This window comes from Rattus norvegicus, chromosome 9 (genome assembly GCF_021556685.1).
Source record: "Rattus norvegicus strain SHRSP/BbbUtx chromosome 9, alternate assembly SHRSP_T2T, whole genome shotgun sequence".
Classification (NCBI taxonomy): Eukaryota; Metazoa; Chordata; class Mammalia; order Rodentia; family Muridae; genus Rattus; species Rattus norvegicus.
Genome location: NC_141542.1, coordinates 82,472,913 through 82,545,001, shown reverse-complemented (window position 1 = coordinate 82,545,001; position 72,089 = coordinate 82,472,913).

The following is a 72,089-nucleotide window of genomic DNA, read 5'->3' as shown; positions in this document are numbered from 1 at the left end:
TAAGCATATATTAAATATTATTTAAAGGAGTAAGATGATGAAAAACCTGCTTCATGTAATTGGGAAAGAAAAATACAGATGGAATATTAAAGCATACTCATAAAAGTACTAATCTACATAATAAGTGCTCTTTTAAAAAATCAAATTAAATTAAGAAGATAAAAATACTATGTGTAATTGCAACAGCTTCACTTTTCCCCACACACACTCTGGATCATCAACCACAAAATAATAAGCAAGTACAAAATTATAGAGAAGAGGTGGTAATCAAAATCCTACTCAGAAACCATCTATGTATACACCTTTAAACTGTCCCTTCACCTTATGTTTTCTCGTAAGAAAACCAGGCATTATACAAACTTGTAAGATATGGTCTAGCCAGAGGTATGGTGACAAGGCCCCTGTTATCTACAAAGGTACACTGGATCTACAGTTTAGACAATTCATAGGCAACCTGTTGAAAAATCAGATTTTTTTTATTGTAAACTTATGTATAAACATAAGCCCTGAGAGCCAGCAGAAAGAATGGAGACAGGCAACCTCAGGAGGTAAGAAGTGCGGGAACCTCTAGAATTTACCAGAGACCTGGGTGGTAAGAGACTCTCATGAGTCAAAGGAAAGGATCTTAGATGAAATGCCCTACAGTGGGGAGAGGGAACTTGTAGAGCTCACCTCCAGCAGAAAGACAGAACATTAAATGAGAAATGGGTTGCTACCCACAGACAAAAACTCTGACCCATAATTGTTCCTGTCTGAAAGAACTGCTGGGACAAAAATGGAGAAGAGTCTGAGGAAGAGAAGGTCCAATGACAGGCCCAAATTGGGATTCTGCTCAGGGGGTTGGTCCTAAGACCTGACACTATTACTGAGGATATGGAGCGCTCACAAAAAGGGCCTGTCATGATTGCCCTCTGAAAGACCAAACAAGTAGTTTAAAGAGTCAGATGCAGATATTTACACCCAACCAATGGATAAAAGCTGCTAACTACTTTGGTTGAATTAGGGAAAAGCTAGGAAGAAGCTGAGGCAGAAAGCTACCCTGTAGGAAGACCAGCAGTTTCAAGAAACTGGGCCACCAACCAGGCAGCATATACCAGCTGAGATGAAGCCCCCAACATATATTCAGCAGAGGGCTGCCGGATCTGGGCTCAGTCAGAGAAGATGCACCTAACACTCAAGAGACTGGAGGCCTCAATAGACTAGAGACTTGGGGAAGTCTGGTGGGGTGGAGGGTAGGGTATAGGAGGTAGGGACATCCTTGTGGAGACAGGGAAGGACATATATGTGATGTGGAACAGTCAGAGGGTGGACCAGAAGAAGGATAAAATCTGGAGTGTAAATTAGATTAAATAACATTTAAAAAATAAAATAAAACAAGAATAATTTCTCCTCTGTTTGTGGACATGATTTCATCTATTCCACAAAGAAAATATGTAACGAATGATTTTTTTTCTCTACATGGTCTTTAAGCAATGTGCCAACAAAATTCATGTTCTAACCTAGGTTGGGTGGAAAGTGAAAATAGAGTTTTTTAAAACTAGTTATCAACCAGAATAGTAGCTTCACTTTCAAGGTATAATCAACTTTTTACAAATTCAGCTCTGGGAGGCAGACATAATCATATAAGTTTTATAGGAATCTGAGACGATATGGTTGACCAACTTTAATAAGATCAATCAGGCTAGGCAGTGATGAGAGTAACTATGTGGTCATATTGTGGCTCAGTTTTGCATTGCAAAGAAAATGTGGTATTGTTTTTGTTGTTGTTGTTGTTGATGATTTTTGATGCCTTATGTTAAATGCAACTCTGAAAAGGTTTATACAAATAGTATTCGACCATCAGATTTTTCACTCGAATTAATAAGCCTGATTCTTCTTTGGGACCTCTATTCTGTACTTTCCATGTAACTTTGTGGTATCATTTAAACCTAGGCATGGCTAACTTGAAATTGTTCTAAGTTTAAGAATTTGACTTGCTTTGGCCAACATAAGAGGAAACTCCCACTTATTTGGAGAAATATTTCAATGTTTAAGCTGACCTGCTTTTACTCTATAGCCAAAGGGGAAAAGAATACCTTGGAAAGAAATTAAAAATGCCTAGGGAAGAATTGACAGCAAAGATATGAGCAAACACAGCCAAACCATGCAGAACCACACCATTAAATATGACTCAAACATGTCATATTTATACAAGAAAAGCACTGCAGATATATGTGGTAAATAAAATTTTATTCTTTCCCTCTGAAGATTTATGCATTTATGTGATATATTATAGATGAACTGTTAAATGATCCAAAAACATGACAAGGTGATTAAACTTTTAATGACTTTGGACTCCAGTTTTAATGCTGTAACAAATCTTATTCTACAATTTAAAAAATTCAACAAGTATGAAAGGACAAAATATGTTCTTTTGATAATAACGCACAAGCTCAGATATGGAGAGATTATGCACAAGCAGATTACGTGAGCTTCATAATGGACTGATTCGTATCAATAAGTGCATGCATGTCGATTGCCCTTTCAGTTACTGAACGTGCATCAACAGGAAGATGGGTAGATGGCATTGTGAACGTAAAATTTAACAACTCAATGATAGGATGGTCTCTTTCAGTTTACTCCTGAGAGTCATTTCTTAACCTAGATATACTTTTTTCCTGTTTATTGGTTATTTTATTATTTATGTTTCAAATTTATTCACATTTCTCCCCTTCCCAGTTTTCCCTCCACAAACCCACTATCCCCTCCATCTCTCCCTCCCTAGCATTCCACTGTGCTGGGACATCGAGCCTCCACAGGACCAAAGGGCCTGCCCTCCCACTGATGCCAGATAAGGCAAGTCTCTGCTACATATGCAGGTGAAGCCATGGTTGCCCCATGTGTGCTCTTTGGTTGGTGATTTAGTCCCTGGGAGCTCTGGGGGATCTGGTTGGTTGATATTGTTCTTCCTATGGGGTTGTAAACCCCTTCGTCTCCTTCAGTCCTTACCCTAATTTCTCCATTGTGGTCCCCAGATTCAGTCCGATGTTAGGCTGTGAGCATCTGCATCTGTATTAGCAAAGCTCTGGGAGAGCCTCCCAGGGGACAGCTATACCAGGTTCCTGTCAGCAAGCACTTCTTGGTATCAGCAATACTGACTGGGTTTGGTGACTGCATATGGGATGGATCCCTAGGTGGGCAGTCTCTGGATGGTCTTTCCTTCAGTCTCTGCTCCACTCTTTGTCCCTGCATTTCCTTTAGACAGGAGGAATTCTGGATTAATATTTTTGAGATGGGTAGGTGGCCCCATCTCTCAACCAGGGGCCATGCCTATTCACTTGATATGGTCTCTACAGGTTCTCTCTCCCCTTTGTTGGGTATTTCACCTAATGTCCTACCTGTTGGGTCCTGGGAAGCTCATGGGTCCATTTACACAATGGAGTACGACTCAGTTATTAAAAACAATGACTTCATGAAATTGCAGGCAAATGGATGGAACTTAAAATTATTATCCTGAGTGAGGTAACCCAATCATAAAAGAGCACACATGATATGTATTCAATGATATGTGGATAGCAAAAAAGAAGAAGAAGAAAAAAAAAGAGCTCAGAATACCCACAATGCACCTCACAGACCATAGTTACACTTTTGATGGATTACAAGAGTATGTACCATGGTAACACAAGCTAAAGCAACACTTTGTGCTCTCAAAAACAAAATATTTTATCCCTTCATAGTAATCCTAACTAAGACACTGGCTGAGAAGCTTGTAAAGAAAAGAAATTTTTTCTTTTTCTTTTTTTAATTATATATTTTATGTATTTACATTTCAAATGTTATCCCCTTTCTCCCCTCTCCCATCCTGCTCCCCTGCTGCTTCTATGAAGATGCTTCCAATCCCACCAACCCACTCTTACCTCAGCACCCTGGCATTCCCCTACACTGGGGAAATGAGCCCTCATAGGACTCTGGGCTTCTCCTCCTATTGATGCCAGACAATGCCATCTGCTGCTACATATGCAGTGGGAGCCATGGGTCCCTCCATGTGTACTCTGGTTGATGATTTAGTCCCTGGGAGCTCTGGGGGGGGCTCTAGTTAGTTGATATTGTTGTTCTTCCTATGGGATTGCAAACGCTTTCAGCTCCTTCAGTCCTTTCTCTAATTCCTCCATTGGGGTCCCTGTGCTGAGTTCAATGGTTAGCTGTAAGCATCTTCATCTGTATCAGTAAAGCTCTGGTATAACCTCCCAGGAAACATCCATATCTGGCTCCTGTCTGCAAGCACTTAGCATCAGCAATAGTGACAGGGTTTGGTGGCTGCATACGGGATGTATCCTCGGATGGGGCAGTCCCTGATCTCTCTTAGTCCCTTTATTTCCTCCCGGATATTTTTCTCCCTTTTAAGAAGGACTGAAAGCATCCACAGTTTAGCCTTCCCTCTTTTTGAGCTTCATATGGTCTGTGAATTGTTTCTTGGGTATTCTGAGCTTTGGGGCTAATATCCAGTTATCAATAAGTGCATACCATGTGTGTTCTTTTGTGACTGGGTTACTTCACGCGGGATGTTATTTTCTAGTTCCATCCATTTGCCTAAGAATTTCATGTAGTCATTGTTTTTAATAGCTGAGTAGTACTCCATTGTGTAAATGTACCACATTTTCTATGTAAATGGTTTTAATAGTTCTGAAAGTTAGAATTTCAAAATCAAGGACTTCCTGCTATTCACTCTTACATGGCAAAAAGGTACAGAGACAAGCATAAAATGAACCCCTCCTTAGTGCCCTTTAAGGTATCCTGTTTTTAATATTATCACATTCACAAAAAGCTTGTGAATAGACCTCTTTTAGCTTAGCACTAATCTCTCTAGTAGGGGTAGAGTGTGAATCATATTTTAAATTTATTTTTAAACAAATTGCTTCTTTCTAGAGGAAATACTAACTCAGAGACAATATCTGCTTTCAATTCATTCTAATGGCTATGCTTTTCCAAAATGATATGATTATTCTATGTAAATAATATTATTTATTTCTACAGAATATAATTTTTGGACAGACACACACATTTCACCAATTCATATACCATGGAATTAAGTCCATCTTTAGAAATTTCTAGAAGTTACTTGAGAGTGGTAACATGCCAGGGACTCTAAAACATGGGGATTTGACTTCTTTATTATTATAATTATTATTTATTATTATTAAGCTATTGATTTACTTTGCACACTGATAGCAGCTTCCCCTTTCTCTTCTCCTTCCATTCATCTCTTTCAACCTCCCCCTCCCATACATCACTCCACTCCTTCTTCTCAGAAATGGGAAGCCTCCCTTGGATATCAACCAGCCTTGGATAGCAAGTTGCAATAAAACTAGGTGCGTCTTCTATTGAGGATCCAAAGGCAGGAAGTGTACTCAGAGACAGGTCTTGCTCCCACTTTAGGAGTCTCACATGAAGACTCAGCTACACTACTGTTATATATGTGCAGATGGCCTAGATTTGACCCATACATGCTCTCTGGGTGGTAGTTCGGTCTCTATGAGCTTTCTAGATCATTCAATACTTCCTTTCCCTCTTCTACAGGATTTCCCAAGTTTCACTTAATGTTTGGCTAAGGGTCTGTGCATCTATTTCCATCTGTTGCTTGGGGAAACCTCATTGATGACATTTATGCTAGGCTCTTCTCTATAAGTATAACAGATTATCATTAATAATGTCAGTGGTGGGCTCTCTCTCAAGCCATGGGTTGCAATCTGGGCAAGTTTCAATGGTTGAAACTTCCTCCAAATTCTGCTCCATCTTTTACCTCTGCACATATTGTAGACAGGTCAAATTGTCAGTCTAAGGTTTTGTGACTGGTTGGTGTCCCAATCCCTCCATTGGAAGTCTTTCCTGATTACAGGAGAAGGCAGGTTCAGGTTCCATATCCCCCAATGCTAGGAGTCTTAGCTAGGATCACCCTCCCTCATAGATTCCTGGTAGAGTCCATTGTCCTAGGTTTCCAGTTAGTCCCTGAGATGCACTCTACATCCAGTTGTCTCCCTCAGTATTTTCTCCCTCCCTCCTGCCCTCACATCTTCCATTCTGTTCCTATTCCACCTTCTCACCACTCAGGCCCCTCCCTCCATCCACCTCCAACGTTTAATCTGTTTCCCCTTCTCAGAAGAAAGAAATTGAAAAAGCTATTAGAGGATGAAAGCATCTTCCTTGCTCATGGATCAGTAATGTTAACATAGTAAAAATGGCCAGCCTACCAAAGCAATCTACATATTCAATGTAATTTCCATCAAAATTCCAGCACAATTTTTTTACAGACCTTGAAAGAATAATTCTGAACCTCATATGGAAAAACTATACCCAGGATAACTAAAACAATACTGTACAATAAAAGAACATCTGGAGGTTTACCATCCAATCTCAAGGTGTACTACAGAGCAATAGTAATAAAAAAACCATATGGGACTGGTATAAAAACAGCTCGGTTAATCAATGGAATTGATAGAAAAACTAGAAGTAAGACCATACATCTACAGACACTTGATTTTTGACAAATCAAAATCATACAATGGAAAGAAGAAGCATCTTCAACAAATGATACTGATGTCTTTATTTTTTTAAACACAATGTAGTCTTTTATTTAACAGGTCTTCTTAATAGCAAAATGATACACAGAAACAAATGAGAAAATAGGAAACTATACAGAAACTAGAGCAAGATGTACCAAATGCAGGAAATGACTTCCTTTCAAACAAATAATAAGAAAAAAAGAGAAAGAAACTACTATCTTTATCTTCAAGCAATCACCTATAATAAACTTAGGTTAATAAAATAGATGTGTATTTGCTCTTAACCTTTTATGCCCTTTCAAAATCATTTTCTTTTTTACTGTGCTTAGACTTATCAGTTACATAAGAACTGTGTCTTTTTCCTCATGCCACCTATTAAGTCATGGTTAATCTGTCCCAGTGCCATGTCAAAGAAAATAAGAATGATTAAGGAACAAAATAATCCTGCCTTATTTATTAGAAAAAAAGGGCCATTAAATCTCTTGATAAGATTAAAACAAAAAAAGAAAGAACAAACCCTTTTTAAAGATATGTGTGGTAGTTTGAATGAGAGTAGCCCCCACAGGCTCATATAATTGAATATGTGGTTCCCAGTTAGGTGACCTGTTTGGGAAAGATTAGGAGGTATGGCCTTGAACTCCAGTCCCAATCAGTCTCTGACTCTCTGGCTGTCTTTCGCAGTCTCTGTCTCTGTCTTGCCCCCTTCCCCGCTCTGCTTGATCTGTCTGCAGATCAAGATGTAAAGCTGTCAGTAACTGCCCCAGCACCATGCCTGACTGCTTCCTGCAATAATGATCAAGGACTAATCCTTGGAAACTGTACATAAGCCCCCAGATAAATGCTTTCTTTTAACTGTCACCTTGGTTATGGTGCCTCTTCACAACAATAGGAAAGAAACTAAGACCATATACATATATTAAAACAACATTGTTAATATATGGTATGTTCCTCCATTCCCAGTGCAGATAAAGTTTAAACTCTATCCCATATTTAGATGTGAATCAAAGTTCTTCTCTATCTGCTATGTATTCATCTATATATCAATGTTTATAACTTATTTATGATTTGTTTATCTATTTATTTGTTTACGTGTTTATTTGTTTATTTATTTGGGATAATTGGTAGTAAACTCAGGGCATTGCATGTGCTATGTAAGAGTTCATCCCCAGATGCAGGGAAGAAAAGTGAGAGCTTTTGGGAAGGAGGAAGGGAGGAAAGGGATAATGGAAGGTGTGTGACTTAAAAACAAACAAAAAAAATGTGGAGGGGGCAGCTAGAGTTGGTCAATGGAACAGAAATTAAGAAGAATAGTAATGTGTGGAATAACACTATGAGACCCACTTTTTGGTATGCCAGCTTAGGGAACTTATAAAAAGAATAAAACAAAAATATTAAAGCCAATTTACCCAAACATGTGCTTGTGATCTTACATCCTGATTTTTACTACCAAATCCTCTACATTCTAGTCCACATAGTCTTTTGTCTTTGTGAATTCCTATCCTAATTACCAAAAGTTCAACACTACTAATTCTCTAAGTTCAGTGTGGATGGAAATGACCTGTCAGGGACAAGTAGAAATTAATTCACAAGTAATTCTATGACTAACTTCATTCTTTTTCTGAATGCTTCTACTATAAACAAAGGTAAGGGAGACAGACTCAGTTCTTGCCTAACATGCATGGCCTTATTCAGTGTCCAGCACTACAGAAATAAAAGCTCCAGCAAAAAGAATACATAATGGTTGATGAATTATAAAATGATTGCCCTTGTGGTTTTATGATGAAGGAGAAGGCATTGCTACATTAATAAATAGTGAAAATTTTTTGCTTCTTATTGTTCTATTTAACATAGCCAAATTGTACTTTTTTTTTTACTAAAAGGATCCTGAATATGTATTTAGAATTTAGGCTGCTTCTCTTTACAATGAATCTGTCACCTTCATGCTGAGTGTGTCCTGACTTCAGTCAAAAATTTATGGAAATATAAAAATTTATGGAAATATAAAATCTACTCTCATGTTCCACAACTTGTGCTTTGAATGACTATTCATTGAGTTGCATAGTCTTTGGGTCTAGTTAATCTCAGTATGTGAATTTTTTATTTCCATCATTTTTAGTAATAAAGTCTTTAAAATATATTTTAAAAACTATATGCTATAAAAATAGTCAAAATTGTGTCTACAGAGAAGTCTGAGTTATAGGGTAGGAGAAAGAGCATGAGTCTCAGAAACCATAGATCTACTATTTTAACCTAGTAACCTCTTTTGAATTAAAGTATATTTTCCACAGATTTGGAAGAAGATACTGAAGTGGAAGTTTCTGGTTCTGTCATATGATGCAGACTCACATGGTGTTTTGTTGAGACAAGACTCATGGGAGGACATGTGATATTTGGAGAGAGTATAAATAGAACTCAGGGCACAGTAATGATATGTTTGATGGCTTCAGGTCTTTGGTGATCTTCACTTCATTGAGAGAGACCCAGCAGAGAACTTCTCGAATCCTGGGCAATCTTGGGCATTCCCCAATGACTTGTGTTGATTTGGTGGAGGCCTGGCTGTTTCTGCTGGATCATGTCACTGTTCTTGATTTGTGTTTGGTATCCTGACACTACTGAACTGAACTGGTGGTATCCTGACAAACAGAGATTGGAATCATCCCAAATAACTACTTCTAAACAGGTCCACATCCCCTTGTCCTACTTACCATCTCTTCTCCCTTATGTTTTGATGGTGGGCTAGAAGGGGGATCAAAGCATTTGAGAATCCTTACTGAAAGTAGCTTTTAAAAAAATATAAGCCTAAAAGGTACAACTTAGCATTTAAGAGTAATTGGAATCAATTTACCTATGCCTTCACTAGCTCTGTGATAACCTTCTTGCAATAGGCAGAAAATATTAGTTCTGATAGCAAAAGTATGGTGTAGAAATGAAGGAAACCAAATAAAAGTAAGAAGTCACCCACTGAAATGTCAATAAATTACTGAAATTTTATTTTAAAACATTTTCATGACCATAAGAACTGAAGATTTATGTATGAAACTAAATATTTACAAATAATAATTATAAAATATAGCTTCTAAGGTTACTTATAAAACTTTTTTAGACTTATCATGCAAAGGATATGGTTTTTACCTCAAATACACCTCAAGCTCAGTTTATTTACCTATGTGAAACAAAATAAAGCCTCTAAGAGATCTTACTCTTTAAAACTCAAAGAATTTGCTTTGTATTCAGAATTTTTCTATTAACTAGAGGTTAGTGTCTGTTTTTGACATACTAATAGATACATATTCATACATTTAAATTATAAACTAATCATAATTGCTAAAGATTTATAACACAGAGTACATGTATCATATTACATGCCCCAAACAACCAAAATACTCAAATAGAAAAAAAAATATGATCTTCGGATCTTTGGTTAAGTAATCATGAGCTGTTGTTAATGGATATGGACAGACTAGATAGCTAGTTTGCCTGGGAGAATGAACAAGTTCACCAATTGCCTTACTGCAATTATTATCATTCTTGTTTATATTCAAAAGTAACCAAATGAATAATGCATTCTATAGTCAATCTAATAACAAGGGCCAGGCAATTCATAGTCCTTACTCTCAAAAGCATCGCTAAATAAATGAAGAGAGAAGACAGAAATAATAATATGCTATGAATACACTGAAATCATGGCTCTCAGCAAAAGAAAACACCCAGAGAGGAGAAATGTTTTAAAGAAGACATTTAAATGGAAATGTGTAGGTGTTTGTTAATATTCATAGGCGTGAAAGACAAAACTACTATTATTAAGTATACATACAGGACTACCCCATCTACCATGAATTGTGTCTGTACCAAAGGAGTTCCAAATCATGAAGAAAAGCTTACAGGTATGAGGTGCCTATTCTGTCTCTTCTCCTTGCAGAGAACTCTAAACAATGGTGAGTACAGAAAGAAGACTGTGAGGAAAGGGAATCACAGCCAGGTCTCCATCTACAGCACTAAAACTGTCTGGGCCAGAAGCAGGAAAGGGGCACAAGGGAAGGCACCATTGTTCACCACATACTGTGAACATATTGAAATATTAGTCTGAAATTCATTAATATTAACAGTTTATGTAAGGGAATCAAAAGGCTGAAAGGATCCTCAACTAAGCTTGTTTTATAGCATTTGTTTTGACTTCTCTTCTCCCCTTCTCTCCTTTTCTTTTGCTTTTTTTTAACGTTGTGAGGAATATTGAGCAACTGTCTTCTAAATACATGTTTATACCTATAGGTTAGTGCTTAACTCAGCCTTCCCCAGAGATGCTCCTTATTGCATTGGACATCAGTTAAGGCAGAGCTTTCTAGCTGTCCAAAATACCAAGAACAAGCAATGGTAGAAAGCTAAACCCTAAATAGGACAATATGTCACCCTGCCAAGAATCATGAAACGTTGTGGAAAGGGAAGCAGAATTAATGTAAAAACCAGAAAGTGAGAAAATACTCAGCAAAAAAGACATCACTTTTTATAAACTTGCTTGTTCTTAGTATTTTGGATGCCTAGAAGTCTCTGCCTTGACTAAGGACCGATACAATGAGAAGCTTCTCTGGGGAAAGCTGAGTTCAGTACTAATCTATGGATATGAACATATGTATTTAGTAAGCAATTGCTCACCATATTTTTGTCACAACATTAAGGCCTGGCTCATGAGATTTCTGCAAGGAACTTAGGTGCTACTGGGAACTGAACTATGTGTTACTCATGTTACATCCTAGCAAAGAACCCAGATGAGACCTTGGAGGAGGCTAAGCTAGAAAGTGATGGATTGATTTGTTTGGTGGAAGAGCGTTCAAGGCAGCGCAGAAGTTGGATTTTTATCATGGCCTGGCCCACCACTTTACCAGTTATGTTTTGTCATGGTGTGATTCATTGCTCTTATCCAGACATGTTCTTACGACAGAGAGAGAGTCGTAAGTAAAGCAGAAAGATATGAATCATGAGAAGTTTGGTAAGGAAAGAAATGGGAGTGAGTTTGACGATGCTAACAGGAAGACTGCCAAGAAAGCAGCTAAAACTGCTTTGCCTACTGACAAAGACTCCTAAAAGTGAAATTTTAAATGGCTTTTTAATTTTTCAAATGCAAATTTTCTAAAAATGCAAATTCATTTGAAAATCACTGAAACACAATGGCATGGAAGGGACTCCCCACCAGAAACATCCTTCCAAAGAAGGGTTTTCCCGGGTTAAGTCATTGAGGCACACAAGCCATTTCAAGTTCACAACAGAATTTAGAAGCATTACCTGCATCTTACTGACTTCTCAGATTTGAGTTATAGCGTCACAGGGGTTCACACTAAACTTTGAGAAAGCTGCTGAAGCCAGACAGTGTGCTGGGGTTGGATTCTTGGCAAGAGGTACATCTCAGATCTTTTTGATGAAGCCGTAAAGATAAAGCCCAAGTTACTCACTGGGCTGGCAGCCTCTCACACCTGACAAGTGGTGTGTCAATGAGAGGCGCTATCTAAAAAAATAAAAAAAAAAAATCTGAGGGACAACATTCAACAACATTCAAGGTTGTCTTCTGTTCTGGCCTCTCTCTCTCTCTCTCTCTCTCTCTCTCTCTCTCTCTCTGTGTGTGTGTGTGTGTGTGTGTGTGTGTGTGTAATCCTCACTTCATTTCAAATATGCAATCTACTGACTTCAAGTTCTATGTACTTACAAGCATTATGCTACACACACACACACACATACACACACACACACAGAGAGAGAGAGAGAGAGAGAGAGAGAGAGAATCAGCACAATCCTACTTCTGTTATTTTTCAAACATTTATACATTTATTGTGCACATTCATGCACATTCAGAAAAAGCTAATCAAATTCAGCTCAATGATCAAATTTAACTACCAATGGAAGAGCAGAAATGTCTTAATCAGTCTGAATTACTATAACAAGATCCCTGGGATAATCAAGTTAATGAGCGAAAAGGTTTGTTTCGGCTCATGGCTTCAGTACATGAGTAGCCCATTACACGAGCACTTCAATACTCATTACACGAGTGCTTCAGTACCTGAGTACCCCATTGATTTGAGCCTGTGGTAGCCAGGTACATAATGATGAGAATATTTACGACAGGAGGTCTGCTTACTTCATGCCAGCTAGGAAGCAAAGGGAGATCAGGGGAGGGTCTGAGACATGCCCTAAGTGAGTTTACTTTCACATACCAGATCCCATCTCCCAGGTCTCAGCACTTCCCATCAGAATCACAGGTGATTGTTAAAGTCTGTGGGCAAACCGCTTCCTCTACAGGGTCCATCAAGGTTGGCTTTTTTCATTTAAAGTACTGTACGTTTCGGAGCAAAGAGGCCATGTCCTGCTCTTACCTCTTGCTTACCCTCTAGCAACCGCAGAGTACCCATTAGCTTTCACACACTGTGCCTCCTGGTGGCTTTTCATGAAGATTTTATTCTAAGAGAAAAATTCATCTCTAAAAATAGAAGTTTCTAGAGTTAGTAAACGAAAATATTACAGTTCTCTACTTACATTCCTTATTGCATTACAAAGCGGAAGTCATAGAGTCAGGCTCACGGACCCGAAAGTGTTCTGAGTACACTTTGTGTACTTCAAAGCGGCTGACATCCTTTTAGCTTTCAGTGTTTCATCTCATGATATTTTTACTTCCAATCCATTTGTGATCTTTTCAGAAAGCAGACTGTAAGTCTCTTGGAGGAAATATAGGAGTTATTTCTCTGTTAAGAATAAATTCACTTGACTTTTCCTTGATGTGATATAAGAAACACACGGTCGTCCCTGGAGTAAATTTAGCCCTGGCGTTTCATGTCTTAAGTGTGCTGTAGTCATCAATAAAAGCAAGAAAAAATTTTCACAATGCGAAGTGGTAAAATCTTTATGAGTGAACAAAGCAAAAATCTAAAGGATTTTTCTGAGTTACTGAAAGTGAGGTGCAATCAATTCTGTTATTTGCAGAGCCCTGAGATGTCTCTTTCCTCCCAGCAGAGCCAGCAGCTCTTGGGTAATGAGCTATCTGTGGGCTGAAAAAAAAAAGCTGAGGCAAAACCTCAGATTAGATTTAGGGTCTGCCGGATAGATTCCTCTCCCATTTCACTGCCCACTCACATTTCTTTCTTTCTCTAACACTTTGTCTTGCAGTACAACGGTGGGTGGAAGCTCGGTAGCAATTGAGCCATTTCTCTAAGTATCTGTGCAGAAATACTAACATTTATTTCAGATAGCTCTAAAGCACAAAAAACTTAGAAATATAAAGAAACCTTTATAGTATTAATATTACATATTAGCATAGATCAGAACATTTTGTAGCTGTAAATTTTGTTTGTTTGTTTGTTTGTTTGTTTTGATGCTTATTCAAACCAGAAGACAGACAGGAAGATATTCACAGGAGCAGTTTCTTCATCATTTTGTTTCAGTTGGATTTGAACTAATATAAACTGCTACTGTATACATCTTTATTGACCAGAGTTTCAGCTATAATCAGGTTTAGTTGTAACCCAGTAGTAGGGCAGTAGTCTAGCATGTATAAAGACTTGGGTTCAGTCTGTATTACTGGAAAAAAATGGCAAGATTCTGTCAGCTAAAAGCTTTTTGAATTTTTAAATTTCATATGGATAATAATTATATCCAATATGAATTTAACAATTCATAATGGATAAAATACTATGAAAAGTATCATATGGAAAATGAGTAAATAATCCAAGCTTATAAAGCCACTTTATTTATTAATTTTTAGTTTTAAAAGTTAAAAACTGATTTTTTGTTTGCTATACTCTGATCATTACTTCTCCTTCCTATCCTCCCAGATTCTTTCCATCTTTCTTTGCTTGCTTTTTTGAGATTTATTTATTTTATGTATGTGAGTACACTCTACCTGTCTTCAGACACACCAGAAGAGGGCATCAGATCCTATTACAGATGGTTGCGAGCCATCATGTGGTTGCTGGGAATTGAACTCAGGACCTCTGGAAGAGCAGTCAGTGCTCTTAATCACTGAGCCATCTCTCCAGCCCAATCCTTCCCATCATTCCACCCACCCAAATCCTACCCATTCTTTCTCTTTTATTAGAAAACAAACATCTAAAAAAATTACAGTAAAACAAAACAAGCAAAGCAGAATTGGACAAAACAAAAAAATAAAAGAGCCTCTCAAAATCATAAAAACACATACTACACAAACCTATAGGCTCAGACACACACACCACACATACTCATAATTTATACATATAGATGGCTGATAAATATCACAAAAGTGCAAACCTTAATATACAAGCAAAAGACCTGTAAGAAAAGAAAAAAAACCCAACAGAACAAAAATAAAAACAGATAAACCATTATAAGAAAAAATACTATTTTCTGAAAATTTCACTAAAACCATTTCTTAGTTATGAACAATCACTAGGAAAATATTTTACCCTCTAAATAGGACTGCTTGTGTTAGTCAAAAACACAAACAAACAAACAACCCACCACCACGAAAAAGAAACCAACTGTAGCTATTTTAATTTCAAAATAAGTTGTGGTATCACTTAGATTGATAATCCTCTATTAAAATTTTTGACATGGCTATTCATGTCTGGCAATGAGGACGGTGGATGTCCCAGCATCACACAAATCAAGACAGCCACTTGTTCTCTAAGATTGCCTCATGATTGTTAGAAAATCCAGCCGTCAGCATCCTATGTACATTGAACCAGCTTTTATCTTGACAGAAATGTATAGCCTCAAACATTTAGTTGTACTTTCTATATTTTTGTTATTTAAAGAATTTACCATTCTCCCTAAATGAGGATGCTAAGTCAGAATTCACAACAAAGTAAATATCACTAAAAAGTAAAGACATATCTAACACAACAAATTTGTCAATCAATAGCCTTTTTCATGTCCAGGCTCAAAACTGAAAGTGTCAGCTCATGGCTAAGGGCAACACTATGGTGATTTCCATGTCAGCCAGTGCCTTCCTTAGACTCTTGGGAACTTCTGCAGCAGATGGTCTAGGCTGTAATTTAAGGCCAGGAGTCCAAAGGTGTGCCTGGATCAACTTCAGCACATCTATGGTCTTGTAAACTCTAACAGCAGTACAGTATGTCTACATCACGTTCCTAGTCACGTGAGGAGTAAATGGAGATCCGTTTTCACCACCTGTCTTACATCCTTTTATTCTTCAGTGCTTCTCCAAGTTTCATGAACCTCGCATGAGAGGTTCCACTTACCAGTGTGTATGGCTAAGCTTTTTGAAATAATCACCCATGAATTTCAACAAGGTCTGCCTCCTCTTAACTGATCAAGATCTTATGAAAACTTGAATCGCAAAGTCCTTGAAAGCTTGCTGTGGTTTGACTGTCTCTTTATTAGTCTTGAGAGTGCCTGTATCTCAACAGCCTTTGCTTTTTTTTCTTCTGTTTGTTTGTGTGTGTGTGTGTGTGTGTGTGTGTGTGTGCTTTCTGTATGCATGTGTGTTTGGTTGGTTGGTTTGGTTTTTAGTTTTTTTTAGATTATTCAAGATGAGGTTTCTCTGTATAGCTCTGGCTGTCATGGGACTCACTTTATAGACTATAGATGAGGCTGTCTTTGAACTCTGAGATCCACCTACCTCTGCCCTCTGAGTGTTGGGATTAAAGGTGTCACCACCACCCACCTCTCCTTTTGAGAAATCTATTCCTGCTGGCCTGATTTGAATTAAATAGAAAAAGGGGCCTTTATTCTAGTCTCCTTATTCTTTCTACCTTCCCATTCTCTGAGGAAAATGTGAAGATTTTTTTTAAAAAGTTCTTTGAATGAGTACTTTGTGGTTTGAGGGAGAGGGAGGAGGTGGTACTCTGGTTTCCATGTTTGTGACAATCCAAAATTCATATACTTCAATCCTACCTCCAGCTTAGGTGGGTGAAGCATCTGGAGACTTGATTAGGTCAAGAAAGCAGAGCCTTCTGAAGTAAATCTAAAGGGCCTTGTTTGCTCTTCTATCAAGTGAGGACAGGGATAGGAGTCACTGTGCATGAACAAGGAAACAGGGGTTTACCGAGACCCAATTCTTCAGCATTTGTCTTGGACTTCTAGTCTCCAAACAATGAACCATAATTGTAAGTACCTAAGCTGTGATGTTTTGTTATGGCCTTCTCAGTGGACTAAGACAAGTGAATTTGAGCCACTTGCTTAGATGCATAGCTGTAATCACAGCACTTGGGCATGAAGGCAGGAAGATCTACGTCCATCCTTGTTGACTCGCTGTTTGAGGCTGTTCCTCAAACTAGAAGTATTGGAGTTGTAGCATGTTTACATTGAACAATACAACCCCAAATTATTGTATTAGAATCACATTTCTTAAATCATAGTTTCTGAATGACTTAACCAAAGGACACATTTAGAAAAACATACTATTAGTAATTGATTATTTTAACTCATATCTCAAAAAAAAATGACCACTAACTTATTTTATCTTTAATTATTTAGAGATAGCAGACTTGGAAAAAGAATAGTAATAACAACAAGATTATACTTTTCTACATACATATTCAAATATATTCCTGCAGCTTTTGACTAAGAAAGTAAAGGATAAAATCTCTTCTTCCCCTTCTCATCATGGGCATCTCCCAGCTGTGAAAGCTGAAGCTACAGTGTCTGATCACGATCAAGGAGCTATCTCCCTCTAAAGCCTGCTCAGCCCTGCTGCCCATTGAGACAGTCAGATGCCTTGTCATGGAAATATCTTCACTCAGGACAAATGGGGCACTCATTTATGTGTAAAGAAAATAAGTAATTTGCTGTTATTTGCCCAGGTGCAGCCTCAACATGAGAAGAGGGGTTGTCAAGGACTAGGGATACCTGGTAAGCAAATAAGAAAACACACACTTGAGATACGATACTGACAGGCTGGATACTGACAGGCTGATCTTACCTTGGCAGCCCCAGGACTCAGGAGCCAGAGGGCTCATATAGACTTGACTCAACCCTAGTCTTTTATTGAAATCATACAAGGATTACAAAATTCATAGGGGTGTGGGTAAATGTTTCTCTATTTTCCTGGGCCAACATTTTCTTGTGATACAGAGTAGTACAAATTAAGAACAGAAGAAAAGGGAGCTATACAACCTTAAACATTAAAGTTTTACAGCAAGCACACATATATATATATATATGTCTCCCAAAGACCAGTCTCTTGTGAGGTCAGTGGAGAGCAGTATTGCAGTTACAAAGTCAGTATCTTTCAGACATGTGTGAGGCAGTATGGTTTCATACAAGGGAAAACATGAGGTCTTACTGTTGACCCTACAGTCTGTCTTCAGGACCCCATTTGTCTGTCTAGAAAAACACCCTCACTTAACCTGTATGGAGAATTCCTAGGGACATGCCACCACCATCCCTGAACCCAAGGAACCCATTGCTGACTCTCTGGGACATATCTGTACATTACTCCATCCTCAGTTTTGTAATAAAAAATGTCTTGTTTTTATTATATTGAATTGAGCCTAAGACTGGGAGAACAGCTACAGATTTGTTCATCTCTGCCCGTGGCTCTGGGTTACTTTTATTTCCACCTCCAGTGAGTGACCACAACATACATTTTTCTTGAATTCATGAAGATCCTTCACTTTAATATTATTGGTAATATCTAGTTTCTGGATATGAAGCGGGCTCCTACTAACTCTTGCTAGGTCATCAAATACCGGTTTAATTAAGAGAGGAGGAAAGAGAAGGAGCAGGAAATAGATAAGGAGAATGATAAGTACTAACAGTTGCAGAAGTGACATCACGAGGTGCTTCCACCAAAGAAGCAAACCTTGGGGCCTTTCAGTAATCATACTGGGGCCCACAAAAGGCCATAGCCTTGTGCTCTGAGACACAGTACCCCTAACAGGTTTTCTTCAGGGGTCTCAGGCATCTTGAGCTTAATGTGAGGTGTCTCCAACAGTTATTAAACAATAACTGCAGTGAACAGCACAGCATAATTACTAAATCATACTAGTATAATAAAGGAAAAATAAGAATGGAGAAGTTCAGTGATCTACTTCACATCACAATGACAACTCTACCACCAAAGGCTTTTCTCTACTTCTTACTTGAAAACTATAACTGGCAGTGGCCAGGCTGCATCTTCAAGGAACATTATGTCAGTGTTTCACTGATGGAATTCTACCATGACCAGGCCCATAGAGACCCTTGCCCATTTTGCAAGGACCTGTGGTGGATTTTGGTGCCCTTTATGCTTATTACCTAGATTGTGAGTGCAACAAGCACCCCTTGCTTTTTATACTCACAATGATATTTCATTTAACTTTTTTGCTCATAAAGACAAGGTCACACAGACTGAAAGCCCTGTGGATGATTCTATGGTTTTTTTCAAAACCCATTGTGAGTAAATCCCTTCCCTCCTCTCTCTGCCTATTTTGATCCTCCAGACATGACCATTAATCCTGGGTATTTTGGGACATGTATTTGGGACAGGGACAGTCACGCTGAGTCAGCAAGCCTGTAGCAGTTGTGTAGAGCAAAGGGTACTGCTTGCACAACTGTTCTGAGGAAGTTCTGTCTGATCAACAGGGACCTAAAATGTGGGGAAGCTTCATCTGATCAATAGAGTCTTTAGAAATGGTTCTTGGAAAGATGGTATCAGAAATTAATAGGTTCATATCAGGAAAGATTGTTTGGTACAATGAACGTGTCTCTGTCTGCGATTTATAACAGTACTATGAGAGAGGGGTGCTATTTGATGACTGGGCTTAGACCCCAAAATGGTTAATCTGTCTCTCACCTTGCATAACTGTGTAATAGCATTTGCTGCCAGCTGGCTATGTGTTCACATCCACAGGACATGTCTAATTTTGGCTTATTGAATTTGTGCTTCATAGTGCAAAATACAGTTAAGGATGACTGAGGCAACAGGAGGGGGAGAGGAGGAAGGGAAACTATTGGGGGCTTTTACAATGATGGGCTTTATAATAAAGATACTATGAAATCTTTAAATAAAATAACCAATGATGTCCCTGCTCAAGTGAGCCGGTTCGTGATTGAATAAATAAAGATGGCTCGAGTTTTAGAGTCACTTGCTTAAACAGCAAGAGATGTTGTCAGTGTCTTACTTTCCTTAATATCACACCTCTGTCCTCAGGTTCCAGAAGCCGCCAGACTTGGTCAGGAGCAGGAACAAGCACAGTGTTCTACCAACACTAGCCACAATTTTCCGAGCCTAGTTAAAAACTTAGTAAGGTTGTACATTATTTTATATGAATAGAGCAAACACCTAATAATTAATAATAAGGCTAAGTGAGCTGGGTTTTTTTTTCTCTAAGATTATATAACCTTAAGGAGCCCTGTCTTAGTTAGGGTTTTACTGCTGTGAACAGACACCATGACCAAGGCAAGTCTTATAAATGACAACTTTTAATTGGAGCTGGCTTACAGGTTCAGAGGTTCCGTCCAGTATCATCAAGGTGGGAGCATGGCAGCATCCAGGCAGGTATGGTGCAGGAGGAGCTGAGAGTTCTACATCTTCATTCGAAGGAAGCTGAGAACGGACTGGGCTAGGAGGAGGGCCTCCAAGCCCACCCCTACAGTGACACACTTCCTCCAACAAGACCACACCTAATAGTGCCACTCCCTGGGCCAAGCATATTCAAAGTATGACAAGCCCCTTGTGAGTCTCTTAAGTTTTGTCATTAAGGTGTTCTGTTTTTTACTTTGGTGGTGTATATGATACATGAAAAGAATGCTTTTAAACTTGAATTGGATATTTCAATTAGTGTCCCGGAATTCAAAAATTGTGTAAACACCCTTCCTTTTTGCTGAATGTGCTGAGGTAGAGAGCTTCAATTATGTTAATATTACTCTTTATTTCATTTGCTTTCAAATACATGAATGAGTAGGACAGTTTGGGTAAGGTTTAGATGGCAATGGCTTTCTAGCTGAAGGATAATTCTCCCACAGGTACAAGAGTACATGAGCTAGAAGGATGTAGAACAGGTGCCAGGGCAGTACAGAACACCCAGAGCAGCTAGCTGTCAAAGACAAAGCAGAGACAGATAACCCAGAATTCTGACCAACAGATTTATTAGCCATTATCAGTCTGGATAGTGATCACCCTAGTAAAGTTATAGAGGCAGCATTTTCCTTATTTATTATGCCCATGATTATCTTATTGATGGATAATATAAAGTAAAAAGACTGGTTTTAATTCGTTTGTATTAAGATTAAATAGCCACTCAGATGAATGCCTCACATTGCTCCATGAGAGACCAGCACTGGCATATTTTCATAACAACTGTATGCTGGTGTGCAACGCGTGATGCTTGCAATTGCTTCCCATAGTTGGCTCAGTTGTGCTGCTCTTTTGTACTTTATGTGAAAAATTAAACATTTTAGTTCACTTAGTCCCAATTATTAAATAACCACCCAATTCTGCTTCTCCGCTAATATAGGAAAGTCATTTTCCAGCAAACAATGTTTCCTTAAGCTTTTACTAAAGTAATTATCCAGGAGGACAGAGTATTCTAGAAAAAGTGGGTAGAATGAATTAGGGCAAATTAACTTCAAATAGAATAAAAAATATGACCATTGCCTAAAGGACTTATGTATTAATAAATAATTAACGAAGGCATAGTTGGGCTTTTTGTTTGTTGGTACATTTTATTTTTGTGTTTTAATAAAGTCCCAAATAAAGGCTCATTATATAAAGGTAACTCAAGTTCATTCCTAAGTTAACCTGAATGTAATTTCTCCCTTTTCATACTGGCAAAGTTTGAAACAGTACTGTTTACTGAAGTCTTTAAACAAATGTGTATACAGAAACAAAACAACTTGTTAGAATAGTTATTTCCAGGATATGTGGTCCAGAAATATAGCTATGTCAGAAATATCTTAATTCTCGAAACTAAGGCTGCTCTGGGAAAATACCCAAAATGGTCTGAGAAAGAGCCAATTGGAAATAGAGAAGCCAGTAGTACTATAGAGGAAACACCACACACGCTTAACGCTCATAAAGAACTGAATCAAATAGTCATTGTCACATGTAAACAGCTAAAGAACAGACTTGTTACTTTGAAAAACAGAACTGGGGAACACGAGCACCAGCACTCACCCTGCTTTGGTTGTGCACAGTTGGTACACGTTTTTATTTTTTTACTATGCCTGGGAAAGAACGGATATAATTTGGATACATCACCTTACAGGAACAAAGAAGAATAGATCTAGGCTCATTGATCACTAAGAACAAGTAGGAAAAAAATGACAAAAGGAATTCTTCACAGATTGGTCAAGCTTATAACACTCAATACAATGTAAATCATTGCATTTAAAAGAGAGTTATGTTGCATGTGTAATAATACTTGGTGGGGTATATAACACCATCTGCAAAATAGTTACAATCAGGTCAGCAGTGCAAAGAATAACACTGGAATCTAGGCAACCTTCTATATTGATCATTGTTCACTAGAACCTTCTCTGATAATGATCACACCATGTCTCTGTGATAGTCAAAGCAGCGACCCTGGCCACATTGACTGTTCTTCACTTGAAAAGTAGTGTGCCTATACACAACGGACTTTCTTAGAGTTATTTGTTTAATTAATACATATGATTGTTTTGCCTGCATGTATTTATATGTAGTATGTATGTACCTCATATCACTGGAGATCATAAGAGCACATTATATTCCCTGGAACTGGAGTTACACATGGTTTTCAGTTACCTTCTTGGCTCTGGGTGCTAAATCCAGGTCCTTCGCAAGAGCAACAATTGTTCTCAACTACCGAGCCATCTCTCTAGTCTCAGTGAATCATGTATTTAAAATATGATTTAATTTTTGTATTTAAATATAAAAAGCAAATAATTTAGTGGTTTGTATACTGCAGAGTGTAGCTGAATATAAATACATTCATAGCAAAAAAGACCATAGTACAGCAGCTCTCTGCTCCCAGACCCGGTGAGAGAGAGACCCAACCGCCTGGTCAGGTGGGCACCCCTGAGGCTGCAGAGCGGAAGAGACCACCAACACTGCTCACCCCTGCCCACATCCCTGGCCCAAGAGGAAACTGTATAAGGCCTCTGGGCTCCCGTGGGAGAGGGCCCAGGAGCGGCAGGACCCCTGCCAGAGACACCGCCGGACCCTGAAGGAAACAGACCGGATAAACAGTTCTCTGCACCCAAATCCCGTGGGAGGGAGAGCTAAACCTTCAGAGAGGCAGACAAGCCTGGGAAACCAGAAGAGACTGCTCCCTGCACACACATCTCGGACGCCAGAGGAAAAAGCCAAAGACAATCTGGAACCCTGGTGCACTGAAGCTCCCAGAAGGGGCGGCACAGGTCTTCCTGGTTGCTGCCGCTGCAGAGAGCCCCTGGGCAGCACCCCACGAGCGAACCTGAGACTCGGGACCACAGGTAAGACCAAATTTTCTGCTGCAAGAAAGATGCCTGGTGAGCTTGGGAAACACGGAAGCAGAATTTCTCTAGGACCAGGCACGTTCTGTGTTTACCGGAAGTCCCACACCCGAGGATCCCGGCCCGCAGCAGCTCTCTGCTCCCAGACCCGGTGAGAGAGAGACCCAACCGCCTGGTCAGGTGGGCACTCCTGAGGCTGCAGAGCGGAAGAGACCACCAACACTGCTCACCCCTGCCCACATCCCTGGCCCAAGAGGAAACTGTATAAGGCCTCTGGGCTCCCGTGGGGGAGGGCCCAGGAGCAGAAGGACACCTGCCAGAGACACCGCCGGACCCTGAAGGAAACAGACCAGATAAACAGTTCTCTGCACCCAAATCCCGTGGGAGGGAGAGCTAAACCTTCAGAGAGGCAGACAAGCCTGGGAAACCAGAAGAGACTGCTCCCTGCACACACATCTCGGATGCCAGAGGAAAAAGCCAAAGACCATCTGGAACCCTGGTGCACTGAAGCTCCCGGAAGGGGCGGCACAGGTCTTTCTGGTTGCTGCCGCTGCAGAGAGCCCCTGGGCAGCACCCCACGAGCGAACCTGAGCCTCGGGACCACAGGTAAGACCAAATTTTCTGCTGCAAGAAAGCTGCCTGGTGAACTCAAGACACAGGCCCACAGGAACAGCTGAAGACCTGTAGAGAGGAAAAACTACACGCCCGAAAGCAGAACACTCTGTCCCCATAACTGACTGAAAGAGAGGAAAACAGGTCTACAGCACTCCTGACACACAGGCTTATAGGACAGTCTAGCCACTGTCAGAAATAGCAGAACAAAGTAACACTAGAGATAATCTGATGGCAAGAGGCAAGCGCAGGAACCCAAGCAACAGAAACCAAGACTACATGCCATCATCGGAGCCCAATTCTCCCACCAAAACAAACATGGAATATCCAAACACACCAGAAAAGCAAGATCTAGTTTCAAAATCATATTTGATCATGATGCTGGAGGACTTCAAGAAAGACATGAACACACTTAGGGAAGCACAGGAAAACATTAATAAACAAGTAAAAGCCTACAGAGAGGAATCGCAAAAATCCCTGAAAGAATTCCAGGAAAACACAATCAAACAGTTGAAGGAATTAAAAATGGAAATAGAAGCAATCAAGAAAGAACACATGGAAACAACCCTGGATATAGAAAACCAAAAGAAGAGACAAGGAGCTGTAGATACAAGCTTCACCAACAGAATACAAGAGATGGAAGAGAGAATCTCAGGAGCAGAAGATTCCATAGAAATCATTGACTCAACTGTCAAAGATAATGTAAAGTGGAAAAAGCTACTGGTCCAAAACATACAGGAAATCCAGGACTCAATGAGAAGATCAAACCTAAGGATAATAGGTATAGAAGAGAGTGAAGACTACCAGCTCAAAGGACCAGTAAATATCTTCAACAAAATCATAGAAGAAAACTTCCCTAACCTAAAAAAAGAGATACCCATAGACATACAAGAAGCCTACAGAACTCCAAACAGATTGGACCAGAAAAGAAACACCTCCCGTCACATAATAGTCAAAACACCAAACGCACAAAATAAAGAAAGAATATTAAAAGCAGTAAGGGAAAAAGGTCAAGTAACATATAAAGGGAGACCTATCAGAATCACACCAGACTTCTCGCCAGAAACTATGAAGGCCAGAAGATCCTGGACTGATGTTATACAGACCCTAAGAGAACACAAATGCCAGCCCAGGTTACTGTATCAAGCAAAACTCTCAATTAACATTGATGGAGAAACCAAGATATTCCATGACAAAACCAAATTTACACAATATCTTTCTACAAATCCAGCACTACAAAGGATAATAAATGGTAAAGCCCAACATAAGGAGGCAAGCTATACCCTAGAAGAAGCAAGAAACTAATCGTCTTGGCAACAAAACAAAGAGAATGAAAGCACACAAACATAACCTCACATCCAAATATGAATATAACGGGAAGCAATAATCACTATTCCTTAATATCTCTCCATATCAATGGCCTCAACTCCCCAATAAAAAGACATAGATTAACAAACTGGATACGCAACGAGGACCCTGCATTCTGCTGCCTACAGGAAACACACCTCAGAGACAAAGACAGACACTACCTCAGAGAGAAAGGCTGGAAAACAACTTTCCAAGCAAATGGTCAGAAGAAGCAAGCTGGAGTAGCCATTCTAATATCAAATAAAATCAATTTCCAACTAAAAGTCATCAAAAAAGATAAGGAAGGACACTTCATATTCATCAAAGGAAAAATCAACCAAGATGAACTCTCAATCCTAAATATCTATGCCCCAAATACAAGGGCACCTACATACGTAAAAGAAACCTTACTAAAGCTCAAAACACACATTGCACCTCACACAATAATAGTGGGAGATTTCAACACCCCACTCTCATCAATGGACAGATCATGGAAACAGAAATTAAACAGTGATGTCGACAGACTAAGAGAAGTCATGAGCCAAATGGACTTAACGGATATTTATAGAACATTCTATCCTAAAGCAAAAGGATATACCTTCTTCTCAGCTCCTCATGGTACTTTCTCCAAAATTGACCATATATTTGGTCAAAAAACGGGCCTCAACAGGTACAGAAAGATAGAAATAATCCCATGCGTGCTATCGGACCACCACGGCCTAAAACTGGTCTTCAATAACAATAAGGGAAGAATGCCCACATATACGTGGAAATTGAACAATGCTCTACTCAATGATAACCTGGTCAAGGAAGAAATAAAGAAAGAAATTAAAAACTTTTTAGAATTTAATGAAAATGAAGATACAACATACTCAAACTTATGGGACACAATGAAAGCTGTGCTAAGAGGAAAACGCATAGCGCTGAGTGCCTGCAGAAAGAAACAGGAAAGAGCATATGTCAGCAGCTTGACAGCACACCTAAAAGCTCTAGAACAAAAAGAAGCAAATACACCCAGGAGGAGTAGAAGGCAGGAAATAATCAAACTCAGAGCTGAAATCAACCAAGTAGAAACAAAAAGGACCATAGAAAGAATCAACAGAACCAAAAGTTGGTTCTTTGAGAAAATCAACAAGATAGATAAACCCTTAGCCAGACTAACGAGAGGACACAGAGAGTGTGTCCAAATTAACAAAATCAGAAATGAAAAGGGAGACATAACTACAGATTCGGAGGAAATTTAAAAAATCATCAGATCTTACTATAAAAACCTATATTCAACAAAATTTGAAAATCTCCAGGAAATGGACAATTTCCTAGACAGATACCAGGTATCGAGGTTAAATCAGGAACAGATAAACCAGTTAAACCACCCCATAACTCCTAAGGAAATAGAAGCAGTCATTAAAGGTCTCCCAACCAAAAAGAGCCCAGGTCCAGACGGGTTTAGTGCAGAATTCTATCAAACCTTCATAGAAGACCTCATACCAATATTATCCAAAATATTCCACAAAATTGAAACAGATGGAGCCCTACCGAATTCCTTCTACGAAGCCACAATTACTCTTATACCTAAACCACACAAAGACACAACAAAGAAAGAGAACTTCAGACCAATTTCCCTTATGAATATCGACGCAAAAATACTCAATAAAATTCTGGCAAACCGAATTCAAGAGCACATCAAAACAATCATCCACCATGATCAAGTAGGCTTCATCCCAGGCATGCAGGGATGGTTTAATATACGGAAAACCATCAACGTGATCCATCATATAAACAAACTGAAAGAACAGAACCACATGATCATTTCATTAGATGCTGAGAAAGCATTTGACAAAATTCAACACCCCTTCATGATAAAAGTCCTGGAAAGAACAGGAATTCAAGGCCCATACCTAAACATAGTAAAAGCCATATACTGCAAACCAGTTGCTAACATTAAACTAAATGGAGAGAAACTTGAAGCAATCCCACTAAAATCAGGTACTAGACAAGGCTGCCCACTCTCTCCCTACTTATTCAATATAGTTCTTGAAGTTCTAGCCAGAGCAATCAGACAACAAAAGGAGATCAAAGGGATACAGATCGGAAAAGAAGAGGTCAAAATATCACTATTTGCAGATGACATGATAGTATATTTAAGTGATCCCAAAAGTTCCACCAGAGAACTACTAAAGCTGATAAACAACTTCAGCAAAGTGGCTGGGTATAAAATTAACTCAAATAAATCAGTTGCCTTCCTCTATACAAAAGAGAAACAAGCCGAGAAAGAAATTAGGGAAACGACACCCTTCATAATAGACCCAAATAATATAAAGTACCTCGGTGTGACTTTAACCAAGCAAGTAAAAGATCTGTACAATAAGAACTTCAAGACACTGAGGAAAGAAATTGAAGAAGACCTCAGAAGATGGAAAGATCTCCCATGCTCATGGATTGGCAGGATTAATATAGTAAAAATGGCCATTTTACCAAAAGCAATCTACAGACCAATGCAATCCCCATCAAAATACCAATCCAATTCTTCAAAGAGTTAGACAGAACAATTTGCAAATTCATCTGGAATAACAAAAAACCCAGGATAGCTAAAGCTATCCTCAACAATAAAAGAACTTCAGGGGGAATCACTATCCCTGAACTCAAGCAGTATTACAGAGCAATAGGGATAAAAACTGCATGGTATTGGTACAGAGACAGACAAATAGACCAATGGAATAGAATTGAAGACCCAGAAATGAACCCACACACCTATGGTCACTTGATTTTTGACAAAGGAGCCAAAACCATCAAAAGGAAAAAAGATAGCTTTTTCAGCAAATGGTGCTGGTTCAACTGGAGGGCAACATGTAGAAGAATGCAGATCGATCCATGCTTATCACCCTGTACAAAGCTTAAGTCCAAGTGGATCAAGGACCTCCACATCAAACCAGACACACTCAAACTAATAGAAGAAAAACTAGGGAAGCATCTGGAACACATGGGCACTGGAAAAAATTTCCTAAACAAAACACCAATGACTTACGCTCTAAGATCAAGAATCGACAAATGGGATCTCATAAAACTACAAAGCTTCTGTAAGGCAAAGGACACGGTGGTTAGGACAAAACGGCAACCAACAGATTGGGAAAAGATCTTTACCAATCCTACAACAGATAGAGGCCTTATATCCAAAATATACAAAGAACTCAAGAAGTTAGACCGCAGGGAAACAAATAACCCTATTAAAAAATGGGGTTCAGAGCTAAACAAAGAATTCACAGCTGAGGAATGCCGAATGGCTGAGAAACACCTAAAGAAATGTTCAACATCTTTAGTCATAAGGGAAATGCAAATCAAAACAACCCTGAGATTTCACCTCACACCAGTGAGAATGGCTAAGATCAAAAACTCAGGGGACAACAGATGCTGGCGAGGATGTGGAGAAAGAGGAACACTCCTCCATCGTTGGTGGGATTGCAGACTGGTAAAACCATTCTGGAAATCAGTCTGGAGGTTCTTCAGAAAATTGGACATTGAACTGCCTGAGGATCCAGCTATACCTCTCTTGGGCATATACCCAAAAGATGCCTCAACATATAAAAGAGACACGTGCTCCACTATGTTCATCGCAGCCTTATTTATAATAGGCAGAAAATGGAAAGAACCCAGATGCCCTTCAACAGAAGAATGGATACAGAAAATGTGGTACATCTACACAATGGAATATTACTCAGCTATCAAAAACGAGTTTATGAAATTCGTAGGCAAATGGTTGGAACTGGAAAATATCATCCTGAGTGAGCTAACCCAATCACAGAAAGACATACATGGTATGCACTCATTGATAAGTGGCTATTAGCCCAAATGCTTGAATTACCCTAGATCCCTAGAACAAACGAAACTCAAGACGGATGATCAAAATGTGAATGCTTCACTCCTTCTTTAAATGAGGAAAAAGAATACCCTTGGCAGGGAAGGGAGAGGCAAAGATTAAAACAGAGACTGAAGGAACACCCATTCAGAGCCTGCCCCACATGTGGCCCATACATATACAGCCACCCAATTAGACAAGATGGATGAAGCAAAGAAGTGCAGACCGACAGGAGCCGGATGTAGATCGCTCCTGAGAGACACAGCCAGAATACAGCAAATATAGAGGCGAATGCCAGCAGCAAACCACTGAACTGAGAATAGGTCCCCTATTGAAGGAATCAGAGAAAGAACTGGAAGAGCTTGAAGGGGCTCGAGACCCCAAAAGTACAACAATGCCAAGCAACCAGAACTTCGAGGGACTAAGCCACTACCTAAAGACTATACATGGACTGATCCTGGACTCTGACCCCATAGGTAGCAATGAATATCCTAGTAAGAGCACCAGTGGAAGGGGAAGCCCTGGGTCCTGCTAAGACTGAACCCCCAGTGAACTAGTCTATGGGGGGAGGGCGGCAATGGGGGGAGGGTTGGGAGGGGAGCACCCATAAGGAAGGGGAGGGGGGAGGGGGATGTTTGCCCGGAAACCGGGAAAGGGAATAACCCTCGAAATGTATATAAGAAATACTCAAGTTAATAAAAAAAAAGACCACAGTAAATCAAGCACACACACACACACACACACACACACACACACACACACACACACACACACACCCCAAAACAAAAGAAGCAAAACCAGCAAAATCCAAAGCCCACACTATGGAAACTACTAAAGAGAAAATACTCAAGCTTATTCAACAAAGTCATTAGAACAGAAAGAAACTCATATTTAGGAGAAAGAATACATAGACTAATGCACACACTCACACTCAAATCCCAATCCTCAGAACATATGAGTGTTTGAACTTAATAAAAGAGTGTTTGTAGATTTGATTTTCTTGCAGATCTGGAGATGGGAAGAATGTTCTAGATTATGTAAGCAAATGTAACTTAATCAAATCTGAGACAGAGCTGTGTGCATCAGAGATGGAGATGTGATGATGGAAGTGGAGGCCGTGGGGATGTGCTTCCTGATGAAACTGAAGGGGGGACACGCCACATGGAGCTGCTGCAGGCAACTTGTACACCATGGAAAACTTCAGGGTGTGGACTCTCTCTGAGAGGCTCCATAAGGAACAAACTGCTAGTAGTCCTGATGCCTGAAAAGAAATTTGTTTGGACAGAAATAAGAAAGGAAGTATCAGGCATAAACATCACGCACAACATGTGAGTTTACTTTGGATGCTGCTGAGAACCAAACGCACGCTGAAGATCCCCGATGTGTCAACACCCGGCTAGAGAACCCCATGGGAAAAGAGCAATGTGACGATTCACGTTAGTGTGCTCAGTTTTTCAAACAAACACAACATAACCAGCTCCTGGACAGTTTAAAACAGGCTCTCTCTAATAACTATGCCCACAGTTCCAGCCAATCAGAAGTTTTTGTTAAGTAACAAGTTTCCTTTAAAAAAATGCCAACAGCATATTCACTATTCAGAAAGAACATTAACTATGTCTGTCTGTCTGTCTGTCTTTCTTTTTCTTTCTTTCTTCCTTCCTTCCTTTCTTTCTTTCCTTTTCTTCCTTTTTTCTTTCCTTCTTCCTTCCTTCCTTTCTTTTTCATTAATTTATTTATCAGTTAACATCCTGATCACAACCACTCTTCTCTTCCCAGTTCCTGCACCTTGCCCCTTCTTCCTCTATCCCTGTCCCCCTCTCCTCTAAGAAGGGGTAGCCTCTTGCCTCAGTATCTCCCTTCCCTCACACATCAAGTCACTACAGGACTATCTACATCCTCTCCCACTCAGGCCAGACAAGGCAGCCCAGGTAGGGGAATAGGATCCACAGGGAGGCAACAGAGTCAGACACAGCCCCTGCTCTAGTTGTTGGGAGACCAGCAGGGAACACCAAACTGCACATCTGCTACATATGCTTGTTCTTTGATTGGCTAAGAATTCTTTTCTAATTCTCTTAATAATGATATAAAACCCTGAGTCTACTGAGTGTGGAGAACATTTCTGGCCAGCATAACGCTTCTTTCCTGCATAAGCCTTGACAACTCATACATATATTAAGTTTCGCGTCAAGAGCAGTTTACACAACTTGTAGCCAACACTGGAGTTTCCACTCAGACTGCAGAGAAGATGCATGCCTGGAGGCACCCCAGACACATTTTAACCACATACTCCCAACCAGAATACTTCCAGACATCTTGTGTCAAAAATCTACCCATGGTTCCAAAGTACAGACCATTGAGTCAATGTTACCAAAGTCTTGACCTCTATCTGTTTTCCTTATATTCTCATTGTTATGCTTATTTTCTTATCCTTGGCTTTGTAATAAGATATGTATGTAGAAGCTATTTACTTGAGGTAATAGGAACTACTTCTTTCTGTACAGTAATAACTTCTAAAAGTCCCTACTTACATGCAATTTGATTTATGTTTCATTAGAAAACATTAGATATTCTGTTTTAGTGATAGAGCATTTGTTAAATATATTTTAAATTAACCTGATTACTCTTTTGAGCCTTAGTTTCTTATACCCTTATATGTATAGTTCATGGTAGTACTTATACCCAAGAAAAAATTTATTTTATGTGCTTTTTGTTTTTCTCTGCATTATTTAGTTTGATACTTTGTAACTTAGTATTTGTAATTTATATTTAATACATTGTAAGAGCAATGGGATGTTCCCATGCACACACCAGGGAAGCTCCACAGGAACAAACTAACAAGAAATATATTGCTATTATTTTGATTGTCACTGTACTCTAAATTTCCATATATTACAGGACTCATCCTTATCTAGGTTATGCCGGAAGATGATGAACCCTCTAAGAAAGGAAGCCTAGTGGAAGGGTATTAGCTCATACAAGAGTTAGGAGGACAAAACCTACAGGTTTTTTAATTTTGTTACCATAAATTGATCAGACTTCTGCTACATGTTTCCCCATGATGACTTACTCTGCCACAGACCCAAAAGCAACAGGATAACTGACCATGAAATTGAAATAGGCCAAAACCTTCCATGTTGTTAATTATGCTCAGTATTTTGTCATAGTGATAGAAAACTAACAGACAGTTAAACAGAGAAAAGACACAAAGTTTGTGGGATGCAGATAGAGAATCACATAGGATAATTCCTCTCTACCCCAACAGGATTCAGAAACTTATATACTTTTTTCTATTCACAAGAGAGAACAAAGACACCTTAGAAGGTTATTAAGTGCTTTTTAAGGGACTGTAATAGGCTCAGAGAGGAACAATAAATATCCAGTGGATCCACAGAACAAGCAATGGATGGAAATAATTTTCTGTGGGACAGAAATAGAGGACAATGTGTGGCAAAATATGTGTCCAGGTATATTACATATTTCTGTGTTTACCGATATTCTTCTCTGGTTAATGGCATTTTAGTAAGAAGAATGTTATGGTTTGAATATTGCTTTTCCCCAAATGCTTGTATGCTCAAGGGCTAGTATAGTCACAAATGGCAACCCATTTGGAAGGTGACACAATCTCTAGGAAGAAGAACAGTCACACTGAAAGAAAACTGGACTCATAGAAGCATGCCTATAAGAAGGATAGTGGGAGTCTGAGCCTTTCCCCTCTTTTTCCTTCGCAACCAGCCGTCTCTGCCACACGGTCCCTCTGCTGTGATGTTCTACCTTTTGACAGGTCCAAAAGCAATGGAACCAACCAACCACAGACTGAACCTCTGAAACTACAAACTAAAATAAATCACTCCTCTATATTGGTTTATTTTTAACACATCAGTGAAAACCTACCACAAATGTTGAAGGCAATTGTATTCCTCTATGGAGTTAGTCTGGCCATATGATATAAGATGATATGAAATAATCCTTTCCTTGCATTGAAAGCAAGGGAAACAAAGAAAGGTGAGAGAGACCTTGATTCTGAGACTTCTCAGTATTGTCTTCATCGCTGTCAGCATCATCGCCATCACCAACACTATCATCAGCAGTAAAACAACAGTCTCTTGGGCATCATTTTCTGAGTTCCAGTTATAATGCAATGATTCAAAGGAATGAACAGGACTTAAGATCCATTAACCTCCAGTCATGTCTGTGTGGGACATCTGGCTCGAACACTGGAGGTTGGCTTGCTGGCATTCTGTAGAAAAGCTATCAGCAATCTTCAGCTTGATCACATACAGAGCTTCATGATAACACTCTGCATTTTGTTAACTTGTGAAAGAAAATCACTTTTACCCGCATTCTGTGTGCTAAGATTAACGGCAGCCATTGATGATAAATCTTCCTTCTAGCCTTAGTTTATCAGGAACCCAGCACACTGGAACTGCCACATCCTGATGACACTAACAGTGACACATCTTTCTTGTTTGAGTGAATTTTTTACCTTCAGAGCCTATATCTCTACACAGAAGTACTTTGGCTGAGATAATAAATTGGAACTCTAGTTCTAATTATTGAGTACTTCCTAGCTTATGAAAGAAAATATCTAAGATCAACAGTGACCATCACAGAAAACTCATACTATATGAAAATCAGTAAAGAAATACATTTAAATTTTCCTTATGAAGAATCTAAAAGGAATAACACCTACCATTCAATACCAGTTTCTTTGGCTGGTATGTTGAAATTTTAATTTTAATTCCAAGAAACTGAACAGCATTATTGATATACTAGAAAACACAGAAGGTTATATTTCGAATGGTAAAATATATAGTATGCTATTAGAAGAACTTTGTAAAGAAGAAGTTCAATGACTACACTAGGTTGGTTATATTCTATATGTTTCCAATATACCTGAGAAAACTTCAGGATGGCTTTGTAATATTTCCAGCAATGGAAACTTTTGTGTAGGGAGTGCACATGTACAAATATGTTTAATTTATGCATGTAAATATGGATAATTGCAATTCAATATGCTTAACTGTAAATATCTCTGTGAGTGATGTGATAGGCTCTGATGATTTTTATTTAGACATAATGCGTTCAGAAGGCTGCTTAGAAAAAGATTTCAGATAGCTTTATTTCTTCATGGATGGCTTACTAAATGATGCATAATGATGTGCACAATGTTGTTTTGTGTGTGAAGTGATATTGGGGAAGGGGGAATTGGCTGGACGTTTTGTAAAGCAGCTCAGCTCTTCTATGAATGACATGTATGAATTTGTCAAACTGAGCAGGCAATCAACCTTGGATAAACACTTCAGACTCAGAATTCCCTTTGGTCAAGTCTTTTCACATAAAAAAAATTTCTCTTACTGCTAGGAGATTAACTGATGCTGGCACTAAAATGTATTTTTATCACTATCATTTACTATTATTATTATTACTATTATTATTATTATCATTATTATTGCCTCACATCAACCCAATGGTTTAGAAGAATGTCAGGAAAATTTTTTTACAGGGATAACTACTAAACCATTCCCATGTTTCCTGGCAAGAAATTTGTATATGGGAGTTACTTGAATCTTACCCCGTACCTGATTATTTCCTAAGTCAGAGAAGTCCCATAACCCTGAAAGATTATTTGATGTGTTGCTGATCCATCTCTCCAGCCAAATTAGTTGACAAGAAGTAACTAATAAGAAGCGATTAATTAGGGATATGTTTATATCATTAATTAGAGATTAATTAGGGACATGTTTATATCACGTCATGTGGTGTCTGATTCTTGGCAGCATGAGGAAACACATCACTGTTATTGGTGGTAAAAAGCAAAAAAACCTGATCAGAATAAGGTAATCTACATTACTACAAGAGGTGATAGTCATAGATGTTTCAATGAGTTAAATTCATGCCGTAGTTGGGTTACATTTCATTGAATTGGGATGACATGCTTTAATTTCTAAGTGAAAGAATACATTTTTTAAAAAGCTTGCAATGTATATTAGATGACCAGGACCAAAAAAAAAAAAAAAGAAGAGGAAGAAGAATAATGGTTCACTTGAAATTAGTCAGAGAACTCATTCTTCAACTCCTGGTTTGAGAACTTTGTGATGCCTGGAATATGTTTGTTTGTCATTTGATTTTGTCAAGACAGGGTTTCTCTGTGTGGCCCTGGCTGTCCTGGAACTCATTCTCTAGACCAGGCTGACCTCATAGATATGAACCTTCTTTGGCCTCCCAAATGCTAGTATTAAAGGTATGTCCCACTACGGACCAGCTAATGTCCGGATTTTTAATCTGGAGTATTTTTTCATACTTTTATCCAAAACACAGATACCAGAAGCATTCTTATGTTCAATTTTTCCCAATTTCCATTATTTTATTTATTTACATTACAGTTAATTTCCCCCTTCAGTCCCGCTTCCACAGTTCCTCATCCCATTTCTCCTCCTGCTTACCTCAGACAGGGTGCTTCCCACCGCCCCCCACCAGACCTCACCCCTCACTAAGGCCTCAAGTTTCTCAAGGATTAAGTGTATCCTCTCCCACTAATGCCTGACCAGGAAGACCTCTGCTCTATTTGTGTCAGGGGTGTTACACTGGACCGTGTGTGCTCCTGGTTGGTGGCTCAGTCTCTCGGAAATCCCTGGGGTCTGGATAAGTTGAGACTGCTGGCCTTCTTATGGGGGTACTGTCTACTTCAGCTCCAATCCTTCCTCTAAAATAGTTATAGGGGTTCCCTGGCTTCAGTTCAATGGTTGGGTCAGGTGCCTGCTTCTATCTCAGTCAGCTGTAGATAGGAACTCTCAGAGGACTGCCATGCCAGGCTCCCGACTGTAAGCACGTCACAGCACAGAGTAAGCACATCAGTAATAGTGTCAGGCCTTGATGCCTTCTCATGAGATGGATGAGACTTATGAGTTGGGCCAATCATTGAACCTGCTTTTCTTCAGTCTCTTCTCCATTTTTTTCTCCCTGCAGTTCTTTGAGACAGGAACAGCTCTGGGCTTCTCTCCTGTCCTCCATACCTGAACCGGTTCTCCTTTCCCCCTACCCTTCCCTCTCCCCTCTCCTACCCAGATCCCTCCCTCCCTCTGCCTCCCATGATTATTTCCTCCCCCCTTTTAAGTGGAATTGAAAATCCTCACTTGGGCCTTTCGACTTGCTGCACTTCTTCTTGTGGCCTGTGGATTATATCCTTGGTCTTCTGTTATTTGTTAGGTAATATCTGCTAATCAGTGAATACATACCTTGTAGGTTTCTTTTGGGTCTGAGTTACCTCACTCAGGATGATATTTACTAGTTCCTTCCATTTGCCTGCAAAATCCATGATAACCTCATTTTTAATAGCTGGATAATATCCCATTGTGGAAATGAATCACATTTTCTGTATTCATTCTTTGGTTGAAGAACATCTGGACTTTGCATTTTCATATGAAAGGCACCAAAAGAGTTGAAATTTTCTAAGTTTTATTAATTGACAAGTGTATATATTTCTGAGGGATAATACATTTTTGATATGTTTATGTATTTCAAAATAAATTTTAAAAGTGAATAATATTAAAGATTATTTACATGAAGCAAGCTATTAATAGAAATTCATTGGAACTAAAAAGATGGCTTAGCACTTAGGAGGACTTGATGCTCTTCAGTGGACCAAGGTTGTGTTTCCAGCACCAACATGGCATCTCTAAGCCATCCGTAATGCTCCTTACCCAACTAACTTTATGTTCTTTCTCCCTCTCTTAAAATTATGCTGGAAAAAATTGTAACTGAAGACACACATAAGTCTTCACTTTGCTCCATGGGTAGGCAAGAATGAACAAAGGCCATCTTCTAATGGAACTTTATGTAAAGCCCTCTAACACTTAACAGAAGTACATTGCTGTTCGATGAACTAGTATAGCCTCTTTCTTTCTTTCTTTCTTCTTTCTTTCTTTCTTTCTTTCTTTCTTTCTTTCTTTCTTTCTTTCTTTCTTCTTTCTTTCTTTCTTTCTTTCTTTCTTTTTCCCCGTTTTCTTACAATTTAACAGGTTTAAATTTCATATCTCAGTTCTACATGGTTATGGTTAGAAGAATCCTCCAAAAGGATTCTCTGGGAGTTTTTACAATAGTGGCTTTAGAGGATTGTTGGCAACTTTAGAAAGTCATAAGTTGCTAACAGTTGTACAATAGCAGCTAAAGATCCTACAGTAGTATCACACATTTGCTTGCTTGTATTCTGCAACTATTTAGATCTAAAAAAGGGTGAAATAAAACTCAATATGTAAATTTATATTTAAATTACCGATTGATTTTATTAAAGAATTTATTGACTTGTTAGATGCCTTCAGTGGATGTGTGAAATTCAGGACTCTGCTTAGAAAAGTTTCACATGGTAAAAATGGTAGAAATACTTAATCACATTACTAAGACATCCCAAAGTGTATTAATTTTATGTAAACATGAGTGACTTGGGGCAATTTAAAATTTTTATTATTTTGGTAAAGTTTAATTTTTTAAGCCAAATGTGGTCAAAGATCATGAACTTAGTAATGTACACCCTGCACAGTTTTCAGTGAATAGCAACTGGCTAGCAAACAAGAGAAATAAGCAATGTCCTCCAAGGACAGGGGAATTCTTCACTCCCTAAAGCAAGAAGCTTAAGTTTTGGAAATAAAAAGGAAGAAGAAACAAAGATCTTTACAATAATTTTGCATGCTTTGGTAATCTATATTCTAGGGACACCAAATGTTTCACTTAAGGGAAATCTCTTACTAATCAATAACAAATATATTATAATAATACAATTATACATTTTTATACTTTCCGGTTTTATTCTAATTTTTAGGCCTTTCCAATTAAGCATATTACTTTGTTTCTGGAAATATGAATTAGCTGAGACATTGCTGCTTTATTTCCAGCTTTTAAATTAATTATAATTACTTTCTAATACTTGAAATCTGCTGTTAGAATTGCCATGGCAACATCCACAGTCTCACTGGAACCTCTTCCAGTATGTGGATGACTCACACGTCTACTTATTTGTCAACCAAGAGGAATTTCCTCATGCCAAACATTATAGAAAGACTCTAATGAGAAAACACAGCATTTACTCTCAGTCATTTTATGCAGAATACAGTATTTATAGCTCCCCTTTAAAAATGTATCTGAGGAGACCCTTAGGTAGAATAAAATGCACTGATTTATATGTAAGTAACCAGTGCATATATTACATACTAAGAATCTGTGCACATAAACATATCTGGGAACCCATCTTGATAAAATGTTTGTCCTCACAAAGCTGCAACCTAAAGACATGCTATCAGAGATAAACCTACTGGAGAAAGCCATCTGCCTCAACTCTGATATGAAAGTTAATGTGGAGTCATTTAGCCCTACACATAGCTTCTAGTATTGTTATCAAGAAGAGGAACTAGGCAATATTTGGTATATCTATTTTGTTTTCAAAAAGTCAATTCTTTAAAATATTTCCCAAATAGGACACACACACACACACACACACGCAAGTGAGTTGCAAAGATTTGTGTTTTAAGTGAGTTGCCATTTAATATAAAAGGCAATGAAATTGTGTATCATCTTATTATATTTCTATTACCTACCTTGGGAAAATATTTGTGTTGCAAGTTTCGTGATGGTGCTTTCTAGTAACTAACCAGACTCTTCAGAGGTGTCTACTGTACTACAATGTACCCACGAACAACTACACTGTCAACTAGACTGAAAATAAGATTTATCTGTTCACATAAGGTCAACAGTTTGTTCTATTGCTTGAAATCATAGCATGCACTGAGTGAAACCAGAATATGTATTCATCAACATGAGCATATATAAAGTGTGTGTGTGTGTGTGTATGTGTGTGTTAAGAAAGGAAATTGCTTTTATTTGAACAGAATATTATACCCATTATTATGTCATAACTAAAAACAACTAAAAATTGATTATTTTATAATTGCATAATTCTTTGAGTACTTAGTGAGTACTTATCTGAGTTTGAACTGAGAAAATAAATATCTTGTGTCATCTTACCTAAATCGTTCTAAAGGAAGCAGTCTCTTTGGCTGTTATATGTGAACTGTCTGTCCATTTTATGAATAGCTGGCTTATATGTGCCTTATATGAATATGTTGAGTAAGAAAAGGAAATAAGGGATGGCATAATACACCTTACAATTTAAGGGGATTACACAGGAAGATTAGGGAGAACCTGATCCAAATTTTGTTACCCCATATTTATTATACTGGGTTTTGTTTTTTACTTTATTTTTATTGTTTTGTTGAGAGTTTCATGCCTATGCATACCATATTTATATGACTACCACAACTCCCTCTCCTCATTCAAACTATTCACACATCATCCTCCAAAATGTATAACCTCTTCTAATATCTATGTGTGTATACATAGATATTAGAATATATTATACTATTTTACACACACACACACTATACAGAATCCAATTAGTGTCGTCTATGTGTTCATAGGTTTAAGCTAACTACCCGAGGGCAACCTATTAGGGAGCTTGTTACTTAAGAAAACTGATTCTCCTTTTCTCAACAACTTGTAGCTCTTTAACTACACATAGGACCTTATGAACTTTCACCTTTCCTGCCTCTCTACAGGTCTTGTACAGGACCATTAAATTGGAGACATCATACTGCTATTCACAGAAGACACCTATCTGGCTGCAATGTCTTGATTCTCTGGCTCTTACAATCTCTCTGCACCCTTTCTCATGATGTTCCCTATAAAGGGGTTGTGTTACAGATATCCAATTCAGAGCTGGGTACCCTATGCTTATTTATTCTCTTCAATTTGACCAGTTGTACTTCTTTATCATAGCTCCTATCTGCTGCAAAAAAGGAAACTTCTTTGGTGTGGCCAAGAGCAGCAAATATCTATGCCATTCTGCTGCTTATTAAAAAACTGAGAAATGCTGACACTGACCAAAATTATTTATTTTTAACAAAGGATTATGCTATGATGTTCACAAAACACTATCATGATGACATTTTAACAAGTATTTACAAAAGTACTTCTTTGTATGTCTCCAAGGAAAGTATAAAACATGCCTTGATTCTGTAAAGTAGGACATGGTTGGTTGTGGTGGCAAGAAGAGAAACTAACCTTGCTTTGAAACCACACACACAAAGGACTCTGTAGGCAGCAACCACAGAAAAAATTAGCCATGAAAGTTTGCCTGTAAAACTCTACTTGGTGATGTTTCTGAGTCACTTTGAAAGCTTTATGATGGCTTCTGCCCCAACAGTCAACGTATATCCCAGTGTGAAGGTGGCCACAGATACTTTAATTTTTTTTAAAAAAAAATCCATTGAACTTCAATTTCACATAACTGAAATGTTAGTAATTTTTAAAGACTTTTTTGATACAGGATTAATTTTTCTAACTAGAGTGTTGGAAGTATTAAAACTTAGACAAACAATACTGTTAAAAATATAACTAAATTACATAAACATCTCTGCCTAATCAAGGAAAACAAAATGCCTGATTATTTGGGGTCCCTCCACTTTCACCTCATCAAACTGCTAGAGAAGTTGTGAGAGCAAGAAACATCTGATTTTCTGTGATACAAATGCTCCAATATAACAGGAGCAGAATTCTATGAATATTTAACCCTATACCTAATTCAAGAACCGTGAATATCTTGAATAAGCAGTATATTTAAACTGATATGGAATTTATTGTTAAAAATCATGATATTTTTAGTGACATAAAAATAAGTTATTTGCTATTCTATTCTGTTTCTACAAGTTGTAAAACCAGCTATTATGGCAAACAAAGAAACAAACCACAAACAAAAGCTAACATCTTTGTTGTCCAAATATAGTGATTATTTTAAGAGAATTTTAGGCAACCTATTAGTAGTTTATCATAAAACTCATACTTTAGAAATATAAATTTTTAAAATAGTTTTATTTGCATTGGCTAAAAGTAAATAATTTAGAATTATGTGCTTGTTGCAAATGGTAGGTACTAAAATAGTCTTTGTAGAAAGGATAAGAGTTTGATGTCAAAGTCAGCCTGAAAGATTTCTTATTTGGAAAGTCAGAGTTGTAGCTCAGCTTGGGTAAGTCCAAGAACTTTTGACAGGTAGAAGCCAAAAGTGAAAATGATCTTATCAGGTTTTTTCTCTCTCTAGATGTTAGTTATATAAATAGACATCATTCCATCCCATTCAATGCACATAGTTTTCCCATTGCAAAGTCCACATGGCCATGGACATTCCAAAACTCTGGTTTTAGAAAGTGTTAGAGTATCAGACTGATTCCACGCAGTAATGTACAACAACTGGTCAAATCACTGTCAGAACATATAGTATGATAGTGGTACTTAAGATGTATATAAATGAGAAACTGGCAAGTAATACCTGGGACTGGAAGTAATTCATCAAAAAGAGAAAGCTTTGTAAAAGACTAATGTATCTGACATGCACATTCTTGCCTCTTCCCATTTATGTCTAAGAGGTAATAATATCTACATTTTTGCTCAGAACCAAAAGTAGAGAAAATGTCTGTACTTGCAGCCTAATTAATCACAAACAAGCAGAGGCCTGTTTCCATTTTATTATCACTGTTTGCTACTCTCTTGGTTAGTATATGTGACCCTTAAGTTCCATATTTCGTGAACATTTTTATATTTGTGAGATTTTAATGAATTTATACTTTACGTAGTAAAATAATCACAGTGTAGAGTTCTTAGATATGAGACTAATTCCTTTATAAAACTAGACCAGAGAACCATCATCTTTACTGCCATTTGAAGAGAAAAGGAGAAGGCAGGAGTCTGAAAGCGAGAGGAAGGTCTCTCCTGGACCCAAACCTGTTAGCATGCTAGTTTATGCCTTCCAGACCAGAATGAAACTGAAGAAACTACCCTAGCTTTTTTTCATGTTGCTATGGCAAAGTACTCCTACAAATGTTATTTAATAGAGAAAAGACTTATTTGACTAACAAGTCGAGGTTATGGTCCGCCATTGCAAGAAGTTGAAACAGCTAGCCACATTATTTCGATGCTCAATTTTTCTATTGCTATGACAAAACACTATGACCAAGCCAACTTATTTAATTTGGGACTTATGGTTCCAGAGGTTAGTAGAGTTCATGACCTTAATGGCAAGAAATGTGTCAGAAAATAGACAGGCATGGTGGTGGGCCAGTACCTGAAAAATTCTATCTTATCCATTGGTGTGCAGAAAGAGAGAGAGAGAGAGAGAGAGAGAGAGAGAGAGAGAGAGAGAGAGAGAGAGAGAGAGAAGAGAAGAGAAGAGAGAGAAGAGAGAGAGAGAATTTATTCTCTGTGTTTCATAAATTTGTCTAATGCCTGTGGATCAGATATAATTTCTCAGGTACTGAGAATAGCATGGGCTTTTGAAACGCAAAGCTCATCCCTAGTGAAACATCTTCCCTAACAGTCCTACCAATCAGAGAACATGTTTTCAATATTTGAGTCTATGAGTGCCATTCTTATTCAAATCACTACAGTTAAAATACAGTGAGTTAATATAGATATAAAAGAACTCATCTTACTTTTTCTTCTTCATTCAGACTAAAACTAAGCCCCTCAAATAGTGTTTCTGGTATTTCTTGCTACCTCAGTTAACCCAAGTAAGAAAATCCCTCAAATGCAAACCTAACCTAGAAATTCCTCATTGAGACTCCATTCCTAGGTGAGCTTACATTTTATCAAGTTGGTAATTAAAACCAAACTATCATAGAAATAAACATTTAAAGTTTCTGTGTCTGTTCCAAATTCTACAAGTTGAGAGTTATTTGTTAAAAGGAATCTATAAAATTTGTAAAGAAGAGTTGGCATCCTTTGAGTCATGGCTTGCTTCCCTCACTATCCCACTGATTCATAGAGTAGGGACTCTATTCACTATGCACACTTACTTTGGGAAGGAACAGCCAAAACACAAGGGTTTCATTGGTCTTGTTATAATTTAGGACTATAGATTTAACATAGGAGCACAGGTCACCAGCATCTTTTTATTGTGCATTCTCTCAATGCTGCTTAAGTTCTTGGTCAGTCCAGAAAAATGAAGGAAACTTCTACTTCTTGCTTCTTTTATCATCATCTCCAGCACTTACCCACAAAGTAATCATCCAATATCAGGTGAAAAATATTGGAACCCAATAACAGATAATGAAATTAAGTCAATAAAATGTTCCTCATTAGAGGCTGCAGATATGCTCAGCAGTTAAGAGCATGCATTAATACTTCAGAGGAAGCTTTTGATTCAAGGTCCCATATCAACTCTAACAATCATCTGCTAATAGTTCCAAGGGATATCATGTTCTTTTATTTTTGAGAAACTCTACTCATGTGTATATAGCCACACAAGCAAACAAATATACACACTGTTTTGCAAAAAGAACTATGGGCAACTAAGAAATGTTGAGGACAGGGTAAAGAGTTTTCCCCAGGGAAAAACCCACCTATGATTATACATAAACAAATATCCAGCCTTGAAACATTCATATAATGTTATAGACTGATCAGATTATACTTATATATTGGGGCTATATCTCTATATATACTATGATTAATAAAAAAGGGCAAGAAGGGATATATGGGAATATTAGAAGGAAGTAAAGGTAACAGTGATGTAATTATGATATAATTTCAAAAAATATTTTAAAATTATAAGTTCCTCCATCAAAAATTAACCCAGAATCATATGGGTTTATTGATAAGATCTAACAAACATTTAAACTATTACATTTTTTCTTAGATTTTTTTAAAAATTAATATAAAAATGCAAAAGTATTAAGCTAGATATCTATTCCTCACTCATTAGAGAAATCAAGTTAAAATCAATTAGAAATGTACAGGTAAGTTTCAAAATAATGTAAATCAGTAGATTAAAATCACATAGGTTTATCCAAGACACTGACATAGGCCGAGGTCCAAAAACACAGAAAGAAGATCAAGCTTAGACAAATGGAATAGTATCAAATTAAACATTGAGCAGGCAAGAAACACTGAAAATAATGGAGACAAGCCAGAGAATTAGTGAAAATATTTGTAAAATGCTCAATGTCCATGATATATATGTAATTCAAAAAATTCAACAGCAAAATGAATGAATGAATGAATTAATTAATTAGAATGGTTAATAACATGAGATCTTTCATCAAAAGTATACAGAAATGAACAGAAAGCATATGAAAAAGTACTAAATCTCATCAACAGAGAAAGGTAAATAAATATTGCATTTAGATATCAACTCAACCTAATATGTTGATTAAACCACTACAAACTTTTTTTTTAATTTTTTTCACTACAAACTTTTAAATTTGCTAGTGAGATACAGGAACAAAGGAAGCCTTATATACTGAGGCAGTGGAAAGTTGTATCATCGATTTTTGTCACTATAATAAATGACTAAGATAATAAACTGAAAAGAGGAAAGTCACATTTTGGTACACAGTATCACAGATTTGGGTCCATTGTCAATAATCCTTTGCCTTTGGACATGCAGTGGTAAAGTAGATCATAGTCAGAATGTATGACAAAGAAGAGTCTCTTCCTATAACATCCAGCAAGAAAAATGAGAGAAAAAGACTTCAGTGTCCCACATTTGCTTTGAAGTACATAACTTATAATTCAACTACATAACTTTCTTTTTTAAGTTTCGTTTTTGAAAGAAAACCTAACGATTTACACTCCAGATTGTATTACCCTCCTGGTCCACCCTCTGACTATTCCACATCATGTACCTCCTCCCCACAACCCTTGTTTCCACGAGGATGGCCCCAACCCACCAAACCCTCTCCACTAGACCTATAAACTCCCTGTGGCCTCCAGTCTCTTGAGAGTTAGGTGCTCTTCTCTGACTGAACCCAGACCCAGCAGTCCCCTTCTGTATATGTGTTGGGGGCCTCATATCAGCTGGTGTATGCTGCCTGGTTGGTAATTCAGTGTCTGAGAGATCTTAGGGGTCCAGGTTAATCGAGACTGCTGGTTCTCCTACAAGTTCACCCTCCTCCTCAGCTTCTTCCAGCTTTTCCAGCTAATTCAACCACAGTGGTTAGCAGCTTCTGTTTATTGGTTGGGTGCAAATATCTGCACCTGACTCTTTCAGATGGAAATCTCTTAAAACATTAAAAAAAGAAACTTTCATATCTAATAATTCCATTCCTGGCCTGTGTTAGCTAACATTCTATTGCTATGAAAATACATTATGACCACAGCAAATTTTATAAAGAAAAGTATTTAATTAAGGTTGGTTACAGTGATTTAGTTCACTGTTATCATGGCAGGGAACATTGTAACGTGCAGGCAGACTTGGTGCTGGACAAGCAGCCAAGAGTTCTACATCTGGATCCAAAGAGAGAAGGAGGAGAGCAATTGGCCTGGATTGTGACCTTGAAAGGTCAAAGCTTACCAAGAGTGACATACTTCCTTCAACAAGGCCACACTTCCCGATATCTCCCAAGTAGTGCAACTCCCTGATGACAGTCAAACACATAATCCTATGTGAGCCATTCTCATTAAAACCACCACATGGCTATATATTCATAGGACAACTCAGTATACAGACAAGGTATCTATATTCCCTTGTTTATTGAAACACTATTCATAATAGCCAAGAAATAGAACTAAATGGTCATTAACTGATAAGTGAGCAACAAAAGTATGAAATACACATTCACAATGGGGTAAAATTCTATCATTAAATACTAAAATCCTATTATCCACAATAACACACACAGAGTACAAGATCATGTTGTTCATTGAAAGGAGCCGAACTCAGGAAGATAAATAGAGGAGTTTAGACTAGAACAGTGACTATCAGAGATAGGAGAGTAGAGAGTAGGGGAAGTTTCAATTAGAGTTAGCAGTTCTAATGTACCATTGTGCACTAAAATTACTATAAGCAATGACTCTAAACCTAAGAAAATTGTACGAAAATGTTTAATTTGTTCTTATATAAAGAAGTATTATGTGAGAGAAGATAGACAGGCTGAACCTGTGTACAATAACTGAGTTTATCAAAATATCAGCTGGTAGTAACTGATATTTTATTTATAGGTACAATATTTGTTTTATGTATCCATTGAGCAAATAATATTTGAAATGTTGAAAAGAAATGAAAGGCACTAATTATATGTGAATACTGCTGTGAATTAGCATATCTCTCCCTATCATGATGATGCCAAGTATCTTTGAGGGGGAAGAATATTTTAACATTTATGACTAAGGGAAATCATGAGTTAAATGTGTTCCACTTATTAAATGCCACATACTGCAGCTTTTGAGAAATGATTCACCTTTCTTGGATACTTCTACTGGGTTTTGAATCATCAGCCTTCAAATAGAAAACAAAAGAAGGGAAGAAAATAACAGCATAGTTATAAGTAACTAAGGTACATGATAGTGTCATGTGCTATTTAATCTCACTCTACTCTAGAGTCTAGTAGTGAAGTGCAAACAAAATGAGTCAAAACATGAAATCTTTTACACATTTTATGCAATATAGGGAAAATATCTAATTTTAGTAAGATGTGCCCCATCCTGTATGCTAAGATATAAGACATTTTTATACAAAGAAGTACATTCAGAAAGAATAAGAACAACATTTGAAAGAAAAACCATAATACAGAGGTCCAAATATTCCCATCCTCACTTCTCTGTATATTTCAAGAACTACAGGAATAATTTGAAAAAAAGATTAAAAATGATATGATATCTATGATTTATCTAATACAGTGACAGAAATTACTTTGAAAAATAATTATACATACAAAAAATCAAATGAAGACTTTAACGTCAAATGTGAAAATAAATATAAAATAAAATAATAAAAATTCCATAAGAGGGATACAATAATCAATTTGATTTGACAAAAAAGAATGATGAAGCTTGAAGAAAGATGATTAACAAACGTTATAGAAGCAAAAGAGCAGTAAGAATGTAGAATAAAGAGGAATAAATAAATATGTAGATATGAAACATCATGAAGGATGCACACATCTACTTATGTGCATCTATTCTTACACACATATATTCTAGGAATATGAAGAAGAAAGAAGAGAGGCAGAGAAAGAGAAACACAGACATAAAAGGGATGAAACATACTAAAATCCTGTCTGTCAATCATCTGAATTCATAAAAGAGGTCCCAGCTGTCTCAGTCAGCAGGCCATAGAAAATAATAATCCACATGCCTAGGAAGTTTAACTAGCTCTGAATGAGATAAATACAAAAGTGTTTCATCTAAATGTACATGAAAATCTTGAAATCAATTAGATAATGATAAATAAATATTGAATTAAAAAATACTAATGATTCAAAAGTCACAGTCACAAAGGAACTACAATAAGGCTAACAACTGACTTCTCAGTAGAAACAACTAGGATGGTGGATTAAAAATCTATTTGATGTTATAATTCTTTTAAAAAAGAAGTCTCATGAAGTAATATTAAAAGATTATATTTTAGCCTATAATTATTAGAAATACAATTCATGTGATTGGCACAATGGAAGAATGTAGGCTAGAAGCTATATTAAGTAAGAAAATGGTTCACAAATAGTACTGAGAGTCTACAGGATGATATAAAGAGATTTAAAAATGATCATTAAAATATTAATTAAAAGATGGAAAGATCTCCCATGCTCGTGGATTGGCAGGATTAATATAGTAAAAATGGCCATTTTACCAAAAGCAATCTACAGATTCAATGCAATCCCCATCAAAATACCAATCCAATTCTTCAAAGAGTTAGACAGAACAATTTGCAAATTCATCTGGAATAACAAAAAACCCAGGATAGCTAAAGCTAACCTCAACAATAAAAGGACTTCAGGGGGAATCACTATCCCTGAACTCAAGCAGTATTACAGAGCAATAGTGATAAAAACTGCATGGTATTGGTACAGGGACAGACAGATAGACCAATGGAATAGAATTGAAGACGCAGAAATGAACCCACACACCTATGGTCACTTGATTTTTGACAAAGGAGCCAAAACCATCCAATGGAAAAAAGATAGCATTTTCAGCAAATGGTGCTGGTTCAACTGGAGGGCAACATGTAGAAGAATGCAGATCGATCCATGCTTATCACCCTGTACAAAGCTTAAGTCCAAGTGGATCAAGGACCTCCACATCAAACCAGACACACTCAAACTAATAGAAGAAAAACTAGGGAAACATCTGGAACACATGGGCACTGGAAAAAATTTCCTGAACAAAACACCAATGGCTTATGCTCTAAGATCAAGAATCGACAAATGGGATCTCATAAAACTGCAAAGCTTCTGTAAGGCAAAGGACACTGTGGTTAGGACAAAACGGCAACCAACAGATTGGGAAAAGATCTTTACCAATCCTACAACAGATAGAGGCCTTATATCCAAAATATACAAAGAACTCAAGAAGTTAGACTGCAGGGAAACAAATAACCCTATTAAAAAAAGAGGTTCAGAGCTAAACAAAGAATTCACAGCTGAGGAATGCCGAATGGCTGAGAAACACCTAAAGAAATGTTCAACATCTTTAGTCATAAGGGAAATGCAAATCAAAACAACCCTGAGATTTCACCTCACACCAGTGCGATTGGCTAAGATCAAAAACTCAGGTGACAGCAGATGCTGGCGAGGATACGGAGAAAGAGGAACACTCCTCCATTGTTGGTGGGATTGCAGACTGGTAAAACCATTCTGGAAATCAGTCTGGAGGTTCCTCAGAAAATTGGACATTGAATTGCCTGAGGATCCAGCTATACCTCTCTTGGGCATATACCCAAAAGATGCCTCAACATATAAAAGAGACACGTGCTCCACTATGTTCATCGCAGCCTTATTTATAATAGCCAGAAGCTGGAAAGAACCCAGATGCCCTTCAACAGAGGAATGGATACAGAAAATGTGGTACATCTACACAATGGAATATTACTCAGCTATCAAAAACAAGGACTTTATGAAATTCGTAGGCAAATGGTTGGAACTGGAAAATATCATCCTGAGTGAGCTAACCCAATCACAGAAAGACATACATGGTATGCACTCATTGATAAGTGGCGATTAGCCCAAATGCTTGAACTACCCTAGATCCCTAGAACAAACGAAACTCAAGACGGATGATCAAAATGTGAATGCTTCACTCCTTCTTTAAATGAGGAAAAAGAATACCCTTGGCAGGGAAGGGAGAGGCAAAGATTAAAACAGAGACTTAAGGAACACCCATTTAGAGCCTGCCCCACATGTGGCCCATACATATAGAGCCACCCAATTAGACAAGATGGATGAAGCAAAGAAGTGCAGACCGACAGGAGCCGGATGTAGATCGCTCCTGAGAGACACAGCCAGAATACAGCAAATACAGAGGCGAATGCCAGCAGCAAACCACTGAACTGAGAATAGGTCCCCTATTGAAGGAATCAGAGAAAGAACTGGAAGAGCTTGAAGGGGCTCGAGACCCCAAAAGTACAACAATGCCAAGCAACCAGAGCTTCCAGGGACTAAGCCACTACTTAAAGACTAAACATGGACTGACCCTGGACTCTGACCCCATAGGTAGCAATGAATATCCTAGTAAGAGCACCATTGGAAGGGGAAGCCCTGGGTCCTGCTAAGACTGAACCCCCAGTGAACTAGTCTATGGGGGGAGGGCGGCAATGGGGGGAGGGTTTGGAGGGGAACACCCATAAGGAAGGGGAGGGGGGAGGGGGATGTTTGCCCGGAAACCGGGAAAGGGAATAACACTCGAAATGTATATAAGAAATACTCAAGTTAATAAAAAAAAAAAAAGTAAGTATGAGCAAGTAATGATGTAGGTACTGGAAACCATGCTTTAATTCTCTAGAAGATCATCAAGCACTAATAATAACTGACTTATCTCTCAAATCCTTATATGAATATTTGTAATGCTATAATTTGGGGATCATAAGATAGCAATGCACAGACATATATGTAGTCACACGTTGAAAAGAAAGGGCAAACACAATCCTCACTTATAATAGATAAGTAAACAATGTGCAATCAGAAACTATGCGGTTGAAGTACTTAGAAGTGTAATTTATTAAAAATTGTGTCATTGAAATAAATAACATATTTTCTGCTCAAAAAAATATTAATTAAAAGCTAGGAAATACATCTATCTATTTTATTATTATTTTATTTTTACATTTAAGATAAAAGACATTAAACTAACTAGAGCAATAATTAGCATAAAATACTTAGGTAGCAGCATGAAAAATTTAATATGTAAACAAAAATCACATAAAAATTCAGAAGGAGACTATAGAATTGCACAACTTAAAGTTTCTATATATTAACAAAATTTAAATTATTTTTAAAAATTAAGATATATATAGAAAAATAACTAATAGGATATTTTAAAATATATTTACATTTTATTAAAGAAAAATGAAAGTGGCACACTAAACAATGTTCTATTGAGAAAGAGTACTGGAAATAAGGGCGGGGAGAGAGAATTTATGAGATATGGAGAAGAAAAAGCAAGAAAAGCACACATAAATCAAGCTGTATCACTGATACCTTCAAATATACAAGGTAAACAGCCCATCCAAAGGGCAGAGACTGTCAGGCTATGGAGCCTGAGAGATGGCTCAATCAGTAAGTGTTTGCTATATATAAATGAGGATTTGTTCTTCATCTCTGAATCCACTGGCAAACCTATGCACAATAGGACCAACCTATAATCCCAACATTTGGAGCCACAGACAGAAAAATGTTTTAGGCTTACTGGTCAACCAATCTAGGCTAGTCAGTGAGCTCCAGGTCAATAAGGGCCAACTTGTATTCTAGTTTGTTTTCTGTTAATATGATAAACATTGTAGCAAAAAATAATTTAGGGAAGAAAGGTTTGTTTGAACTTACAGCTTATAGCCCACCATTGAGGGAAACTAAGGCAGGAACTCAAGGCAGGAGTTTGAGTCAGAAACCATTGAGGAGCGCTGCCTACTGTCTTGCTCTGCCTTCCTCACCAACTCTTTCTCAGCTAGCTTTGTTATTTATATAACCCAGACCAACTTACCTAGGAATGTACAACTCACAGTGAGCTAGGCCCACCTACATCAATTAAAATACTCCACAGACATGCCCACAGGCCAATCTGATGGAGGCATTCCTCAGCTGAGATGCTGTCTTCCCAAGTGACTCTAGTTTGTGTAAGTTGATCATAAAATGAATAGGTACACCAACCTTCAGGATCTAAAGGTAAAGGTAATTGAGGAAGATTCTTGATGTTGATCTCTGGATCTGTGTAGAGGCCAGAGGGCAATATAAGGTTGACCTCAATTGATCTCTACCTTATTATTAATTTGCCTATAAAGTCAAGATTTGAACCATAAATACATGTGTGGCATTAAAAGAACAAAGACTCCAAATAGTAGGCAACTGAAAGAAATTAAAAGACACAAGCATGTTTCTTGGAAATAATCCCTCTTTTGAGCAAACTATAAGGAGCCTAGATTAAAAAGCACTGGGAAGTTTGGCCCCCAGGTGTCACTTCTCCCAAAATCCATTACTGCTAATCTTCAAAGCTGTGCTCAATATTGCAAATACTCATTAGAATAGTAAAAAATAGAATCTCATTTTTTCATCTACAGGTAAACATGTATGTATATGAAATTAATTGCATACTTATATTTCTTAGATGACCCCAAAATTACTAATTTTCATTTGTGATAAAATTTTTAAATACTCCCAAATGTATTCTGTGTCCTATTTTAGTATTTCGAGTCCAGAATATGAAGGTTAAATAGAACCAGTCTCTATGGTGATTCTCTTGCTTCTCACTGGGACACATTTTAGTGCTGGCTGACATTCAGTTGCCATGTGCACCTGAGATAAAGCCTCCCTTGTCCACCACAGCCTGAAGAGTTCTCTTTTATCTCAACTTTTAGAAAACTTGAAATTGGTGTATTCCGTTGTCCATTCATCATTTTTGCTCTACCTCATGACATATTTTCTAGCTTAATACTAACTCCAACCAACTTGGAGAACACATTACTAAATCTGTTTTACTGGTGTTGCACTAAAAGCAAAGCACATGGAAATACATGGGGGAAAGACATAACAATAGGTTGGGATTTTTCTGCTGGTTTCTTTCTTGAGGAGTTTGATATTACTTTATACAAAGGTAGTGAAATTTAAACTGTTTTATTTAAGTGTATATGGTGTGTGTGTGTGTGTGTGTGTGTGTGTGTGTGTGTGTGTGTGTTTGTTTGTTTTCCTTCTTTCAGGACTTCTATCATGAAGAGATAATGAGCTTTGCAAAGACCTTTTCTGCACTGATCAAGATGCTTAGTTGTTGTCTGCCCCTAGTTCTATTTGTCTGTTACATTAAACTCATTTGCATCCTTTGAATGACAACAACTTGATCCTGGTGTATGATTTTTGCAGAGTCCTTGAATTCAGTTTGCCGCAATTTTATTAAGAATCTTTGTGTATGTCCATCTTAAAAATTTGTCTATAGATTGTTCATGTGCCCTTTTTCAGTTTTGGTTTTAGAGTAACTGACTGCAAAGATAGGCTGGTTTTCGGTAATATTCTTTAATCCCTAATGCACAATTTATAGAGCATCAGCATTCAACCTACTTTAATGCTGTGATAGAATTCAGTAGTGAACACATCATATTAGAGTTTTTTTTTATTTATTAACTTGAGTATTTCTTATATACATTTCGAGTGTTCTTCCCGTGTTATTCCCTTTCCCGGTTTCCGGGCAAACATCTCCCTCACCCCTCCCCTTCTTTTTGGGTGTTCCCCTCCCCATCCTCCCTCCCTTGCCGCCCTCCCCCCAACAATCTAGTTCACTGGGGGTTCAGTCTTAGCAGGACCCAGGGCTTCCCCTTCCACTGGTGCTTTTACTAGGATATTCATTGCTATATGAGGTCAGAGTCCAGGGTCAGTCCATGTATATTCTTTAGGTAGTGACTTAGTCCCTGGAAGCTCTGGTTGCTTGGCATTGTTGTACATATGGGGTCTCGAGCCCCTTCAAGCTCTTCCAGTTCTTTCTCTGATTCCTTCAACGGGGGTCCTATTCTCAGTTCAGTGGTTTGCAGCTGGCATACGCCTCTGTGTTTGCTGTATTCTGGCTGTGTCTCTCGGGAGAGATCTACATCCCGCTCCTGTCGGCCTGCACTTCTTTGCTTCACCCATCTTGTCTAATTGGATGGCTGTATATGCATGGGCCACATGTGGGGCAGGCTCTGAATGGGTGTTCCTTCAGTCTCTGTTTTAATCTTTGCCTCTCTCTTCCCTGCCAAGGGTATTCTTGTTCCCCTTTTAAAGAAGGAGTGAAGCATTCACATTTTGATCATCCGTCTTGAGTTTCATTTGTTCTAGGCATCTAGGGTAATTCAAGCATTTGGGCTAATAGCCACTTATCAATGAGTGCATACCATGTGTGTTTTTCTGTGATTGGGTTACCTCACTCAGGATGATATTTTCCAGTTCCAACCATTTGCCTACGAATTTCATAAAGTCGTTGTTTTTGATAGCTGAGTAATATTCCATTGTGTAGATGTACCACATTTTCTGTATCCATTCCTCTGTTGAAGGGCATCTGGGTTCTTTCCAGCTTCTGTCTATTATAAATAAGGCTGCGATGAACATAGTGGAGCACATGTCTTTTTTCTATGTTGGGGCATCTTTTGAGTATATGCCCAAGAGAGGTATAGCTGGATCCTCAGGCAGTTCAATGTCCAATTTTCTGAGGAACCTCCAGACTGATTTCCAGAATGGTTGTACCAGTCTGCAACCCCACCAACAATGGAGGAGTGTTCCTCTTTCTCCGCATCCTCGCCAGCATCTGCTGTCACCTGAGTTTTTGATCTTAGCCATTCTCACTGGTGTGAGGTAAAAACTCAGGTTTGTTTTGATTTGCATTTCCCTTATGAGTAAAGATGTTGAACATTTCTTTAGGTGTTTCTCAGCCATTCGGCATTCCTCAGCTGTGAATCCTTTGTTTAGCTCTGAACCTCTTTTTTTAATAGGGTTATTTGTCTCCCTGCGGTCTAACTTCTTGAGTTCTTTGTATATTTTGGATATAAGGCCTCTATCTGTTGTAGGATTGGTGAAGATCTTTTCCCAATCTGCTGGTTGCCGTTTTGTCCTAACCACCGTGTCCTTTGCCTTACAGAAGCTTTGTAGTTTTATGAGATCCCATTTGTCGATTCTTGATCTTAGAGCATAAGCCATTGGTGTTTTGTTCAGGAAATTTTTTCCAGTGCCATGTGTTCCAGATGCTTCCCTAGCTTTTCTTCTATTAGTTTGAGTGTGTCTGATTTGATGTGGAGGTCCTTGATCCACTTGGACTTAAGCTTTGTACAGGGTGATAAGCATGGATCGATCTGCATTCTTCTACATGTTGCCCTCCAGTTGAACCAGCACCATTTGCTGAAAAAGCTATCTTTTTTCCTTTTGATGGTTTTGGCTCCTTTGTCAAAAATCAAGTGACCATAGGTGTGTGGGTTCATTTCTGGGTCTTCAATTCTATTCCATTGGTCTATTTGTCTGTCTCTGTACCAATACCATGCAGTTTTTATCACTATTGCTCTGTAATACTGCTTGAGTTCAGGGATAGTGATTCCCCCTGAAGTTCTTTTATTGTTGAGGATAGCTTTAGCTATCCTGGGTTTTTTGTTATTCCAGATGAATTTGCAAATTGTTCTGTCTAACTCTTTGAAGAATTGGATTGGTATTTTGATGGGGATTGCATTGAATCTGTAGATTGCTTTTGGTAAAATGGCCATTTTTACTATATTAATCCTGCCAATCCATGAGCATGGGAGATCTTTCCGTCTTCTGAGGTCTTCTTCAATTTCTTTCTTCAGAGTCTTGAAGTTCTTATTGTACAAATCTTTTTCTTGCTTGGTTAAAGTCACACTGAGTTACTTTATATTATTTGGGTCTATTATGAAGGGTATCATTTCCCTAATTTCTTTCTCGGCTTGTTTCTCTTTTGTGTAGAGGAAGGCTACTGATTTATTTGAGTTAATTTTATACCTTATTGTTGTTATTGAAGACCTGCCTTAGTCCATGGTGGTCTGATACGATGCATGTGATTATTTCTATCTTCCTGTATCTGATGAGGCCTGTTGTGTGACTGGTTATATGGTCAATTTTGGAGAAAGTACCATGAGGTGGTGAGAAGAAGGTATATCCTTTAGTTTTAAGATGGTATATTCTAAAAATATCCATTAACTCCATTTGGTTTTCTTTGTTAGGAGACCCTGAAGACAAAGTTTCTAGCATGAGAGCCTCAGAGAGATTCCAAGAAATTATCTTGAAATCACAGCATCTATTCAATATGTTTACTTCATACTATGTCCAAGAGAATACTTAAAATATTACTTATTTATAAACCTGCATATATGCATGTTACCACTTTGAAAATTGTTAAATATTAGTCTATTGTGTATATAATTCAAAAGATGTTATACCTTATACTTCAAATAAATAATTTTCATTGAAACGGTAATTAGCATCTAATCATAAAACCTCACGAAATTGCTTTTTCTATTATCTAGTCCTTAATATGCTGGCAATTAAACTAATATTAAGTATGTTGGTGTTCCAAAGCCAGATGGACCCAAATGAAGAGAACTATAATTTATTAGAGAGTCATGATTCACCCTCTAATTTCAATGTTTAGAGCAGAGGAGACAAGCACGAAGTAGTTGTGATACTGTGTTCCAGACTTGTATTTCTCCTAACGATATGGTGCAGAAACTCAAGTCTGAACCATTCACATTATACAACTGTTTAGTATAGTCAGAACTCTGTGCCACAATTATTCAGCCATGCTGGAGAGTCTATTAGCACACTCTCACACAAAAATCATACTTAATATTTAATTATAATAATCCCTCATTAAAATCTCAGTTAATTGTATATTTGTCCTTATTTTAATATGCCAATTAAAATAGCCTTATCCTCTTAATGTTCTGAATAAATATGCTACTCTAATTGTCCTTTCCATGTCTGCTGTAAAGCATAAAAGCATTCAGCTGCCCTGTATGTGGCACTACATTCAATGACAATGTAAGAACACCTTGGAGGATGCCCTATGGGAATATTCACACCAGAAAGAACAACAAATACCCAACAGTAGGCAACTCATTCTTCTTCCATTCCTCGGGGTTAATTATTTATGATTGAGGCTCAGTTATTTGTGTACCACTGGGACCCGGTTCACATGGGATTACAACCTATAGCTATGACTCCGAATAATTTATCATCCATGAGATGGTCTCTTTTCATACATGGGTTTACACTACTTCCTGACATGAGACAGTGCTATTAAATGCTCTTGGGAGTTGGTGCCTCTCTCCACAGTTCCTGCTGTTCATGACCATGTTTAATTTACTTCATTTCTCCCTATGATTTAAGCCTACAAGCTATAATATGTTGGTTTGTTCCTGAAGTATGTTCAAAACAGTCATTGATTTGCACTTGAAGCTTCAGTGTTAAGTGTGGACTGATGATATTCACTTTACTTCTTGGACCATGGGAGGTATCAGCCTTACACTGAGACCTCGATCCCATTTTTACTTTAAGCAAAAACATCCAACTATCTTATGATAACAATGAAAAGTTTTCTAAAGTACATATCCTGTTGGACAAAGTAATTGTTATCAGTTGTTCTTTGATTATAAACAAAGTATTACAGAAGAACAATCAAAGTGATATAGGTAGAAAACTTAAGTCATTGGTTATCACCATTATTATCAACCTAACATACAAGGGCAGAATTTACTATGAGGATGAATTCAGATTTAAAATACTAATTTCTAACTGCCTCAAGGTTCTCCTCTTGTGTGTGACTAGCTTTCCTTTCTCTGGTACAGATGTTACAAGCTGATGGGAATGGCTTCTAAGACTCTTGGATGTTAGGCTTCTCTGGAGAATTACTCAGTAGCATCTGCATACTTGGCAGATGTGTTTAAGAAACTTTTACATAGGCCATATCAAAATGCCCTGCTGTCTCAGTGTTAGAGCCATTCCGATATCCCACAGGATACTATCAGTATAGTAGAATACAGGAAGATACGGTGGTACTGAGGCTGGGAAGGTGTCCTAAGTATACAACTCTCAAAAGCAAAATGCAATAGTTTATTAAGATTAGACAAGTAAACACATGCACAGGAGGTGAAGTGCTACCTCGTCCTACACAATGAGACTGATTTTACGCTCATAAAAAGCACTCATACTATTTGTAGGAACAGAGAAACAACCACTGATATATCAGATATGCAAGTCTTATGGTTCCTTACAATATCCCTCTAAACCAGATACAAATATAAATTTAAGAAATAAATTTGAATGTAATGTCAGTCTTCTTTGCGGTTTAAGATCACTTGCTCTTAGTTACACGGATTTTTAAAAGGTTAACATGTTTGTTTGACTTTTCTTGTAAGTCAGAGTTGCTATCTTCCTTTTGTCTCAAATCTTGTAATACACAAGAGCAATTTATCAGCTGTATGAATCAGGAAAAGGAAATGGCAACAGGGCTTATTTGTTTTTTATTAGAAACAACTTAGATGTCAATAAGTTAAGTGGCAGTAACTAAAACAGGAAATACTAACATGATAAAATCACAAGGACAACGTTGCCTCCTGACCTTTTGTCTTGTGGGTGGATGCCAACAGGCACTCACAGGGTGAGGGAATCAAGTGCAAACTGCAGCCCCTAAGCAGCCACCCAGCATGTTTTACACAGCCCGGACTTAGTATGAAGCATTTACTCTACTTGGAATTTTGGAATAAGTGTTTAAAAGAAAAGAAAAGAGTCCAAACACAAATTAGAAATTAAATTGGTTCTCAAAATTGTGATTAGTGGTACCCTAAGGAGTTAGCATCACAGGAGAAGCAAACAAGGATGCAATTCTAATTCTAATTCTAACTCTAGCACAAACTTTATTCACACTTTCCTACTAACACACTGCCCAGACTCTCCTTAACTGGGGCTATATGTCTAGATGAAAACAAAAGTAATGTTTTTTCAGTCTTTATGGAACCTATAGAAGATCAGACCACAGAAATGTTTCATGGTTAACCAAAATGGCCACCGAGTAATGAAGCCATTTTCTAAACAAAGAATTAAAAGTATTGATAATTTTCACCCAAGAAAATAGCCCATTCACTGATGGGCTTTGGGAGTCTGAATCCGGTGCTGCACATTTATTGTATACAATCACACCTTTGGCTTGCCATACATTATACTAAAGATAAAAATGGTGATCTCTCTTCTTAGAAATCTCTCCTTTGCTAGGTAGGAGAGCTAAGCATGAATCACAGAAATAAGAGATTCTGAGGACAGATGAACAGTGTGACTTTATGTTATTTTGAGGGGTTCACAGATTATTATTTTTCTTATTCAAATTTCCATTATTATACACAATGTGTCTCCATAAGTCATTATTTTCTCATCTGCAAAAGTTGTCTTAAAGAATATCTCTGCGGCTGGTGAAACCTGATGGCCCGAGGAGAGTGTTAGGAAGCTAATCAAGGACCAGAAGACCTTTTGAGTTTACATACACAGATTCCGCAGTCAGAGTTGAAACAGAAGACTCTACTGTTAGGAACCAAGGAATCTGAATCTACAGAACTCTTCTACTTCCTTTCCCTGATGTGCATTTCAACAAGGAGAAGGCAGGCCCTATTGTATTATATGGCAACAGGGTATCATTAGCATCCCTCTACCGCTTACTTAGCCATCAGCCATTCCACAGATGTATCTTTGCCATGGTGATTCACTCGTTTTTCTTCAGGGTCAAAAGGCTGCTGATGAGTGGATGAATTCAGAGTTGCTCAATCATTTCTGGAGTTGAAAATAGCTCTCTGTTAGCTTCAGCCTATGATTAAATCAATACATTTTTGCTATAGATGCTTCGTACAGTTTCTGCATTTTCGTGAAAACTTCAGTTCAGAATATTTGTTTTTCCTTTAAAAGCACCATCGTTAAGGTGGAGTAACTAAAATAAGAAGAAAACAATACTCAGTGCAAAAGCTATCTTGGTTTTTATAGTTTGGGATGCTTAATAGCTATGTTTATACATTTCTTGAAATATATTCTAATTCTTTTTAGGCTGTGTCCTTTCGATTGAGATGGAACATTTTCTGAGATATAAGTGACTGCAAGAAATCAATATTTGCTTGTATTTTACTTAGTAAGTTCAATTGTTCGCCTGGCTTGAATGGTTTACAAAAAAGCATCAATTCTACATGTACTTTATCAGAAACTGTTGCAGGAATGGGTTTTTCTGTAGCTACTATTTTCATCAATACACCTTTTATATACTAACCAAATGTTAATAGCTTCAAGGTTTATATTCAAGGAATGTCTATAAAGTAGCTTATGAAATGCTTGCTGCTAAGCCTGAAGATTTTGATTGAACCCTATGTATCTGACTCCCACATGTACTCTGACATTCATATGAGGACCTTGGCAATACATACACACATAGATACATGTATACATATATGCATGCATATACACATACACTAAATTTAAAAACAAGTGACAAGTTTTAAAAGTAAAATATAAGAAAACAGAAGAAATTGACTTGTTTATATTTCCTCTCTCACCCCTTAATTAAAAAAAATACCCTCTGTATAACATTTGCAAAACCGCTAAGTTCATCAGAATTTGGAAATAATTCAAAAAATCTCATTCATGTCCACTAATCATTCTCCTTCTAAGCAACATTGTTCTGAAGATCTAAAGATTATTCAAAATGAAAATTATAGAACTCAAATAACTAACAAAAGAGAAATAGATAATATGTTTCTATATAGTGATCAAAAAATACAAAATATTCCCACAAATGAAATTTAATGCTTAGAAGACTTTTGGCAAAATTTTCCGAACAGTTTAGTAATAACAGTAATTTTAAATAAATTATTCCAAATAAAAGGACCACAGCTTTAAACCTATTTGTATGAGATCACAACTTCACCAATACTTAACACCTAGAAATAGTAGTATATTTATTAAATTATAGACCATTTTCTCAAAAAGAAACTGTATGTGAATGTTTTAACAAAAATACCGCATGCAGAAACCAGGCTAATCAACTACAATAGGTAGGTGATTTCTTGTTGGAAGAAAACCATGAGATAAGAAATATTTTTCTAAGATTTCTTTTCATGTCCAGTGACTGCATAGAGTAATTTTATGTTCTAAATTTATTGACAGCAGAAAGAAGAACATTTATGCTTTAGGGGAACTTCCAGGGAAAATTTAGCCTTGCTTATGGACTACGTGCAGTGGTAGCCTGACAGGAACACAGTGGCATGAAGACCAAAACATTATGGCTGATTTCCTGGGCTACTCCAATGAGCAAGAGAGGCCAAGTCCAAAACATATAAATTTAAATGAGTAACTTCTAGGGTTCTGTAACCATGAGAGCATCATGTAAAATAAGAAAATGGAGAGGGGGAAAAGTAATCTAACTGACTGTATCCTAATCACTTTCCCAGGATTCCTTCCATCAAAATTCCCTACATAAAGAATTACCAAAAAAAAAAAAAGTAAGAAAACCCACCCACACCTACCTGCAAGGAAAGCTGAGCAATGGACCATTCTTCCTGGGCTCACTGTGATCTCAGCTGTGGCAAAGAAGGAAAGGGAGCAAATAGTGAATATTATAGAAATCATCTTTTTCTAGATAGTCTTCCTCCATTAACCTATTGAAAAGCAAATTAAGTTTACATCTAGGGTTTGTTGTAGTTGTTGAACAGTACTTCACAAATCTTTTTTTAGTTTATTTTATCATGAACTATACATAAAATTTCAAATTCTTCCTCATACAGTTACCATCACGCAGACTTCTTTTGTCAGTCTACAAAATATCTGTAGAAAAACATACATGTAAAATGACTTTTTCAAATGTACCAAATGGTTTACTATATTATATCTGTATATATATATACCTCTTGTCAAATTTGAGGTAATTTAGCAGTAATAACGGCAATTTAAGGCCAGAAAGAATAACAAAAGATTAGAATGAGCAGGCATTCACTACAAAATAGAATTATTAGAATTAGTTTATCTTCTGCTTGTTTTAGGTTTAATTATTTATTTCGTGTATGAATACACTGTAGCTGAATTCAGACACACCAACACGGGGCATTGAATCTCATTACAGATGGTTGTGAGCCACCATGTGTTTGCTGGAAATTGAACTCAGGACCTCTGGAAAAGCAGTCAGTGATCTCAACTGCTGAGCTATCTCTCCAGCCCTAGTTTATCCCCGTTTTATATGGTATTTTCCAGTCTTTGAAGACAGCATGCTCAAAGACAAAATGAATACTTAGTTGCATGTGGATTTGAAGTAAACCCCCAATCAAGTTTTTAGTTGTTTCTCAATCTTATAATTATTTATCTAGTAAAACAATGGAGTTATTTCCTTTCTGTTGCTGCAATAACACACAACAACACACTCTGACCAAAGCAATACAGAGAAAGCAAAGGTTTTATTTCATGGTATATTTTTAGGTCATAGTCCATCATTGAGGGAAGTCAGGGAAGGACTTAAGCAAGAACTGAAGCAGAAATAATGGAGAAATGGTTTCTTTTATAACCCAGACCTAGAAGCCTAGAGGTCCTGCTGTTACAGGGGGCTATAGTAGAACATTAAGTTAATTAGCAACCAAGACAACATCCCACAAAGATGACCAGAGTCTAATATAAACTAGAAATTGCTCAGTCTTTCCTCCCAGGTGACTCTAAGTTGTATTAACTTGACAATAAGCCTAACCATGACAAGTACTTTCTGGGTTCTCATGAACCATATTTCCTGTTTGTTCTTTTCATTTTAGGTTCCTTTGTTTGGGAGAATCTTGGTTTTTCCAGTTGATAGGATTTAGATATGACTAGGAAACTGGTGAAACATACCTATGGCAGGTCTGCGAAATCTTTGAGATGATAAGAGTATGGGGGGCTTTGTCATAATGAATGGCTAAATCTGCCAACAGATCAACTTTTGATTGCACTTCTGGAATAGAGTAGAGTTTGGGATGATGGGTCCTGACACCGGGGTACATGTTCTGGGAGGATATCTTGACAGGACTCTTCTTGTTACTGTTCTACACTTTTCCTATCTCCAGCAATATGAGCTGTCTCATCATGCTCTTCCTTCCACGATGGGCTAAAATTTCATTATACTTCCTACCTGCCATGACATTAGTAGTTTCTGCCACAAGCCCCCACCACTACAATGCTTTGCTTTGTCATGGGTCTAGAATCCATAAAATCCAAGACAAAGTCTAGAATCTGAAAATTCTACCCCTTAAGTTATTTCTGTTAGGGATTTGGTGAGAGTGACAATAAAATTAACACATCAGATAACTTTCTTTGCTGACTATATGGAACATCTCAGTGAATTAATCTAATTTTATAAATAAATAATTTATTTATTCATAATACTGATAATTATCCAAGGTACAGATTAACTCTAAAATTTGCTGTAAATCCCAACAACGTAATCCCAGATTTCATCTAACATAATTGAGCATCTAGTTGATTTCTCCACATTTGAGTTTTCTTACTCAAATTGATCCATCTTATATTTTAACCTCAGCGTATAATCCAATAGGTCTCACTACCAGCTATATTTAATCCAATATTAAGATCTATTAGACCTAACAATATAGAAGAACTCTAATGTGTTCATTTGTTATGTAATACATATCATCATCTTTCCTGCATAGACTATATAAGTAGTGCCATTACTGGGAATGAGACTTATTCTGGAAGGGGAATGACACATCCTATTTAAGTCAACTAAAGTGGACTTTGGAAAACCAAGACGGCAAAGAACTGAGACAACTCCATTTCCCTCTTTATAATCTTTTAGTGTTTTAATAAACATAAAGGGAAATCCTACCTATGCTTCAGAAGAATTTCCATATGTGCTCTTAACTATCATTTTCCAGCTCTCTCCTTCTATAGTGCTTGCCCTCAGTGAATTCTCAGTGAGTATAGGTATCCAAGTGGCCAGAGGTACCAGGTTCTCCTGAGCGGGATCTATAGATTGTTGCAAGCCACCTGAAATTAGTTCTGAGAACTCAGGTCAGTTACATACTCATTACCACTAAGCCACGTCTCCAGCACTGCACACACATACTTTTTGCATGACACACACACACACACACACACACACACACACACACACAGAGATAGAGATAGAGAGAGAGAGAGGGGGGGGGGAGAACATCCTATAGCTGGGGAAATATTCTTAAGGTAATTTTTGCACTCTAGAGAAGAGCCCACCTATAGCACTTACTCAATTATAAGCGTGGCTCACTGGTTCAGGAATAAAGAGAATTTGGAGAGATGAAAGTGCATCTTTCATTGTGACTCCCAGTTATCCACTGACCAAATATAAAATTTATTTTTATTACTGTACCACCATGCTTTGTTATCAAATATTCTGTGACTTTTCCTGAAGCTACACAAATATCTATTCACTTCAGACCTGGAGTCAATGACAGAAAGAGAAATTCCACCAATCACAACTTGCAGTCCAAGGAACTTATTGCCGTTACTTAACGGAATGAAGGTAAAGAATGAGGCAAAACATGCTTCTATTTTAGCTGTTTACTAAGTCCATATTTTCAGGGAGGTACTTATATCTTGTGAGTTTCTGAAATTCCTGAGACTTTTGAGTTGATTTTCCCTGAGTCACGTAGGCTTCTCCCACATCCTCCAGGGGGAATATTTCAATTAGGAGGAAGTTTCTAAATAATACCAATTTAATTTATTCTGGGTTGAAGGAAATAAACAATTTGGAAATCTGTATGTAGATGTAGTCTTTGGGGGTTTTAAAGAGAAGTGCTGTAGGTGTCAGAAATGAAAATTTCTGTCCTTGCCAAATCCTTCCCTTAAAAACACATTCATACAGAGGAGAAACTAGTGATTATACTTCATGTGCAAAAGCTAATGTCCTCCAGTGTACCATAAATGATGTGAAAAAAGTAACCAGTTTATGGGCAGTGGGAACAGTAGCATTTCCTGTTATCTGTTTGAATATTGAACATTTATGAAGTACCCAGTAAGACATTAGTTCTGTGGATTTGAGAAAGTGCAAATGATTGTGAGTCATTGTTATCTGAGAGGCAGTGCTACCAGTGAGGCAGAAAAATGCTGGTATTACAGAGCTGAGGTGTACCGGTATTTCAAAGAAGAGGATAATGTAACAGATGCTGAGAAAGAAACCTAAAACGGACACTTTTAACAAACAGGTCACTGAAGAGTTGCTGAGATTAATTTTAGTGGTATGTAAGAATAGAAGTCTCAGTATGCTGGTAATCAACACATCTCCCAAGGTGTAACGCAGCATGGGAATGCTTTTTATTTTTAAGATTTGAGACAAATCTCAAAACTAGCAAAAATCAAACCAAGAATAGAAAATATCTCTCCACTTTAATTATTTAAACAAAACCCCTCAAAGTAGCATCATTCTAAAGACTCCAGTCTAGGATACGTTCATCACATGCCTCCTTTTGTGGAAGGGATCAATGTTAACTGTTTTAATAATAATAACTGTGCTGAATGGCTGCTGCTGTTTTCTTTATCCTAATCACTGAAGAATCCACCCTTCAATTACCATATGGCTGGAAAGAAGGTGCATATTCTTCCAGTGTTGACATGGTAAATGGGTCATCACTGTCACGTATGAAAAGGGAAAGTGGGCTTCCAGGGAAAAATCACTCTTTCTGTGCACCAAAGCCTGCACCTTTGCCATCAGACATTTTATAGTTTATATACTTACTTGGCAATGCATCTTTCTGTAAGCGATAGACACAGTGATTTCATTTAAAAATAAAAACAGCATTAATGGATTCAGCCTTCTTCATATGCTAGTTTTTAAACACTGAAGACTTTAAAACTCCTAAAAGAGAATGTTTTATTTTATTTACAAATAATGTCTTCATTGAATATTCTGTTTACCTTCAAGTCTAGTGGTCCTGGTAAGCCTTTAATACACTATTTCAGGCTGAAAATGACATTTTTTTGCCTATAAACTTGGCTAAGCAATTTGATTTGCTCTGGTTAAATGCTGTGAAACAGTAAATGAATTCTGATGCTAAATCCACCAAAAATCTTGATTTATTTTTAAATCCCAACTGACTCAAAGCACAGAAACATTGTATTGACTTTTCCACAAAAGTCATTTTGGAACAAGCAAAGGGGAGACCCTTGCTTACAGGCAGAAATAAGGCCACTTGTAACTGTGCTCAACTTAGGCTACTCCAGCTTCATACTTTCACAACCAGACTGAGGCTCTCATCCTATGATCCCGTGAGGACACTTCTGATATTTAACCTCTAATCAACCAATAAAGTACATGCAAAAGTAATGAGCTTTACAGTGCGATGGTGCCTGTTTCCTCATCAAAAGATGTTTCTATTCACTAACAAATATTCAATTATATATTCCTACTTGAAAATTTCAAAAAGGATTAATTTGTTCATTTTTATTTGCATATGGGCATATGCCTCTGTGTATCATATGCATACAGGCACCCTCAGAAAACAAAGGGCATCCGCTCCTCTAAGGCTGGAATTACAGGTGGCTATCACAGTCTTGGGAAATGATTAGATTAAAAAGACCAAATGACTGTTGTACTAAAGAGAATTGTGATTTCCAGGGAGTACCCATGAATTTAGTGTGATAAAAGTGATGTATGAGCAAAATAGACTAGAGCTATATTCCAGTTAGAGGAAGCAAGCCTTCTTTCAAACAAGAGCAGTCTCTATTTTTCTCTTTAAGCCATAGGAAAATTTAACAGGAAAATTGCTGACTACTGGTCTGGGAGAGAATGTGTTATGTGAAACTATACCTGATTTATGTATAAACACACAATTTAGTTTTTCATAGTAAGTTCTTCTCTGACTCTGTCTGTCTCTGTATCTGCCTTCCTCCCTCTCCCTCCATCTCTACTCCCCTCTTGTGTTGAGAATAAAGTCAAGGACTCATGCATGCTACAAAGGCCATCTACCACTCAGCTATACCTATAGCCTCTCTGGGCTTTCTCTGTTTGAGACAGATGTCCCTCAGTCCAATTTGAGATCCTCCTGTCTCAGACTTCTGAGTAGCTGGGATTCTAGGACTGGAGAAAAACAAAGCTGAGCTAAGTTGTTTTTTTTTCTTTCAGTAAAGTTTCTTTGCTTGGTTACCAGTGTCTCTTTTATCCCTTGTTTTGCTATTTCTTCTTCAAGGGTGAAGACTACTGTCATTGAAATATCATTTTCTCCTAAAGTCTGTCATCATTTTATTAAATTTTTGTCTTTAATTTCTTTCAAAATGCTTATGTTCTAGAAGTTGATTCCTATTTCCTGATTTTTCCTTTTTGTCTAATCTTTTAAACTGCAGATTATAGGTTTTAGATTTTGTTGCCTAATTATTTTCTTTTTGTGACAAATATCCACTGAGATGGGAAACTCCTACCATTTTCCCAGCCCTGAATTTAAATACATACTGTACACCACATGTAACTAGTTCTTTTACAGATCTCACAAGTATATTCATTTTCTAGTACCTGTTATATACCTTTAATTATCTATGTATTATTTCCAACACTGGAGCTCCAACTTGATTTTGCATATAATTCTATAACAGCATTTTTCACTGAGAGAGTTTAAGATTACCACCCATGTGGTCTGCCTGTATCCAAAGCTAGTGATAAATAAATCATAGGTTGTGAATTTCTCTCTATTTTTGTACTGTTTAGTATGGGTGCCCTTGTGTTTGGAGAATAGATTTTAAGATGAATACTTCATCTTGGTAGACTTTTTAAATATGTATTGTCTTTTCCTATCTCTTTAATTCAGTTTTGGTTTGCAGTCTAGTTTGTTAGATATTGAATGACTATATCACCTTGCTTCTTAGGTTCAGTTCTTCCTCCAAATCTTTACTCTGAGGTAATGTCTACCTTTGATATTGAAATGTTATATGCAACAGAAGGATGGGTCCTGTTTTCCTACCCATTTTTAGTCCATGTCTTTTTATTGGGGAATTGAGTCCAGTGGTATTGAGAGATATAAATTACCAATGATTGTTCATTTCTGTTATTTTGTTACTGGTGGTGGTGTGGTGGTTTGTCTCAGATTTCCTGGATGTTTTATGTTAGGAATTTTTTTAGACTTAACATTTTGACTGGCATATCTATTTCTATCATGTGGTCAATGCCTGAGATTCTCCTTCTAGCTCTTGCATTATGTTGGTGATCTTTAAGTGTAGGCTTAGATTTTTCAAAACATATTTTTAATAAGGGTTCTTAAATGTTTAACACCCCTTCTCATCACCCACCAGAGGTAGTGAAAAGAAAGGTTAATAGAGCAAAGGAGGATGTGAACCTGTTTAGAAACAGTTGTTTGGAGCAAATCCAATCTGTGTTGCCAGGATATCAGTAGTTCAGTTTGCATGAATCAGCAGCTTCCTCCACTCGCAAACACCATACCTGAGTCAGCAACAGCAGGTTGATCCAGAAGAAACCGCAAGGCTCTGCCAATCAGCCCAAGTCTGCTGATGCAGCAAGATGATACAGGAATATGACCAAAAGTTCTCAGGTGGCATTTCTCTTTATAAAGACATGACAGGTGATGACTACCAAAGAACTGTAAAACATACCAATACCACACAGCATCATACACTGTCTGTTATATTTGAATCCTTCCCAAACATCATACATTTTCTCAAGGGTCCGCTTTAAAGTCTAGCAAAACATCATATTCCAGGCTGCTTCCAAAAAATCACCATATCTCTGTTATCACTAAAACATATTCCTACATGTATGCTTAAGCAAAAACATCCACTCAGAAGACAATATTCAGAAAAAATCACATGACACAACTGAGTCTCCAAAGAAACCAGAAGTTTTCACTTAATTTGAGTCTGTAATTCCTGTTCACTTCCCTATAGTTTCCATTTCCAGAATTCCATAAATCATATTTTCTTTACTGCTTCTATTTCCATTTTCAGGTCTTGAATACTTTATTCATTTTCTTTAAGAGTTTTTTTGCCCTGTCTTTCTTTAAGGGATTTACTCATTTCCTGCAATATTTTATTTATCTTTTCCTCAATTTCTTTAAGGAATTTCTTCACATCTTCTCTAAGAACCTCTATCATCTTTATAAATTGGGTTTTAAGATTTTTTTCTTGTACATCATATCTGTTGAATAAAGGACTTGTTGTAGTAGGATAGCTGGTCTCTGGGGGTGACATACTGCCCTGGTTGTTGTTGATTATGTTCCTATGCTAGTTTCTAGATATCTGGGGGTTGGAGATTATATGGCTAGGTGGCTATTTCCAAGTTTGTCATTCAGTCAAAAGCTAAACAGAGAAACATTGGGGACATTATAAAACAAATGGACCCAACCGATTTCTACAGAACATTTCACCCAACCTGAACTGGCCATCTTATATAACTGAATTAGGCTCCCAATAGTGAGACTATAACACCAGCCCAACTCCCAACTGCCTGTAAGATGCATTGGGAAAATGGTGACTCAGAGCTTAAGGGAGTGTCCAACCAATGACTACTGTAACTTACCATCTGAGCTGTAAGAGGGAACCCATATCTACCACTGCCGGGGTGTCCAGGACCTAGAATTTGAATGGCTCAGAGACCAAGGGTAGAATCAAACATGACTGACAAAAAAATCACTGAAATGATTCCTAATAATATTTTGTTATACTCATAGATCAGTGTCTAGCCCAATCATCACCAGAGAGGCTTCCTCCTTCAGCATCTGATGGAAGCAGATGCAGAGATCCACAGCAAAACATTAGGTGGAGCTCAGAGAACCCATCAGGAGAAGAGAAGGAGAAACTACAGGAGCTACAGAGGTCAAGGACACCAGGAGAACCAATCTCTTACATTTACACTATGTACTTTGGTCCTTTCCACTCTCATATTTTCTGCTTTGAATATCCTTCCTCCCTATAAGTCTCTCTTCCCTATACATTAGTTTAGTTTTGTTTAGTATCCCATAAAGTTTAGTCAAGGTCTTCTATGTGATCCTGAATTAGAGCTGAGCATCAGAGTGATGGTGAGTTCACTTAATGCGCACACAACTATATACCATGCCTTTCTATTACCCAGAATCTGTCAGTTGCTAACATATTTCCACATGCGTGATGGAATACCCTGAGTCAGGAGGAAGGTATTTAGCTGACCCTCTATCTATCCTACAGCTTTTAAAGTCTTCCAATACCATCTTCCACAGTGTTTCCAGAACCTTAAGGGGTGGAATAAACAGTTTGTGGAGGATGAACTTTGTCAGCCATTGTTCTTCTTAGAGTCTTGATGTTCTCTTTCTCTACTTCTCTGAAATTCACTAGCCATCTGAAACACTACATACTGTCTTCCTTTTTTAAGAATTTATGTGTTCACTTACCTTTTTGTGTGTATAAAAGAGCATATCTCACCAAAGTTGTGAAGATCAGAGGACAACTTAGGGGACTTGGTTTTCTTCTGTTATATAGATTTCAGGTATTAGACACAGATCATTGGTCTTGGCAGTAAGTTCTTTATCAATTCAACCATCTTAGGCCTTTACCCTGTTTCTAAATCTGACTTTTACCCTTTCAAGTACTGAATATTTATGTATAATATTTACTGATTACATATAGTTAATAAGTCCGTAGTTCTAATTCTGCTACAAAGCACCTTTGATCACCAAATGCAAGAAATCACAAAATCTGGTTATCACTTTGAGTGGCTCCTGGTCTCTAAAGATTTATCTTTCAAGTAATCAACAGGGTACCTTCCTTCTATTTTCTGTGAAACTGTGGTCTTCAAAACTATCTAGTTGAAAAGATATCTTAAAATAGAATAAAAGAACCATAATTGCTCAGTCTACTTCTGTTACTGTAGTTTTAAAAACACTGAAATTGTGCTAGAATTTTCAGAATATTTTTAAGATTGAACACATTTTTAAAAATAAAACGAATAGAGACTCATCTGTATCAGTGTCAAATAATATTTAAGATGGCATACATCAGTTTTCAAGGTTGTAGATAATAGTGAAATTTAACTTAGAAAAATAATATCAATCTAGTCTTTCAATTGTGAGCATGAACAAGTCATATTAATCACTAATCATATTTTTGTTTAAGATGTAACTAAGGAGTACAGTATAAAGATAACTGAAATTCTGAACTTTTGATATATATTGCAGTATTCTATAATATCAAAGCCAGGAAACCCACACTCTACCTTGTTTTCCTATTGCTCTGTATAACAGACATGGAAAGTCCTATTTAGTTATCCTGTTCTAAAAATACTACAATGAAAACTGGAGTGTGTGTGGGTATGCTTTCTGTTGTTGTTTTGAGTGCTAAGACATTGTAAAACAAAAAATTTTAACTAGAATGGCATTTGCGAATCATTTCTGCTTGGCATTATTGAAATTGCTGCATGAACACAACTCTACAACTGCTCTTGGATTACAAGATTTACTGTTGCAGTTCCACAGAACTGTGCAAAACTGCTTACATTAATCGCTACGTTTATCACTTAAACCAACATTATATTTAATTTGGCATTTAGCATGTTTTGAATTGTTTAGAGTCACTGTGTTGTGACTTATGACATAGCTTAGATTGATACCCAAGTATATAAATATAAACACACACACACACACACACACACACACACACACACACACACACACCTCAAGTCAGAATAATTCTCACAGAGTACAAAGCATGACTGACAGTACACGTTTAAATCACAGATAAGTCCTTTAATGTCACTAAATTTTATGGACAGAGGTTACATCCAAATGAGGTCAAGAACTATAAAACTTTATGCCACTTAGAGGTCAACTTTAGGTCCACTAAAATTATCAATTTATGCAAATATGTAGACACAAAAGGTAGTTTTGGTTCTCACCAAATTTATCAACCTAATAACTGATTTTTTTCAAGCACCATTAAATAGTTTATGTTTGCAAATTGAACCATTTATGAAATACATAGTTTTAATAAGTTATAAAATGTCCAGTGGAAATGCTTTGCAAAAGTTTTCAAACTCTCAAACTCTAGCTTGAGAAAATATATTAAGTATAAATTAGATATTAAGAAATGGCTGTATCTTTAGTAAAATATCATCACTAATGGAAATAGGAATATACTAAAAGCACATTTCTGTGGCACAAACTGTTATTCTAAATTTTAAAGCCATTCTCTAATAGTTTATAACATTATTTAAGACCTGAATTTTTCTAAGGTCATCAAAGACTGAAACAGTGTTACCAACCCTGCTACTTTTTCCTTCCCATCATTTTCCTTCCTAATATTTTATCTTCCTCTTGTTAATCTGATAGTATCTATGTGTCTCGTACTCCTCAGTTCTCACAAGCCTTCACCTTGTCATTTCTTTACTAGCAAATAGTATAACAGAGAAATTGTACTTTGTTTTGGGAGAACAAAAAGCCTCTAAACTGAGGTCTATATCAGTGTTCTATGACTTCCTGAAAGTATCTGAAGAAGAAAATCCTGGCATTTATGAGGTTTTTCATTAGCATCATTGTATAGCAAATTTCTCCAAATAAAAACATTTCATCCTTAGGGCAAGCTTACTAAGATTCAAATAGTTCTAATAGGAGGGCTCTTTAATAATTGGGAAGCTAACAACTAACAAGTCTCAGGAAGTTCCTGAAATCTACCAGACTTGTAAGGTCTCATCAAGCTTATGAAAGTAGTAGATACATCAGAGAAGAAGAGAAATTATTTCTGATCTATGGAGCTACCTGAAAGTCCTAGAGATAGTTAAAGAGTACCAAATTTCATGAGATCCTGATAAGGTAAGTTTTTTGCAGCTATTTTTTAATTGTCTATGTCCTTATAAGTATAACATTACATATATACTTATAAGTAACCCCAGTAAAGCCATGAGTTCTTCAATTAGACTTTTCTGGTATCAATAATCTTATCTGTTGTAGGTTCCCTATCTGACATGAATAGGCCTTTGTCTTGGGTTTCTCCAAGCATATATACATTAGACTGTAAAGTAAAAATGTACAATACTCTGCCCCATCATACCAAATGCAAAGATATTGGTATTAAGTTCATTTCACGGAAAGGATGAGGAAACTAAGGAATATTTAAATTAGTAAGACAGCTAAACAGCAGATAGATTTTTAAGGTTTGGGCTGTTAAACGTTTTGTTTTATTATTGTGAAACTGTCTCTTGCAGTAAAATAACATTTATACAAATAGAATCACCTGATTCATTTTGGAATGAGGATCTTGGGTGAAATGGGAAGTTTCTTATAATCTCTGAAAAATAGATTTACAGCGGAAATAGATTTTCACAGCTTCAGTGACATCATATCACATGGAATAAGGGGTGAGCCCTGTGGCTATGATGAT